General features: G+C 37.6%; 1 protein-coding gene and 1 long non-coding RNA gene across 2 annotated transcripts; one reads left to right on the plus strand and one right to left on the minus strand.

Moving 5' to 3' along the window:
• The first annotated feature begins 12,207 nt into the window (after window positions 1–12,207).
• On the plus strand, window positions 12,208–43,500 carry LOC121969928 (glyoxylate/succinic semialdehyde reductase 1-like). Its single transcript, XM_042520250.1, has 8 exons — window positions 12,208–12,440; window positions 14,421–14,531; window positions 14,608–14,709; window positions 31,231–31,332; window positions 32,590–32,705; window positions 42,820–42,898; window positions 43,005–43,175; window positions 43,260–43,500. Exons 1-8 carry the CDS (start codon window positions 12,336–12,338, stop codon window positions 43,353–43,355), a joined length of 882 nt encoding a protein of 293 aa, XP_042376184.1. The 5' UTR covers window positions 12,208–12,335; the 3' UTR covers window positions 43,356–43,500.
• Window positions 37,531–38,157, minus strand: LOC121969929. Its single transcript, XR_006108737.1, has 3 exons — window positions 38,094–38,157; window positions 37,908–38,009; window positions 37,531–37,566 (listed from the first exon to the last, which is right to left on the minus strand). It is a non-coding gene; the product is annotated as an uncharacterized LOC121969929 (long non-coding RNA).
• Window positions 43,501–64,812: the final 21,312 nt, after the last annotated feature.

Raw genomic sequence — 64,812 nt, forward strand, 5'->3', positions numbered from 1 at the left:
AAGAATGTTATGACAGTCTCTGGACTATCCGGGTCTGACTTCAGATTTCCAACCGGAAACCCTAGGTCGACCCGACGCCTACTGTTCCCTCTACGGGGAACGCGTCCTCACCTACTCCACTCAGGAGATTTACCTGATGCCAATCTGATCCTCCAGACCGACTGGACTTTCCGCCTAGGGTTACCACCCCCTAGGACCTAGGGTTACCGCCCCTAGGGTTTTTCTCCACCTAGGGTTACCACCCCCTAGGACCTAAGGTTGCCGCCCCTTAGAGTTTTCCTCCACCTAGGGTTACCGCCCCCTGGGACCTAAGGTTGCCGCCCCTTAGGGTTTTCCTCCACCTAGGGTTATCGCCCCTGGGACCTAAGGTTGCCGCCCCTTAGGGTTTTGCTCCACCTAGGGTTACCGCCCCCTAGGACCTAAGGTTGCCGCCCCTTAGGGTTTTCCTTCACCTAGGGTTACCGCCCCCTAGGACCTAAGGTTGCCGCCCCTTAGGGTTTTCCTCCACCTAGGGTTACCGCCCCCTAGGACCTAAGGTTGCCCCCCCTTAGGATATTCCTTCACCTAGGGTTACCACCCCCTAGGACCTAAGGTTACCCCCCCCCCCCTTAGGATTTTCCCCTGCCTAACCGCAGTTAGGACTTTCCTGAAACCTTATTTAACCACGTTAGATAACAAGGAATCTTAACTTTGAATCCCTTTGCCATTATCAAAACTGAGGTTCAATCGTCGGATGCTTAGTGCACCAACAATCTCCCCCTTTTTTATTATGGCAACCGAAATTCAAAGTTAAGTAAAAATGCAATAACGATACGCATAAATAAGCACATGCATAAATAAAGCATAGGCACATTCACAACAAAATTTTCGTTTTAATTTTCTTTGAATTTTAATTTATAATTTTCTTTGAATTTCTTCCTACTCTCCCCCTTTGCCATATATCAAAATACCCAAGAGAGTGAAGAAAATCTAGGCCTTAGCTTAACATTCAAAGATAATTTTCAATCTTATCTTTCAAAGAGAAAAATAGAGGGTTAAACATACTTTTGATAAACACTAAGTTTTTCTTGTAAGACTTTTAGCTAGGTGAAATCATAATTTTGAAAGTAAAATTCTTCCTTTAGTTTGAGAGATACTTTTAGCTGAGATAAAGTTATTTTGTCTTTAAACTTAGCAAATTTTTGTGATTTCAAAAAGATTTAGTTTTTCAAAAAAAAACTGTTTTGATGAGATTTTGAGAATGCTTTGGAAAATACTTAGCATTTTCAGCAGAACTTAGCATTTGAAAACAATTGCTTTGAGAGACACTTAGCTAAATTTCTTCTTCTTTTTTTTTTTAAACACTTTAAAAAGTACTTAGCTAAATGTTTTTTGAAAAAAAATATTTAGCTAAATTTGAAAATACTTAGCTATGTTTTCAGCTTAAAAATGATTGTGTTGAGAAAAATATCTTGCCAAGTAGCTAAGTTTAGAAAATAATTTAACTAAGTTAGAGAAAACTTAATTAAGTACTTAGCTTTGAAAACATTTAGCTTATAGAGGAGTTATAATTTAAAAGTCAGGTCATAAATAATTTTGATTTTAAAGCTAAGTTAAAAATAGCTTGAATTTTCGAAGATATGCCAAAAATAGTTTTTAATTTTGAGGTTAAGTCAAAATTTTTAAAGAAAAACTAATTTTAAAATCTACTCAAAATCACTCCCCCTTAATTAATGTTTTAATAAATTTTTGAGTTCAGGAGTTCAAGCATGAGAGGTTAAAAAATTATTTTCCTAATTTTCCATCTCACTCATTCTAGATTAACAAACATGTTTAACATATGAGTGAGTGTGAGATGGAGTTTACTTTAATTTACAACATTGAAAATATCAGTTAGAATTCCAAATAAGTGCCCTTATTTTGAAGATTTAAAAATTAATTGAGTTTAGAATTTCAAAGAATTTAATAACTTCTGAAAAAGGGTTTTGAAATTAATTTTTCAGAGGATATTTCCAATGATTTTTCAAATAATTTTTTAAGTAATTTTGAAATTAATTTTTCAAGGGATTTTTCAAATGATTTTTCAAAAGATTTTGAAATGATCATTTTTCAAATGATTTTGAAAAGATTTTTCAAATAAATTTTAAAAGAATTTTGAAATTAAGTTTTAAAGATTTTGAAATGATTTTGAAAAGATTTTTCAAATAAATTTTAAAAGAATTTTGAAATTAAGTTTTAAAGATTTTTAAATGATTTTTCAAATAAATTTGAAAGAATTTTGAAATTAAGTTTTAAAGATTTTAAAGTAATTTTGAAATATCATTTTGAGTTAATTTCATTTGAAAAATAATATTAATTATAGAATTTGAATTAATTATAGTTATGAGTTTAATTTTGATTTTTTTTTTTTTAAATTCCTTAGTCATCTCACCCGATCTAATTTTCAATCAGGTACTCCTATAATTTTTGTGAGATGAATTGAGGTTCAATTTAAGGGTTTAGTTTAACTTTGTGTTAGATTCAGGTTTGGCTTTGGGTTCAACAAGTAAGCATTCTTTGGATAAACTTCTGGGCTATGGTGAGTCACAAGGAACTCATTAAAGTAACCATGCCTTCGAGGTTTTCCAAATAGTCCTACCCATTGAACTTAATACTAAACTTTGGTCTAACTAGTTAGGATCCATTTAAGGGTAGCTTCGGTCAGTTCCACTTGGCCAAATGCACCAGGTAGAAGCCATATCTTCCTAGACATGCGATGCCCAAGCTTCCCTAACGTACTATCATCCAAAAGATTCACCAGTACCGTTGGTTAAGTTAAACTTAACCCATTTTAATCTAACCTTAATTACCCTACCGGGTAATCTACTCTTATTTACCCTTATCGGGTGGATTAATTTCGGAGGTGCCAGCTATTCTGGAGCCTCCTCCTATGTTATTGATTTACGTTTTATTAAGTTAAATAAATAAAAGGTACTTGATTATAACTTGGTTTGTACTGTTTAAGTTTTACTTTAGACTTATAACCCAAGTCTAGATTTCGTGATTTGACTAAATTATTAACAATCTTCTCTAATTTATCAATTTTATCTTTTAAAATATTATTTTGTATTTCTACTTTTCTAAGAGTTAATTTCTTATTTTTATTTGAATTAATTTTATTCATTACATTATTAGCATGCATATCTAATTTTGAAGAGAAATCTATACTAGAGCAAGCAGGATTAGTTAAGCTAGTGCGATTATGTGTTGCAAAAACTGGATTTTCATATAATGTAAATGTACTAACCTTGATTTCTCCCTCTGGATTCTTGGGTCTTCTTTTTGGGCATTATCTTTTGCAGTGACCCATTAGTTTGCATTTGGAGCATTTGATGTATTTCTTCCCTCTCCTGATCATTTTCTCCTTCTCCTCCGATTGTGTCGGTCAAGTCTTACGAGTGGGGCATTCGTTTCTATAGTGCCCTCTCTCCCTACACTTAAAACAGATTATGAGAGATTTACAATTTGAATTTACAATTTTACCTTTTAGATCCGTGATAGGATCCTCCCCCTTGACTGTTGCCATTTCAAATTCTGACTCAGATTCAGATATCTCGTCTTTGGCCATCAGTGCTATGATATCGGTTTGCTCTGATTCTTCTGAGTCTGGTTCGAAGGTTGACTCTGAGGATTCAATTTCAAATTCGGACTCAGGTTCTATTCGATCTTCTAACTCTGAAGGGATCTCATAAAGCTTGAGCACTTTCTCCCAAAGCTCCTTAGCATTGTTGAACTTTCCAACTCGATCAAGATCTGAATTTGTTAGTCCGCATAAGAGAATGTAAGTTGCTTTTGCATTTACCTCGAATGTCCTTATTGTTTGTGCATCCCACTTGTCACAGGTGATGAGTACACCTTCTTTGGTGGGGAGAGTGAATCCAATATGGACTATGGTCCATATTTCTGCTTCGGTCTTTAATTGATGCTCCACCTGGTCTTTCCAGTATCTGAAGTTCTCGTCAGACAGCAGTGGTAGGCATGTGGAGTTGTACCCATCTTCGTAGGCCATTAGAAGGAATCTCGTAAAATAAACACAATAAAACTTGTTCCAAGACTTAGTCTTGGATTAGTAGTGCGGGAGAGAAATAAAGATAGTAATTCAGGAATTTCGAAAAAAAATAATAAAATATTATTAAAATAATATTAAAAAAATATTACCACAAATGTTTGAAAATGCAATATTTCGCTAATTCCAACCAATGGTGAAAAGATGAAAATTAATTTTTCAAAAGCAGTTTTGGAGGGAAAAAAAACGAAAGCCACAAAAAAAATGCTTGAATGGTGGTTGCACCAGTTCAAAGCGACCCCGCTCTGATACCAATTATTGGATCGAGACCGCGCTAGAGGGGGGGTGAATAGCGCTCGCGGCTAAATTGTACGTTTATCGGAATCGTAAAACTATCGGAGTAATTAAAACCTCGTTCAGAAATTAATGCAGCGGAAATGAAATAGAGAAACACACACAGAAGAACACGGAGGATTTACTTCGTTCGGAGCCTAAGGCGACTCCTACTCGAAGGCCCGCGATCTTTGATCGCTTCCGGTGGGCAACAACTATAAGCTCGATAAGAATTACAAATTACAACGAAAGTATTAAAATAACTTTGTACCGACAACTTAAGAAAGAAGAAAATGGAGCTCCGGGTCGTCGGAATGTTGCAGCAGCACTTCGGAATGACTTTGTTAGCAGCACGTTGAAGACAGAAAGCCTGGAACTTGATGATTTGAAGTGCTGGTCGAAACCCCCTTATAAAGGGTGTTTAAGGCGCCTTGAAGGCTGTTCAAGGCGCCTCCATGCTGCCGAGTCTTCCGCGTGGATCAAACTTGATCTGGTCGAACTTCATCCCTTTAAGGCGCCTTATCCCCTACTCAAGGCGCCTTATACCCCCATGAAGGTGCCTCCATTGAAGCTTCACAGCCAGGTCAGCTTTTGCACCCGAGGCGCCTCCAAGCTCCATGGAGGCGCCTCAGACACTGTTCATCCGAGAAAAAACTTCGTTATTTTGTACCTGCAAGACATGTTAGTCCCAAACAATATCCTGCAACACAAAGTTAGCACAAAATAACAGTATGAATAATAAAGAATGTTATGACAGTCTCCGGACTGTCCGAGTCTGACTTCGGATTTCCAACCGGAAACCCTAGGTCGACCCGACGCCTACTGTTCCCTCTACGGGGAACACGTCCTCACCTACTCCACTCAGGAGATTTACCTAATGCTAGTCCGATCCTCCAAACCGACTGGACTTTCCGCCTAGGGTTACCACCCCCTAGGACCTAGGGTTACCGCCCCCTAGGGTTTTTCTCCACCTAGGGTTACCACCCCCTAGGACCTAAGGTTGCCGCCCCTTAGGGTTTTCCTCCACCTAGGGTTACCGCCCCCTGGGACCTAAGGTTGCCGCCCCTTAGGGTTTTCCTCTACCTAGGGTTACCGCCCCCTAGGACCTAAGGTTGCCGCCCCTTAGGGTTTTCCTCCACCTAGGGTTATCGCCCCCTAGGACCTAAGGTTGCCCCCCCTTAGGATTTTCCTTCACCTAGGGTTACCACCCCCTAGGACCTAAGGTTACCCCCCTTAGGATTTTCCCCTGCCTAACCGCAGTTAGGGCTTTCCTGAAACCTTATTTAACCACGTTAGATAACAAGGAATATTAACTTTGAATCCCTTTGCCATTATCAAAACTGAGGTTCGATCGTCGGATACTTACTGCACCAACACCATTGTCAGGACAAAATAATTCCTCCTTCCTTTTTGTTGATTATTTTTTAAAAAAAAATTAGGGGTTCCTCCGGTTGGATATTTAAGATGTGAATTTGAATAGGTTATTTCATTGAACTTTCATTAAAGTTCTTCCAATGATTCACCGGATTATTTATCCTTAAACAAGATGCAATGGAATGACCTGTTACTTTACAAGTCTCACATTAACCTTACTCCGACCACTGATTATAGTTGGGGAGGGAACCCCACAAGGAACAGTCAAATAGTGATGGACAAGTATTTTCCACATGACCTGTTGTAAAATAAAAATCATAAAAAATAATATAAGAATTCATGTTAGCATTTTAGTTGAACCTACGAATTAAAGCAATCAGCTTTACCTTCAAGGAGTCCATATTTATCTGAAAGGGAATGTGTTAGAAATAGATAGACATGATGTAACAAAAAGTAAAGAAAATAACAAGAAAGAAAATACATGAAAGAAAATAAAATGCAAAGATAAGAAATAAGGCATAAAGAATAATGAATAAAGAATGAAAGTGCAGAATAAAGTGTAATGAATAAAGAATAAAGAATGAAGGAATTAAAGAATTGTCTAGACAAACTCTAATGTAAACTAACTAGATTTAAAACACTCAGTCCCTTACAACGACGTCAAAAACTTGATGTGAACCCACAAGTGCACAAATGTCGTCAAATAATACAATTTATATAATTCAATCCCACAAGGACTGAGGATTAAATGCCAATTGGTTTTATACTTTGAATTCAACTAGACAAAATTTGTAATCATTTGTTTCGAGGTTTAACTAAGATGTGAAAATAAAAAAAAATAAAAAAAAGATAACTGAGGAAGTCCTGAATTCAGAGGATGTTCTAGGTCGTTGGTTTCATGGCAATGGTGAATGCTGTGTTATGATTTGTCCATTCCTAGTTCTCCACTTCTATATTTATAGGATGGTCTAAATTACTACCGAATACCACCCTACGACGGTGTATCAGAGTACTTCCCCTGCCAGTAACCAAGTATGCCATCAAGTGAAGAAGTAACTTAGAGAGTCCAGATTTTCAGTAGAGTACCTCATGTCACAAAGCCTCCCCGGGTTTACGTCTTTAGATTATATAGGTCATTTGCGTAGCATATAATTAGGAAAAGCCCATTAGGTCAAGTGGTAAACTAGTCCATATATAGAATTGTTTCCCCTTAGGAGGTTATATTCCATATAGAATGATAGTTACCTTAGATACTCAATGTTAAACAAGCATCCTAAAGCCATGTCGAGCTTTATTGGAATATACACTCAAAAGATGCAACGATTTATGCATCTATTCAATGAAAGTTCAGGTTCATGCTTAGATATAGACACACAACAATATATTTAGTTTAGAAATTAGATCTATGCGTACAAAAATACAATCTAGATAGATAAATTTATGTTCATAGAGAAAACCTACTTGTAAGCATTTCATCAAATAGAACAAGTATCATACAAGCTTCATTAAATAAGGAAATTGACAATTCAATAGAGTTTACAATATCCACACATTACAATTCCTAGAATAATATAAATCTACTTTATAATTGGAAGAAATACAATCCAAGAACTCAAAACTATAGAAACTTCAAGAATCCTAAGAAAGGGGAGAATAAACTTATTCTTTGGGGTGCGTTTGGTTCAAGTTATCATGTATAACCTTTGTTATGTGATTACCAAGTAATCACATAACCAAGGTTATGGGGAATAAAACATAACTAAATGTTGTTTGGTTCAACCTAAATAATGCAACAAAAACTTATTTGTTTGAAGGTTTTAATAAATAACCTACTTTAATATTTTACTATATTATCCTTAGTTACAAAACTATATATATATATATATATATATATATAATTTAAATTCTATGTTTTTTTATTTTTTATTTTTCACGTTTTTATTTATTTTTATGTGTTTTTTTATTTCTTTTCATTTTTTATTTTTTTTTTGTTTTTTCACTTTTTTTATTTTTTTATTTTTTTATTTTTATTTTTTATGTTTTTTATATTTCCTATTTTTATATATTTTTTTAAATTTTTTTAGTATTTTTTACATTTTTTAAAAAAAATTTATGTTTTTCTATTTTTCTATTTTTTCCCTTTTTTATTTTTTAATGTTTTTTTACATTTTTTATTTTTTAAAAGTTTTTTATTTTATTTTATTTTTTAAAAAGTTTTTTATTTTATTTTATTTTATTTTTATTTTTTATTTTTTTCTTTACATTTTTCGTTTTTATCACATTTTTCTCTTATTCGAGGGTATTTTGAGTAAATATATTCATTAACCCTGGAATATAGAAAAACCTCAGTTTCCCGAGGTTTTCCGATTCCGGGTTGCATGCCTCTTTTGCTGACGTGTCGGGTATGAAATATTACTCGGGAATCATCGATTACCTAAATCAAACAAGATTTTCGTTAATAACCTTGAATGGATAACTAAAGTTATCAAGGATAACCCTGAACCAAACACACCCTTGATGTTAAGTGAAACCCTTGGATGCAGATCTTAGAGTGCCGATGATGATGGAGTAGTAACAACCTCAGATCATCCAAATAACATCTTCAGATGCAAGGATTTGACCTAGAAGATCTCCTCCAGTCTTAAAACTTCCTCCCATCAAAGGGGATAAAGTACCCCTTATATAGAGGTGATGGCACAGGATGACCGTGCCTCTTGGTAATGCCCAAACCTATCTTTGGCGTCTGGCTGTGGCATTTGGCATGGCCATAAACAAATTGGCTCTGTCCAGATAGCTTGGCCGTGCCATCAGGCATGGTCAAAGCTATCTCTGGCTTCTTTGTTGTGCCTATTGGAACTGCTGGAGCAATCCCAATGGTCTGTGAGACCATGTGTTTTGGTGTTTGGGCAAAGAGTTTAAGTTGTTGGATCGAAAGCGGTAGAGGGGGGGGGGGAATAACGCTTGTGGCTTTCACTATTCGTTTTCGGAAATCGTTCGAGTAAATGCAGCGAAAAAGAAAATAAATAACACAAACACAGAAAACACAGTCGTTTACTTAGTTCGGAGCCTGTGGCGACTCCTACTCCAAGGCCCACGCTCGTTAAGCGTTTACGTTGGGCAACAACTATAATATCGAAAAAGATGATTACAATAAGAATTACAATTAAGTGCAATAAAAGAAACTATACCAACGAAATGGAAAACAAGGAACTTTTGGAGCTTTGATTCGTTGGAGCAGCAGGGCGTTGTTGAAGAGTATAGGGCAGCACACAGGAGCACAGGTTCTTCTGTTCGAGTTCTGTTTTAAGCTGCACCTCGAGACCTCCTTTTATAGCTCTGCAAAGTCTGATCCAGATCCCTAAGCTTCAGGATCAAGTTTGACCAGAGGCAGATCGGTTGACCGATCCCAAGGTTCGGTCGACCGATCAGGCGATCTCTCCTATCTGATCTGCCCGATCTTCTCATTCCGCTTCGATCCGATCAAACTCTATCCGAGGTTCGGTCGACCGATAAAAAGGTTCTGTCAACTGATAAGCTGTTCTGACTCAGCCCAGTCAGCCTGATCCAGTCGACACCCAGCCCAGGTTCGGTCGACTGATCCCCTGGTCGAGCCCGGTCCAACCTCTGGAGATCTGATCTGCTGGCTTGTGGGTTCGATCGACTGATCCCAAGGTTCGGTCGACCAATCCCGGTCACTTCTAACTCTGCACAAAAATGTTAGTCTCCTGCAAAACAGAGTTAGAACACAATAGAATATATAAACAAATAAACTGACAGCCTTCGGACTGTCCGGGTCTGACTTCGGGTTTCCGACCGAAAACCCTAGGTCGACCCGACGCCTACTGTTCCCTCTACGGGTAACGCGTCCTCACCTACTCCACTCAAGAGATTTACCTGTTGCCAGTGTGATCCTCCAGATCGACTGGACTTTTGCTCAGCATTCGAAGCTTCTGGACTTTCTGCTGGACTTCTGCTTCCCGGTTCGTCCAGTCTTTCACCTGGTTTGCGAGACTAGGACTTTCCACCTAGGGTTACCCCCCTAGGACTTTTGTCTGAATCTCTCGACCTGCCAAGACTTTCCCCATAGGGTTACCACCCTATGACCTAGGGTTACCACCCCCTAGGGTTTTCTACCTGCCTAACCGTAGCTAGGACTTTTGCCTAAGAAACCTTAGGACTTTCCTGCAAACTTGTTCAACATATTAGAAACCAAAACACCTTAACTTTGAACTCTTTGACATAATCAAAACATAGGTTCGATCGTCGGATGCTTCCCGCACCAACATAAGTTAGGTTCACCCTTGTATTTGATATGTGTATGTGAGTGTGCAGGTATGCAGGATACACATGTGACTCAGGTTGATGGCTTCGGGTCCGGTGAAGGATGGAGCATCCGAGGAACCGTGGACAAGGCAGCGAGGACAAGGGCCGAGGGAAGCGACTTCGAGGCATACGCGAAGGATGGAATTGGGGACGAGCCGTGGGGAGAATGCATCCGAGGGACGAGAGCCAAAGGAAGTAGGCTTGAAGGCAAGAGGTAAAGACTGCAAAGAAGCGTCAAGTGAGTCATAAGGGTGAGGGTACGAGTGCACGAGAGATTGTACTCGGAGTAAAAGGGTTTTACTGTAGCGTTACTGTAGCAGTCGACTACATGTTTTAGCAGTTGACTGGTGCAGTCGACCAGGGCAGTCGATTGGGAGTGAACAGAATGCTTCTATTCGTTCGGTCAATGTGGAGCAGTCGACTGCTAGTTTTAGCAGTCGATTAGTATCCAGCCGTTGGGATGTAACGGTCGAATTTCCACAGAGGGCAGTCGACTGCATGTTTTGGCAGTCGACTGGTAGGCGGGGTTTTTAATCCACGACCTATATAACCAAGGCTTGGAAACTTGGTTATCTCTTACGAAATTAGTGGTGGTAAACCCTAATTAGTAGTCTACTTGTTCTCAAGTGTTTGTGAGTGTTGTGGTGAGGTTTCTCCACCCACGAGGAGCTACTTGGGATAGCTGGAGTTTGCCGGGGGCTAATCTACCGACGGATCGGGATCGTCCACCTCAAGGACACGCCGTGGAGTAGGAGTCCTAATCTCCGAACCACGTTAAATGAACGTGTTAGCGGTTTGCATTTCCTTTCATAGTTTTATCCTTTAGCTTGTTTGTTTTGTTTGTATTCCGCTGCGCAAGCTAACATCGTAGGAGAAGCGATCGATTTGGGAGCGCCGTCTATCCAACCCCCCTTCAAGCCAGGCACCGATCCCCTACAGGAACAACCAGAGCAGAGGCTACTCTGTTTTCTTTCCTGGGTCGTGCTATTTAGTATGGCTAGTTCTTCAAATCTGCATTATTTGGTTTTGTGGAGACATGGTCGTGCCCCAGGACACGACCTAGTGTATTTCTGCTCTAGAAATCTACACAAGTTAGCTCTTGGTCGTGCTTTAAGACACAGCTGTGCCTTGTCTGGTGCTGATTTTTCTTCCTGGCCGTGTCATTTGACACGACCAGTGACTTTTTTGGTTCCTTGGCAGTGTTATTTGGCATGACCTCTTTCTAGGGCTCCTCCTGGCCATGCCTCAGGGCTTGACCAAGTACAATTTAACTCTGAAAGTCTTCTTTTGTATCTTTTGAATTTTTTATCGCTCCAAACTGTTCCTGAAAATGAAAATAAAAATCGAGTAGATCTTTGGACGTAAAATAACAATTATGTTGAAATTAACATAATTAAGGGTGTGAACGTATAGATCATAGACAATGAATACAGTAAAATGTGTGTTATACAATATAAAATAATATATATAATATACCTACATAAGTGGGATAAAATTTAGCTATTATTATTCATGTGATTGTAGATGCTCTTGTGGCTTAGTTATTTTTGGTTATTTTGATTTATAAAAATTTTGATATTATTTTTTTAGAAAATAAAATTTTAATTTATTCATATTATTCTGCCTATTTTATAAAGAGAAATGATATTCATCTAGAATTTTCATCTAGAAAATTCATCTAGATAGACACATAAATGATGGGCTCACAAAAAGTGAAATGGTGGATCCCATCATTTATGTGTCTATCTAGATGAATTTTCTAGATGAAAATTCTAGATGAGTATCACAGCTCTTTTATAAAAGATGAAATCTGTTAGCGATTCCTATGACTATTCTATACAATTAAAAAAAAAAAAAGAGTAAATCAATAAATCAAAGTTTACATTTTGGGTGTCATGTTACAGCCATAAAATGTTAAGATCGTGTAAATTGCTTGTATGGGTGTCATGTTTCAAGATGATTTGGCAGTTTGTTCCTTCGCTGATTGATTGAGGAGGAGATCCAGATCCCTTATTCGGCCGGCCTCCATTTTTATTTCCAAGTGTAGCCATGCAGCGGGCCCACGCCTTGTCCGCTTCGCCGGTGGCTTTGGCCAACTGTCAATCATCCAGTGGCTGCTATCGCAATGACGAATCGATTCCATAAATATGGCTTTTATCACATCTTACTGCTATCCGCTAACCACGAAGAAACAAAGCGGCCTGCGTGAGTTTCAGTGGATCCGGTTGATTGGGTGAAGTCGAGATTCGAGGCAGAGCAGGGAGGAAGACGATAGTCAAGAATGGAGGTGGGATTCCTGGGTCTAGGAATCATGGGCAAAGCCATGGCTGTCAACCTCCTCCGTCACGGATACAGTGTCACCGTCTGGAATCGGACACTCTCCAAGGTCGATCTCTCTCTCTCTCTCTCTCCTTCTTCTTCTTCTTCATCCTACCTTCCCTTTCTAGTTCCTCGATCATCCTTCTATCTGTAGAAATTTGCTTTTTTTTTTTTGGATTTACGAATAGCAGTTAGGGTTGTTAATTATTGTCTGTCCTTGAAGAGGGACTTTATATGAGATGGAGATTATGTGGGGTTTTGAAAGGCGAGCGCTTTGGAGTCCAATGGACGGCGCACCCTTCCAAGGGTGCAGGAGCAAGGCCTTCAGAGGCTGTCCTGACTTGCTGACTCAACTAGTTTCAATCAAATTTGTGCTCGACTGATCCGACCTTAATGACCAGGTGCTCGTCAGAGACCTTTCTGACTATTCCCATCCCTGAACTTCTAGATGATGCCAATGAATCTTATTGCAACTCAACATATTCGATATTATTTTAAAAATGTCTACTTTAAATTCTGGTGTTGAGCCCCAGTAGCTAGTTGAGACAAAATCATTATGGCTTTGGCCTTCGATTGACATCATTTAGGAAGAGGGGGAGAAAGATGGATAGGATAAAGAAGAGACAACAACAACCACGTGATACAAACAGGTGATAACGATCACCCAAGGCGTCCATCCACTACCTGTCCCAAGGCTTTATGGAAGGGAGGTAAATCACCTCACTGAGCGGCCTCCTAGATAGGAGGAACTTATTCCCTGAGGGAATGATGTGATACAAATCTACTACTTGAGTACCAACTCAGCTATGCCGATGTGGGCAGAGACAACAACAACCACGAGAGAGAAAGAGAGAAGGGAAGGATTAAGAAGAAGGAGAGCGTCTTGAAATAAAGCATTGGAAAAGATAATATGGTCAACGTTATGAACCCCCATGTTAAATAAGGCTGTTGATGTTGACATATGGGCAGAAAGGCTGCAAATTATATTTTAAAGCATATCAATATCAATAACTGTTCTTCGTGTGACAATCAACATCTACAAGCTTGATAATCCTTTCAATCTTTGATATAGTTTATTTTTGATCTTACACCTTCATCTTCCACTAGTTCTTGTTTCTTTCTTTTACTATGTGTGGGTGATTGTTAATCAGTGCTAACAATTGGCAGCAACAAGAATTGCATCTTGATAATATTTATTATTGTTTTAAAATGCAGCCTATGCCACTGCTTTATGAAAGCAATGCGGGCTAGGTGGTTTGTTTAAGTGGTTTAGCAGCCTACGCATTTTAGACAACTGACAAGATCACATGTAAGTTATGTTGTCTCTTTTTGTGGTTGAAGTGCTGAAATGAGCCAAGCAAGAGCCTATATGGGTTAAGCGGGCTGTCTATGCGTGAAAAAGGAAAACTATTTTGGTTAATTTTATAATGAAGAATTTAATGACAATAAAGAAGATTTATGTGATTCTGGTGACATACTAAGTTGTAAGTATTATATGAAATATTTATTTTGCAAGTGATAAATAATATGAATTATAAGCATATGACTACTAGATATGACCTATTCTTCATAGTTATATATATGTTTACATTGTATGAGTTATATATATTTTAATTGACCACCTATTATCTCATATGCACTATGCAGGGCTGATTGACATACACTTGAAACCACTTTCTAATACCTTTGTCTGTATTGGTAAATTTGAGTTTGTAGTTTAGTGTATCGTTTCATCAATCTAGGACATTTATATGAGAAAATATAAGTTAGAAATCACATTGATTTGTGAAACCCCTCATAAAACCATTCTAATTTAGCTTTTGATTTGAGGATGTGACAATTGCACTTCTTTTTAGTTCAATCCTTTCGAATTAACTATTTCATAATTTTAAAAATAAAAATTGCCTATAGTTGATTTTTTGTATTAGCTTCTTTCTCCTTTTTATATTACCAACAAGATTAATTCATCTTTTAGTTGGCTTGACTATGTGAACCTATAATACCTCCTTGAGATTTGTCTAACTTTTCACTTTGCTAACAACTTCAGTGTGAGGAGCTAGTGGCGAAAGGTGCTTCTATTGGGAAGACTCCTGCACTTGTTGTTAACAAGTGCAAGTACACATTTGCCATGCTATCTGATCCTATTGCAGCTCTCTCGGTTAGTGAGTAACTAAATTAACTTTGTGTACCATCTCTAAGTTTTGTTATTACCAATTTCTTTATATTATTTTCAGGTTGTCTTTGACAAAGATGGGGTGCTTGAGCAAATCTCCACAGGAAAAGGATACATAGATATGTCTACAGTTGACGCAGATACTTCATCAAAAATCAGTGAGGTTTATTCTGTTAACTTTCTTGTTTTAGTTATTTGTAGTTTCCTCTTTCTTTGCTCTTGATTGTGCGCTGTGGATTAGTGTGCTTTGTTAACTTATAGTAGTTATTTTAGTTCCTTTTTAACAGGCAATTGGTGACCTTGTGATGCAACACCATAATTGAACTCCAAACTCACAAGTGATTAGGATGAAATTGATGAAGTACAAGGATAACTATCACACACAAATGAAAAATCTCATGAAAAGATTATAAGAAGAACTTTTATATTAATGGTAACCAGAACAGTGAGACAATACCACTTTTATAAACTGAACCTAGCTAAGAATGAAGTAAAAGAAGGTGTTGATGCTCCCTTATAGACCACTATTAGGGAATAAAGACCTATTATGTTTTCTAATTAACATGATTCATGCTAAAGAGCCTTGAGATTAGCCTAACTACATAATCATATATTTTAAATTGTAAAGATTAGGATGACTAAGATGAGTGTGAATTTAAAGTAGTGATAAGGCCATCAAAGAGAAAAAGACGATAAAAAGCGCTTTCAAGTAGTGTAAATTATGAGACTCATGTGTCATGCCAATCGCATTTGTCCTTGAATTTTGTATGACAATAGAATTGATATTGAACATTACAATACAATTCAATGATTTTAGGAGTTTACTATGAGCAATAAATCCAATGGAAATTCAAGTGTATAAAATACAGAGGATAGAGCAATATGAAAACAAAATATTTCCAATGCTGTTAATTTCGAGTGAGATGCATGTTGAATCATCGTTGAGGCTAGAGGGAATAGTCAATCGCTTCTGATTGCTTTCTCAAGCCTACAATTCTAATTCGTACGCAACAAAAAACAAAATACAAATGAAAGACATAAGTAAGCATTGCTAAGACTAAGATTTTACGTGGTTTGGAATTCCAATTCCTATTCCATAACCTATGATTCGTTAATGAGTCATTCCTTGAATACTACAATTCAATTCAAGGATTTTGGATGTTTACTATGAGCAATAAACTCAATGGAAATTCAAGTCTATTAAACATTGAGGATAGAGCAATATGAAAGCGAAATATTCTCAATGTTGTAAACTGTGAGTGAGATGCATGTTGGATCGTTAGTGAGGTTGGGGGCTGGGGTTGAATAAGTGATTGCTTTTGGTTGCTGGCTTAGGTTTATAATTTAAATTTGTACGCAACAAAAAACAAAATACAAATGAAGGACATAAGTAAGCCACGTTAAGACTAGGGTTTTATGTGGTTCAGACCCCTAATTCCTACTCCATGGCTTATGACTAGTCGATGAGTCACTCCTCGCAAAAAACTAAATTTCTCCTTATTGGAAAATTTTTAGAGGTAGAGAAACCTCTTACACTTCTCTTATACAAAGGAAATGCAGTATGATAAGAGTTACTAGAATGAAAACAATTAGAGCATAACAATACTAAAGAAAGAGTGAGAGAGAGAATAAGCACTTTCAGTAGTTTTCCCAATGCTCCTTTTCCCATATTTATATACAATCAATTCACCCTTTCTTCAACCTACATTTTGCTTTCTAGCAAGTGATTAGTCAACTATATCATACCCCTAGTCAACTGTCACTTGATTACATTTATGTGCAAGAAAGTGCACTTGCAAAAAGGCTGCGCATGAGGAATTTTATGTGCAAGAAAGCTTATTTTTGAGACTTTCTTATCTGCTAAGCATTTGGTTAACTTACTTTGATTTACCAAGCATCTGATTACCTCAATCTGCTAGGACTTCCACTTGCTATGCATCGAATCAATTACGACTTGTCGGGCCTTTCACTTTCCAAGCATTCGGTTTTGTGACTTTCACTTGTAAGTATCTGATTTTCAATCTATTTGGACTTTTCGGATCGCCAAATATCCGATCGATCATGACCCAATTATATTTTATCCATTACGCTTGCAATCTCAACCTCAAGTAACATGCACCTATACAATTGATAGACCACATCAATGAACACAATATAGTCCTTAAACTTTTGCTTAATACATCAAAACCTCATGTTTAAGAGCATGATTGCACCAATAGTCTCTCTTTTAGATGTTTGACCACCATTTAAGTTGGGTCACGTTCAAATAACTTTTATACTTGGCTACACATTTCAACACTTGTCAGATAAGAAGTTACTAATTTTCAATTTTCTATCCCTTCTTGAATTAATTTTGACTTTCCTCTTAATTTGAATAAATTGACCTTAAACCTCCATCTTCTCCCCCTCTTGAAATTTCTCACTTCTTTCCCTTTGCAACTGAGTGAAGATTCTTGTTCCCTTTTTGAAATTCATTTCTTCCCCTTTTCAATTGAGTGAAGATTCCAAACTTATTGATCATAGCTTAAAGAGTCCCAACTTCTTACTTCTTACTTCTCCCCTTAAATTAATGTCGAACTTAAGTGAAGGGGCTTAAACCTCTCACTTCTCCCGGTATCTCTCCCCCTATGATACATCAAAAACACATCATCATTGAACATAATTCCATTTTTTCCTTTTCACTAAAGAAAGATTAAACTCCCCCTTTGAAAGTTGATTCCCATGCTCAAATCACATGATACTAGTTATATTTGATCATTGTACTACTAACAACAACATGATACTAGTTGTATTTGATCAAAACACCACTAATAAGATGATGTAATTGTAAAAACACCTATAAAATCACAAAGTATCAAAATTCAGCCGTGAATTCTTCATGATACTAACTATATGTTAACAAGATTGGGTACTGGGAACATACAAGTATACAACTTGTTGTGATTACTTGATACTAGATCAAAATATAAAAGAACACATGCAATCAAGTCCTTCTTGATAAGCAAAAATTCAACCTTAAATTTTCTGTCCCCCTTACTCTTCGAACAAGTTTCAACCTTTAAACTATATATCAAATATTGATAATATCCTCAAATGAAAAAACCCACATGTAAATTATATACCAATTTTATGCATCAACCTTTACACTCTAGTTCACAAGGTAGTTTCTCCCTTTTGTTTCAATATTCACCTTAATAGAAGTGCCTCTCCCCTTTAAGAAATCAGTTGCCTTAAGCCTAGGTGAATTTTTTTCGTCAAGGTAATTCTTCTTAATGGACCTATTTATTAAATATTTGTCATAGTTTAACGCTGACTGACAACCTAATACAACCCTCCTTTATTCGGACTTGAGGGTCGACCCTATCTAGTGGGATAAGATTTGATTGTTGTTGTAAGGTAGTTCTTAAAAATTAAGACTCCCCTTATCCCAACATTATCCTCCTTAAAATATGATTTTGCACCAGTAATGCCTCCTAAAATTTATGAACCATGAATTCTTATACTTAGTGTTAAAAATCACGGTAAGTGGTGGCGAGGCGGTTAGTGATTGCCTTGGCTGCAATTACTATTTTTTATACATAATATTATAAATAGTCATTATTCTTTATGATGTTTATGAATAAATCTGCTTCATACAATACAATATAATTTATTTAAAGTATAAATAACTATATAAATACAACTAACAAGATAATTAATAAAAATTTATTACCATATTAATACTAAAAAAGTAATATCATTACTTTTATCAAAAGCCTAAGTTTAAAATTCAAAGTTTTAATCCAATATGGCAACCAGCCAACAAGGACTAGACTAAACATAACTAACCTTTTAAATCATCTACACATGCACCATCAACTACATCCATAATCCTCTCATCATCGGACTCAAAATCAACATCTTCTTCATTCTCCTCCCCTGATATATCTAAATCCTCATCAAGTTCTCTAATGGGGATGTTCCTTGTGCTTCTCTTTGGTTGTAGCACTTCATCCGCCCCGAGGCCTTCACCACCATTCTTAAGTCCTGAATCCGTCTCGACCTCATCTTCATCCATCATCACCATCAATAAGCCAAACTTGAGCTTCACTAGTTTGAGAGGATAGAACCCAATCTCCTCCCATTTCTCTTTTACTCTTCTTCATAAGATTGATGTTGAATTTGACATATACAAGATCATTCAATCTTGATGTCTCGAACCTATTTGTCTTCTTAGTATATATCTAAATAATTAGAAAATTATTAAAAACTAATAAAAATAAATGATAGATAACATAATTTATGAATTACTACTTATAAATTCATAAGTAAATGGAATTCCCGCCTTATAAATTCATTTTGCAAGGTACTCATGCACATCATTTGTAAATTTTAACTTCAATGCATTATTTATGTTTTGCTGTCTTGCCTTTGTTGGATTGATTGCGGATGTCCATTTATCAATAGTCCCGAGGTGCTTTGACTTCTTTTTAGAATAATCTCCCTCGACTTGACAATCATCATCCTCTACATCAAACACCTATATTTACTTCTACCCTCTCTTCTTTTAGTTCTTCCACCCCCTTCTTGCTTTTATTTTTGCTATTTTCAAGATAAGCTCTTACCCTTTTTTTTTTGTCTTGATAAGCTCTCGCCTTAATAAAACTGGATTAGTAAACTTCTGGGTTTGACTTTCTCATCAAATATCGAGCAAGCCGAAACAATATGGCAGTAGATGCACTTTCACGTCATGATGATAATAATGGATAGTCGACCGCCATTTCCATGCCCTAATTGATCTTAACAGAGGACATCCAAACTGAATACTCCACTTTCCTAGAAACTCAACACCTTATTCATATGTCACAACAAGGCGAGGGTTGCATAGAATACAAGGATGGGCTTCTATTCTTCAAGGGTAGAATTTATTTCCCTGCTACATCTTTTATCACTTCTAGAATACTAGTCATGATACATAATGAGTTTCACGAAGGATATCAGAAGACGTTATACTTAATTACACGAGATCTACTAGCCTACAATGGAATGACATGTTCACACATTTGTGCGGGAATGTCTATTTTGCCAATGAAATAAAGTGGAGCATTTGAAACCTGTAAGTTTATTACAATCCTTGCCCGTTCCTCACCAAGTGTGATCTGACATCTCCATGAATTTTATTGATGGGCTGTCGCTATCTCAAGGCAAACTTATATTGTTTGTGGTTGTAGATCGCTTCTCTAAGTATGCTCATTTCATACCATTATCACACCCTTACATGAAGGTGACTCGAGTTTTCTTTGATAATATTTTAAGCTTCACGGTCTCCGAGAAACAATTGTCAGCGACCTTGATGCAACCTTCACTAGTTCTTTCTAGCAAGAGCTATTTCACCTCAGTGCAACACAACTTTCTTTATCGTCCGCTTACCATCCGTAATGGGATGGCCAAACCGAAGCCATAATTTGCGTATATTGGCTCTCTTGTGTAGAATTTTGTTACAATACTAGCTATTACACGTCCCTCAAAGCCACCCCCCTTCGAGGTCGTGTACGGCCGATCACCTCCCTGCCTGTTATCATATTTGGCTGGCACTGCTCGTATTGAATTAGTGGATCAGGAGCTCTAGACTTGAGAATAACTTCTGAAGAATCTACATGAACACCTTCTTGTTGCCCAAAATCGCATGAAGCTTCAATATGATTCATCCCATCGGGACATACAATTTGAGATGGAAGATATGGTATTGTTAAAGCTTTAGCCTTATCGTCAATGTAGTTTGACATCTAAGAACCATTTATGGACCTTTTAAAATCATTGGCGGCGTGGGCGACGTTGCTTACAAGCTCCAATTTCTAGATCGCACAAAGCTTCACCTAGTTTTTCTTATGTCAGCTTTGAAGAAATCATGGCAACATCCCTAGCTTCCCCACTCTTCCATCCATACATCAGGAAGATTACATTCTCTCTCCTTAGGTTGTTCTTGACTATTTCTCACACCATGGACGCTCCTAAATTCTGGTTCATTGGGAGGACTTATCCCTTGTCGAGGCTTCATAGGAAGATGCGGTAGCTATCATGGAACAATGACCCATCATTAGTGTTTGCGGACAAACTTGTTTTTTTAGGGAGTGATGTTATGGATTTGTGAGCAAGCACATGCAACAAACAAGAATCTGGAGCAAATAGAAAGAATGATACATATCAAGATAATTGATTCTAGTTAATTGATTTTATTTGAATAGAGTATCTTTTTATTTTAAGTAGAATTGAGTCTAGTATTTTTTATTTAGTAAGAATAATTTTTTCTTATTCAGTATTAGTTTTCTTCCTTCTTGAAGGAATGCCAATAGTTGTATTTAAATTGCTAACATGATGCAATAAAGATTATGATTGAGTTAAAAAAAAAAAATCAAACCTCTAGATCGAGAGGTTTTCTAATTCCAATGAACCTCAAATTATCCTTACAACCATAGGTCATGAAGGTTGTAAAATCAAGAAAACAAAGATTGATTCTGTCGATCAGCAAGTAAATCATTCCATTATGCGATCCATATCCAAGGGTCATAATAGTGGACTCATCGAAAACACAATGGACTCATAAAGACACATAGGAAACATAAATATTAGTAGATGGACTCATTAAAAACATAAAAGGACTCATAAAGACATATATGAAACGTAAAAGACTTATAAAGATGCTATAATTTTTCAAACATGAGAAGTTAAAGCATATTAGAATTGTTGGACATTTAATGCCGGACTTTTAAAATTGGTTTTTGACTTTTGACTTAACCCTCTAAAATTAATGAACCTTAAATCATTTCCTAAGTTCACAAGTAGGTTTATCATCTTCCAAGATATGCCAAATTAATAGTCGAGTTTTAAAATCTTTATTTATGTGTTTATAGACTTTTAATGGAGATTACCACTTGTCTCCATCGACCCTCCCTAGGTGAGAACAATTCGTCCTTGGCGAGTTAAAAGTGTGAAATCTTTCATAAAGATGTTGATTCAGCTCTTGAAATTCATCGTCAGTGATCTATATGCATTTAGAAAGGGGTCGTACATTCTATTTGATAAGATACTTTTGATAGTCCTCCTTTTTGACACAATTTGATCGTTCTTTCAATGTTTGAATCAATGGCAAACGAGCATTATGTTCATTACTTGTCATGACATCTTCATGTCTAGAATATAAAGTGAGATCCTCAATGTTGAAGATCTTGCTAATACCCATATCCGTTGGTAGATCAAGGACAAGCATTAGAGCTTATTTTCTTTAAAACTTTATATCCAACATTCCTTGAATGAAGTTTCTTATAAACTCCTCTTCGATATTATTATGGCCTTATCCGAACCATAACCATATCACTTTTCTTAAATTCAACAATCTTTCTTTTCAAATTAGTGTGTTTTATATCTTTCATTGCTTAGAGCAATTTTCTTCATGTATATCTTGTATGTGTTTTGCTCAAAATGTCAACTTCAACATTTGGTCTTGCCTCCAATGGTAAAGGAACCAAATCAGTTGGGTTTTATAGGAATCATACCTGTAACAATTTCAAATGGGCTACGCTAGATCTATTTGCCAAACTATTATATGTGAATTTAGCCATTGGAAGAATTTGATCCCCATGTTGTAACATGATCCCCAACCAGGCAGCGAAGACTAATGCTCAGTTTACTTGAAGGAGTGGATGAGTAAGGGAAAAGATTTCATCGTGGAAAAATATCCCTATGGAGAGGGAAGGGAAAAGAAAAAGACAGAAAGGGGCGAGAAAAGAATTCCCAAGGAAAGGAAAGAAAAGAACGCAAAGGGGAGAAGGCAAAGGATTTGATGATCTCATTCTTCATCTCCAACTCTTCTCCCTCTTCGACCCCTCTCCCTTCTCCATTGCCTCTCCGCATTCCTCTCCACTTCCCATGATTATGGTAAGAACTGCCTTGCTTCCTCCCCTTTTTTGCCCCTGCCCTCGTTTCCTTCCGGTACCACCAGATCCGAAATGCCACCGAGATTCTCGCCTTGGTCCTGAGAATGGAATACCTCGATGATCACAGCAAGGAGCTCATTGTCGAGGCAATTCTCGCTAACCTCGACAGCGTCATAGCCGTAATCAAAATCCTTCAAGGCGACAAGTCGCAACTTATCTTGAATCGATGCAGCCAAGGTTCTTGAGTCAATTCTCTCATCCTCTTCCTGCAACAGGGATAAAGCAATCTCGATTGTTGAGCAATGGAGGTATTGGCCAAGGCAACGAAGCTAGCGCTGTGGGCAATAGATGAAGGTCAGGAAGGCGTGCATGCGAGCGGTGATGGGGGCGTGCGTGCAAGCGGTGATAGAACTTACCAAAAGAGGGACGAGTAGTGATCTGCAAATAGGAGGAGGCGTGCGTGCAAGTGATGGGGTGATTGATGAAGGTGAGGCTGGAGGTGCCAACCCTCGCGAGGCGCGGCCGCCTCGCGTGATGCCAACCTGCGCACGCAAGGCACGACCTCCTCATCCAGTGTGCCTACGTTGCCGCCTCGTGCAGTGCCACCTTCGCGACTCGCAGTCGTCTCGTGCGGTGCTGTGAGCTTATGTAGTTGAGACAAAGATGCGATAGAGGACGGATGTGGGCTTTCCGCCCGGTTTTGGGAGGATGAAAAAAAGCTAAAAATTGATCCACTGACGGATTCACGAATTCATCCGTCCATTATTTAACAAGAAGTAAACAATGGAAAGGATGACTAATCTATCTTTCCTCATAAAGTAAACAACATAAAATTTGCTCTGCGGAAAACTTTCCCCAGTTTTTAAATCCGCTCTCCCAAGTAAACAAAGCATAAGTAACTCACCCAAACTTTAGTTAACAACCTCTATCTATCCATCTGTTTGAGAGTGGAAAGAAGAAAAAACTTTAGCTTTGTATTCATCAATTTCCTTAAAGTTCGCCGGAAGTAGCTTGGGAACTTTACATTTTGGTTAGAAACAATTGTTAATGGCAACCCATGAACACGAACAACTTCCTTGAAGAAAAGTTTAGCAATTTGAACAACATCCGAAGTTTTTGAGTTTGGAATGAAGTGAGCAATTTTTTAAAACGATCCACCACCACAAATATAAAGTCATGCCCTCTGATGGTTTTAGGCAAACCAAACACAAAATACATGCTAAGATGTTGCCATGACTTGTGTGGCAAAGGTTGAGGCATATATAAACCAATATTTTTCTTCCTCCCTTTAAATAATTGGTATGTGTGACACTGAAAGACAATCTTGGTCACATCCTTCTTAAGGCTAGGCCAATAGAAACAACCTTCAACCTTTGCAATAATTTTATCACTTCCAAAATGATCTGCTGCTTCTCCAGCAAGTAACTCCCATATCACTTGTTCATGAAGAGAAGTATTCGATTAATAAAATCGAGTTCCTTTAAAGAGATAAGCATTATGCAGCGAAAATCTAGGAAGTCTCTGTGCTGCCCAGCAATCAAAGCAGCAAATATATTGTTGAAATCTTTGTACAAAGGGTAGTCTTTCTTGAGTAGTTCAAATCCCGCCACTTGTACAACCATATAGAAGAAAGAGACTCATTTCCCATGCTGATTACTTAGTTTTTGCTGAGAGTTGATATAGTAAAGAGCTTGGTGATCAGAATATAAAACAAACTCTTGTGGAAGGAGGTAGTGTCGCCAATAATACAAATCTTAAACTGCCGCATAAAATTCTTTGTCATAAAGTGGAATAGCATTGTTTTACCTCATTGAACTTGTCACTAAAATATGTAATAGTATGCCGTTCTTGACTTAATATGCTTCCAATTCCAGTAGTCGAAGAATTGGTGCTTTGACCAATCTTTTTCTTACTTCTTATAAAGCTTGTGAAGCTGTGTTGGTCCAAGCAAACTGTCCTTTCTTCATACAATCAGTTATAGGGCCATAATAGTGTTTAATTTTTTAATGGATTGTCTATAAGATGTTGCTATGACATGAAAACTTCTAACTTCTTGTAGTGTTCTGGGCAGCAACCATTCTTGGATGGTTTTTATCTTGTCCGGATCCGCCTCTGACCCACTCGACGATACCACAAAGCCCAAGAATACCACATATGAAGTCTTAAAGGAGCATTTCTTTAAATTTATATAGAGCTTATCTTTGTAAAAAATTCTCATTAGCTTGTTGCAAATAAGTAAGATGATCTTCTTTACTTTTGTTGTAAATTAAGATACCATCAAAGTAAACAACAAGAAATTTTCAATAAATTGTTGTAGTATCTGATTCATAAAGGGCATAAATGTACTAGGAGCATTGGAAAAACCAAAAGGCATGACAAGCCATTCATAGGGGCCATCTTTAGTCTTAAAGCTTTCTTCCATCACTTCTGTGCCTTATGCATATTTGATGATACACACTTTTCAAATCAATTTTTGAAAAATGCAAGAACTAGCCAACGTACCCAACATATCATCAAGGTGAGATTGATCGAATGATTGTCGATGCACATGCGCCAACTACCATCTTTTTTTATCATCAACAATGCAAGGACAACACATGGGCTTAGATTTTCTTGGATGAAAACCTTGGACAATAGTTCATTCACTGCCTTTTCGATTTTTGTGACCACTTGGATTCATTTGATAGACTAGTAGATTGGGTAGTTGTGAACCTGACACAAAATCAATAGCATGCTAAATTTTACGCATTGGTGGAAGCTCACAAGGTAATTTTTCTAGAGCCACATCAGAAAAGTTGATTTATGGATGAACCGGGGAAGCCTTGGTAGCAAATACTTTTTTGACTTCTTTGATTAAGGGCACATATATTAGAACTTTCTTTGCTTTCTTAATGAAAATTTTTCTTGGTCAGAATATAAAGAGAATTTTCACTATTAGCATAACTCTTTGCCTTTTCTTGTTCGTATCTCTTTATTTCAGTAGTCTGCATTAGTTTCAATAATACCTTCTTGTTGTTGAACATGAAAGTGTATGTGTTTTCCTTGCCACATTGATTCACATCTCGATCATACATCCAAACTATTTATATATCCTTGTGGGACCTCCATATAAATTTCTTCCTCTAGTATTTTGTGCAAAAATGCATTTTTTATATCAAACTATTGTATCTCCCAACTATAGTTAGCTGATAATGATATTAAAATTCTAACTACATTTATTTTTACAACTGGAGCAAAATGCTCCACACAATCAATCCCATAGTATTGCCCTTGGCTCCCAACTTTGCCTTATATCTCTTTGTTGATCCACTTGCTTTATATTTCACTATATTGACCCATATACCCTTCAATTTTTTTTTTCCTTCTAGCAACTTCATCAATTCCCACGTTTTGTTCTTCTCAAGTGCCTCCATTTCTCATCGGATAATACCTCAGATAAGGTGGTAGATGTCAATGGTCTTCAGGTTAACTAAGAAGATTTGTTTTTTACGATAAAAAAGTGAATTATAGGAAGTTTGCAAGAGGATATAAAGGTTGTTTGTGCATTCTCTAGTTCCTTTCCTAATATAAATGGTTTCCTAACAACAATGGCAATATTTAAGTGCTCATCACCTACATGAGATTCAATTTTAACTTCTAATGAAGAATTAGAAATTGTTATTTCATTCTCAAGTCTGGTCTGGGTTGGATTCTTAGACTTGCATTGCTTCAGGGATAATCATCTTCTTCCTTAGTATGCCTGTCAAGTCTCATATTTCCATTACAAAGTTGGGATTTTCATGCACAAATTCAAACACAAGCTCAAGTTTAGAGGTAGGATTTGATATGAACTCAGATAATCATTGGGGGTAATGATAGGTCGAACAAGAAATCCTTGTCCTTATCTTTGACTATGGAATTCTTCTCTTAAAGATAAGGTATGATGAAGTAAGACTTTTCTTCATTGTAAGTAATATCTACTAATATATAAACTTTTTTTTATGAAGGATGATAACACTTGTGCCCTTTCCAAGTTGAGGAATAACCCAAGGAAAAGAATGTCATTGACGATTTTTGTCGTTCCCTGGCCAAACCGGCAGCAGACGAGCTATACGTGACAGCATGCGCGATCGATTAATCGAGCGATAGAAGGAATCAAATTGATTCCTTCTGTCGCAATTAATCGATCATTGTAAAAAAAAAATATCTATAAAAAGGCATCAGAGAGTGATCGATCAGTGAGGTGGTAGCAAGGGCGGCGCCCACTCCGAAGGTATGATTTCCCTTATTCGCCAGCATCCCCATTGCGGATATGTCACAAGCAGCGCCAGAGGAATTGCTAGACGCCTCTGGCGGCGTCGAAGGCGTCTCATGATGCCTTTGAAGCCACCGGACCCTGCGATCCGACGCTGTGTGCGTGCCCTAGTTTTTAAAAAATAAATTAAATTTTAGATTTAATTAATTTAAATAATTCCCAAGGAGGTGTGATATTCCAAATAGACTTTTATAAACCCTAATTAAATTATCCTAATAAATATATAATTAAAATTAAAATTAAAATTTTAATTAATATTTTGAAAATTTATTTTTTAATGTTTTAAATTGTATATAAAACTTTTTAAAAAATTATAATAAATTTGATTGATATTTTAATAATTTTTTTATTATTTTAAATTTCTTTTACAAATTCAAAAAATAATATAAATTCAGATAAAAAATTATAAAAATTCAGATATATATTCTAATATTTTTTATTATTTTAAATTTCATTTAAAAATAAAAAAATTATAAAAATTCAGATATATATTCTAATGTTTTTTTTTATTTTAATTTTCATTTAAAATATTCTTAAAAAATTTTAAAAATTCTGAAAAATCTAATAAATTAAATTTATATTATGATATTTTTACTATTTTATATTTTTTACAAATAATAATTAAATAAATAATTAATTAATTAATTTGTATAATTTTTATATATAAAATAACATTTTTATGTTAATTTATATATTTATTTTAGATAATAATTTTTATCTTTGAATTAATTTGAAGTTTGAATCCATGAATATTAACATATTTAATTTTTATACTTTTATGATTCTTGCTTCCTAAACATATAAATATATATTTTTGTTCAAGAATGTTTCGTCATATATATTTTTGTCTTAGAATGTCTTTACTTTATATGTTTAGGAAATATTACATGTCCTTTATTTTAGAAGTTTTTTATACTATTAAGTTTGTGATTTCTAATAAAACACTTATAATCTTGTGCAATTCTGATCATTCTAAATTGAGAAAGATGAATTAATATTTTTAGGAGATTATTTCAAATTTCAGGAAGTTGCTCTTTATAGTTTATATACTTAATTTGTAAATTTACAATGATAAATACATTCTTGACATTATAAAATGATGACCATTACTTGAAAATATGTATTATTCTTAATTTTTGTATAATGCATAGGTAATCATAGCAAAACAACAATCTTATGATCCAGCTTGGAGACACGCACATCGATTAGAAAATCGATTCAATTGACAATATTGCATTACGATATGATTAGACGTGGTAGTGGGGTCACACATCTAAAACATCTTGCTTGTGAATATCCGGATGTTTCTAATTGTCCAAAAGTTTCTCAAGAAGTTGGTCATGCAATAAAAGAGGAACTTGATGGCAAAAAAGCATTCAAATATAAACAACAACGACAACGTGAACTTGTTGATAGCCGAAGCTCTAAAGAACTAATCTATGATGAAATGGAAGGTCGTGGTGAAGTTCTAAATGACGAAGACTTTTTAACAGCTCTCAGTGTGTCTCGAACTCAATATAACTATTGAGTAAAATATACGATATAGATGTGGCCCTGGTGCAAGTGTAAGTGGCTCAACTACTATAATTACATTAGGAAGGAGTGCAAGTGTTCGTATTACTTCAACACAAGATGGTATTGGTCATTTTTTTCCTTCTATGGGACGAAGACATGTAGTTGATATTGCTGATATTAATCCACTAGCATTTCTAGACCAAGCTAGTAAACCGACTAGGATTGATGAAGCATAATCAAAGGAGAAGAAGATATCAATTGGTAAAATTATTGCTAATTTTATTTCCATTTTAATCATATTCCCCCTAATGAAGTAAACAACACATAATGAAAGTCGATTATTTTGAGAGACATGGTTCTTTTAGCGATTCTATTGCAGTGTCATGCAGATATAAAATGGATGCAGGTAAATATAGTAAAAATTATTACTAATTATTGTCAGCAAATATAAATAGTATTTTAATTTTGTTCTTATTTATCTTACAGAATGGTGGTTATAATATAGAGGATCAACTCCAAATTTAAAAAAGATTGCAGTACCTCTCATAGACGTCTTCAAGTAGTTGTGAAAGAAATTAGTCAACTTTCTTCCTCATTCATACAAAAGTACGAAATCACCTTTTTTATCGTCGCTTGGAGAAGATGGTCTACGCTCATTATAATATGCGTCTTCAACTCAGAGCAATAACAGAAGAGAATGAAGAACAATAGTCTGGTGGTGATGTAGACCTATTTAATATTGGATTTGTCTAAACTGAGAATGATCCAATGATGGATTGGTTGAGCGTTGTTGGGGCTGAGAATCCATTACTTGATGAAGCAGGAGACCCACCACGACTATCTCAATTTCTTACTCAAACGGATTGAAAAAATATAAGCTAGAGGAGATATCTGTGAGGAAGAAGATGATGAAACTTTGATCAAGAATTTTGATTTTCTGGATCTCAGTCTAGACGTTCTCAAACATCCCAACCCCAAACCTAACCAAAGTCCATAGATAAAGGCAAAGGCAAAGCTCTTGCAATTTTTACTAAAAAGAAAGAAAAAGGTAAACCTCCTGTTTTTACGGGAATGGGTCAATTGAGAATTAGAGAAAATTCACTCGATGCAATTGATGAGCAAGAGCATGATGACAGTGATGAAATATCATCACCTTCTGACACTGTAGTCTGACGAGAAGTTCGAAATGAGGATAGTAATGTTGATAACAGTGCAAGTACTCATGAAAGGGTTGACAGTGGTGATGCATCTAGTGGTAAAAATTATATCTCCCCTACTCTAGCACCGGAGCCATGGACATGTGAGATAGATTACACACATGCAACTCAAGATTATGATCATGGAGCTAGAAGTAGTGTTATTCAATATCAATGTCGATATAAGGGTGACAAACAAAAGAAAGCTCATAATTATCAAGATATGTGGGAGAGTTTAGTTGAGATTGATTCGGGTCGAAGTTCATCATACTCGCAACCTTCTTATTATAACTCTGATGCATCATATGGTGATCTATCATACCAGAGCTTGGGGACGTATGCTTATCCTTATCTCTATGTACCCGTTCCGATTTCAGGGTTCTAGTTTAAATCCAACATCCCGAGTCATACAAATCGACACGTGGAGAAATCAATATCAATATTGTATGTCATGGGATGATTATTTAATCTTAGTGTTGAGAACTATGGAGTTGACCTAAGCATAATATTGCAAAAACCAATGCTTCCATATGATTCATGTCACTTCTTTTAGTATTAGTAAGGTAACATATTATGATGTATCAATTTTAATTCAAGTTATTGATAGATCAATTTTTTTTAAAAGAAAATTATATTTAATTATTTTTTCTAACAATATTAAGTTGTTCAATAATTGAGAATTTATATAAAATTAATATATAACTTATTTTTAAATTATACATAATAAACATATTTATCTAATTAGTTACTATATATAAATAAAAAAAATATCATATCGGCATGATACAATACGATACCGAAACCGTATCGTTCCCGTCTCGGACCGAAACCTCGGCATGGGTCGAGATTTTAAACCTTAGATAACCTACAAATAGACATTTTAACACCCTTGGATCTAGCTTCTCTCAATTTTGATTATACACAAACAAATGACACACCTAAATATCACAATATTATTTGTAGTGTATTTGTTTGGATTAATATTGAGAGTGTTTCCATTGGACTCTCGAACTCCAAGATTTTGGAAGACAAATGATTCATCAGATGAAAAACTGTAAGAATTCAAAAAGATTTAAGCATATTTTTCTGAAGGGCTCAGTCTTGAGTAAACATGACACTCAGAGATCTAGAGGAACATGTAGTAAAAGGTACCTCGGTTGTGTTCTTGTCCTCCATCAAGGAGATCAATCAAGACATTGGATCAATGTGATCAACATCAAAAACTTCCAGCAAAGCTTGTAATGCTTTAGTTTGTCACTGAGGTTGAGGAAGCTGAGGAATGATCTCTGAATAGAACAGATCAGGAAGAATGAATGCCTTCTTGAAACTTCAACCGAAAGGAACCCACAATGGTGGAGAAAACCCTGTCCAGTAATTGAAAACCTAGATGATACTGCCAGCCAAACTTGGGGAGTTCATACCTAAGTGTTCCCAGATTTGGAATATGCTTGTAGCTAATTTCTCCTTTTAAAATTTGTATGTAAGTGGTGTCCCTGCTGTTTCTTTTAACTAGCTAGCTAAATCCTTGAGAGCTAACATACTATCAATAACTTCAATCCTATTGTTTCATTTGCAACCTGTTTTCCATCAGATTAATCATTTGATGTTACACTAAACTCAATGAATAACCACTAAGATGTAATTGGTCATTACATTTAATTTTAAATTCTTTGTTCTTCATGATTTTGTTTATTACTGAACTGAGTAGATTTTTGCATCTGAAATGCTACTCTATCAATTTGAAATTTGCTTGTTTTCTTTCTCAGGCAATTACAGAGAAGGGTGGCTGTTTTCTTGAAGCTCCAGTGTCGGGCAGCAAAAAGCCTGCTGAAGATGGTCAGCTAATAATTCTAGCAGCCGGTGAGAAGGTAATATAGCGACTACCAAATCCCAATAGTTTAGTTGCTTATAGATATTTGTCTGTTGCTGTTAAAATAACAGGCTATTGAACAGGCCCTATGTTGATTTGATTAGGTAAGGTAAGCAACGTTTAACTACTTCCACATTTCAAGTTTTCATGCTAGAACATGTAGACTGAGAAGAAAAAACTAATATTCTGAAATATATGATGATTTTCTTACCTTCAATATCCTATATCTTTTAATGATCTAGATTCTCTTCCATTTATCTGATGTTGTCACTTTAAGAAAATTGCTCTGTGAATCAAGGTTCAATGTTTAAAGTATCCTTTCAGCAAAATGGTTTTAGTTTTTTGTTGTGCTGAAACTCAATGCTGTAGCATGCTTTGAAGCATGCCAACAAATGAATTTTAATCCTATAACAGTCTTCCACTTAGAACCATCAAATATAAACTTGCAGTAATTAGGAAATCAATTTAATCAAAATTTTAGAGCAATAAGTTGTAAAATATAATAAAATCTTGTCTAATGATTGTATTTTACTAATACCAAAATTTTTGTTGTGCATTAGATAAGTGCATTGATTCTTGTATCTGCTTAGTGAAATCTACAGATTAAATAACTTTCTAAGGGCATTTGCTACTGAAATTGACTTCTTCATGTGTACATAGATATATCTTCAACCATTGGGGGTTGGACTTGGATTCTCATTGGATCTAGAACTAGAACAAACACAATTATAGGATATGGATGCATCTTGGTTTCTTTGACTCTAATATCACTCTTGTTTGTTGCTACTGGTACTCCTATTGATGCTTCCCCTTTTCGTCTCTCCAATTTTTGTAGTGGTTCATATTTTCCCCATGATTGATGAATGGAATTAAAAACTGTGTTAGAAGAGGTGAATCTTCTTGTCTCATTTGATTCAGTATGATACTGGCCAAATACAGTCCCTATTCTGATCGAAATCACCAAAACTGTGTCAGCACAGGAAACATAATGACATTTAGCTGTGATGGCAATATTGATCGGTATGATATGTTTTGGACGGGCCAATCAAATACCAATTGACACTTGAATCATGCATTTAATCAATAAATTCTCTCTTAATTTGTGTAGATTTAGTAATTGTTCTCCTGTATATACTAGGATGAGTTACTTATTTTCACACTTGTGAATACGCCAGAAAATTTCTCTGGTCAATTATCATATGGGTTTAGAAAGTAGATCTTAATCATGTCTTTGTTGTATTGGATCTCAATACAGGCATTGTATGATGAAGTTGTACCTGCCTTTGATGTACTAGGAAAAAGATCGTTCTTCCTAGGGGATGTAGGAAATGGAGCAAAAATGAAACTTGTTGTGAATATGATTATGGGCAGGTACTTTCTTTTACTATTTATAGTCATACATCCTTTAAAAGATGCCTCGTTAAAGTTTTAGAATGACTGCCCAAGATTGTTCCTGATTTGTTTCAAGTATTATTTACAACTTAGGCAAAAAAAAATTAATAAAATTTTTTTCAACTTCATTACTTGATATGTAGAAGCCTATGTGGAAGGTTTTCTGTTTCAGCGATTTATAGTTTTAAATCTTGTACCCCTTTTTTGTTTGCTGTGACTTTCTAGTTCAACAAGGAACCTAAAAAACAGAGCACCCAACTCCCAATGAGGAGTCGCAACTCTTTCAGGTAGTTATTTTCTGAATTCTCTAAATTCTCATTGGTAAATTTCTTCCATGGCACTGGTGAAACATGCTCCGCAAGCATTAAAGTAGGAGTTGCTGCATAATAACATGCTGAGGCATTATTGATGCTATATCAACTTCACTGAATGCATGAAATGCCTACAAAGAATACTTTGTCATCTTTTTTAAGGATTTACTTGACAACCTTTTGGAACTCGGGAAATGAGAGAAGTTCATTATTCAAATGTAGAAAATTATTAGGGATTTCTTCCTCAAGTAGTCACCTCTACCTTCACATTCATCACCATGTTTTGATTTTACATTTACACCCCTGTGACTTGTATATATACAAATACATCTTTGTCTATCTACAATTTTGTTCCTAACTATCTTCAAGTATATTGAGAAATCTCAGTTTGTTACAAATGCAATTAAGTTAAGCGTCTCAAAGACAAAGAACAACAAAGTCTACTAATCAATAAAAGAGCATATAAATGAAGTAATGATTTCTTAGATTACATCATTTCCTGATAAAATGGTAATCAATCTTAATATATTTTGATCCCACAAGAGTACAAGATAGAATGTAATATACATGTCATTTTACTTTTCCGAATATAGCTTTATAGGTCCGATGAGAATATTCTTGACTCAGACATCAACTCTTTGAGCTATTACATAAGCTTCTGGATGGCAAGAGGCATAACCTCATACTTTTGTCTATATGCTTCAACTAGCTACCATTAGTTTTCATTTTTTTTTTGAAGAAATTAAATTGTCACTCTAAAGAACATGATAATCCACTGTGGATCATTTATCTATAGGAGAATCTTCCTAATCTGCATCTATAATTTTTAAGTTTTTTTACCATGGGAAATGGTCATGTTCGCAATCCATAAGACCTTTTCTAGTGTAGATAGAGAAAGATTAGGCTTAATTACCTTGACAATCTCTTCTACCCGTATATATATATTATTTATCATTGTATGTTACATTTTATTGAATATATGTTATTCACAATTATGTCCCTATAATTACATTAAGGCCCTTCACCCTCCATCTTAAATTAACTTTGATTTTCTAGATCTTAGAACCTCTTATGTCCATGGTTATTCACAAATAGTGAATTGATAATTAGAATGACATCATTCATTGTTCGTTTGTGGAATATATATTAGAAGTTATTTGCATGAGAGCTTAATAATCAGAGTATTGACTTTATGATCATATCCCAACTCTAATGTAGTTAGGGCGATTTCACCTTTGTGTAAGATTGAATATGACACTATACACGTCACGCCCCGGGGGAATAATGCTCATCCAATGATGGAGAAATTACCTCTTAGTGACAAATCTGATACATGATACAAAGGCAACATTGCAACAATAACCCAATCATCATAGCTAGCGGGACAAAGAAAAGAAATTGAGTATATATTTATATAAGTAAAAGTAAAGGTTTTGCATGCATGCACAATTTTAAAATTTCCTTTAAAAACAAATATCAAGAGATAAGTACTAAAGAAAACCAACTGAAAATGAGCCTATAAAGATGAACAAAATGAACCATCTCAAAGTAACATGGACCGACAGTTAGGACCTTTAAGTGACACGACACATCCTTTACCTGCTAACTTGTAAATAAAGGAAAATTAAAGAGTAGTGAGTACAACGATTAGCGGGTATAAGAAAGATAGTGCATGAAAAGAGATAATGTATGGTTTCAAAGGAAACCGTCTTAGGAATAATACTTATTACAAAAGTAAGTGTACTAATATAATCATATGCTAACAACAGGCGTAAACAACTACCTTACCATATACTAATCTGATTAATCAAGCATGACTCAACATGAAACCATCATCAACATGAAACCATCAAAGTGTTAATGGGTCAAACCAAACCATGTATGCTGACGCTATCCACAGGCGAACAATGCCATCACTATCTGTCTCATTACAACTCAAGATATATAGCAAAACTATTGACTGCGGGCGAACCATGCTACCACGATTTGTCTCATGGGCAGTCAACTACTAACGGGTGAACCACGCTACCACGACCTGTCTCATGGGCAGTCCGGGTATGTAAGTAGCTATCTAGCTACTGACTGTAGGCAAACCATGCTATCACGACCTGTCTCATGGGCAGTTAAGGTACACAAATAATGTAACGAGCACCAAGTAAAGCAACACACAATCACACCTAAAGGTATAAACCAAGGTTTAAAATTTCGACCTGTGCTGAGGTTTCGGTCCTAGACCGGAACGATGCAGTTTCGGTATCGTGTTGTGCCGTGCCATACAGTTTTGGTATTTTTTTTATTTACATATAGTAATTATTAGATAAATATATTTGTGTATAATTTAAAAATAAGTTATATATTGATTTTATATAAGTTCTCCATTATTAAACAACTTATTATTGTTAAAAAAAATAATTAAATATAGTTTTCTTTAAAAAAATAATTGATCTAAAAATAACTCGAATTAAAATTGATACATCGTAATATTATAATATGTTACCTTACTAAAAGAAGTGACGTGAATCAAAATGGAAGCAATGGTTCTTGTAATATTTTACTTAGATAATTTTTATAGTTCTCCAATGTCCAGATTAAATAATCATAATTATATGAATTAATACAAAATACTATTTTATATATAAATTAACTATTTATTTATTTAATTAATTAATAATTTAAATAATATATATTTAAAATATTAAAAAATTAGAATATCAATTAAATATTAAAACAGTAAAAAAAATATAAAATAATTAAAAATATATATAAGAATATAAATTTGATTTATTAGAATTTATGTAAAATTTTTTATTTTTTTTAGATTTTTTTTTGAATTTTTGAAATAGTAAAAACTGTCACGCCCCCAGAGGAGTCCTTACCGAAAAAATTTCGGCAGTATCTCCCCTGTACCGGTGACAATCTGAGACATACATACATACAAAATACATCAGCCACATACGGCTGGAATATATATACACAACCACGCAGTTATATAATCAGCACACTCGGCTGAAACAGAAATAATCACAACCACGCAGTTATATAATATATATTAATCAGCCCACATGGCTGAACTAAAATAAATACAGCGGAAATCACAAACAACGATCACAAAACACAAATCAACTGACTGCGAGCCGGCTTGGCTTGACACAATAATATCAATCCAAATATAAGAGAATACAAATACATAAACAAGTACAAAACCCAAACTACAAATAACGTAAGAAATACCGAAATCGTAAGGTCATCCTCGAATGTGACGTGGAACTGGCAGACAGGATCTCCAGGCGACTCCATAAATCCTTTACCTGCTACCTGGTGAAATTACCAATATACGGGGTGGTGAGTATAAAGACTCAGCGGGTAATAGACAGATAGTGCATGAGTAAAGTAAAGAACTAAAGATGCAAAGGTATACAGTCTCGTATAGAAACAGCAGATACTACAGTGATATCATAGTAAGTGTCCATACCTGAAACCATATCCTAGGCTAGTAAGGGAAGGTAGATATAGCAAAGTTCTGCTACAGTACTGCTCATAACTACATGGTATCATGTGAGGTATATACAGGTCAACAGTAAGTAAGCCAGTGTCTAAACAAATATCACAGGTATACATCTCAACCTATGTAAGCATAACAGCATAAATAAACAACAGCAGCATAATCTAGCAACAGTAGCATAGATAAGCAACAACAGCATAAGTAAACAACAGTATCAGCAGGTATAATAATAACAGCGTATGCACGGATGGTCACTCCCGCCCACCCCTCAAGTCCATGACCCCAGTATGGACGAGAGGCCGGGACAATGACAAACTGTACACCACTCCAGCTACCACTACTCTCGAGTGGCCGAGGGGACAGTTGCATAGTAACTGAATAGCTACGTCTGCGACGGGGGTCCCTGCTGCCCGCGACTCCAGCAGACACTACCCATGAGTGAGCGAGTGGGGGGCATGACAGGACTAGCGGCACGCTCCAAGCTACCACTACCCATGAGTGGCCGAGCGTGCGGCTCAGGCCAACGACCGTCTCAACCACAAGGGAGCCAAAGTCGTCGGCTATGCATGCAATGACATGATGCGAATAATGCAACAGTCATCATATATATATATAAACTGAAAACAGGTATGCTACATGAAGCCAGCATGCTCAGCAAGGTGTGTAAATAAACAGCAATCAAAGCAGGTAAACATGGTATCAAGTGTCTATATATCCAATACCTAATATCTAATGTCTAGTATCTGGTATTAGGTATCTGATACCTAGTGATATAGTATCTGCTAAACATCATAGATAGCAAAGGGAGACTGTATAGATACACGAATGAGTAGCTCGAAGATTGAGTGGAAGTATCAAGCGCAGGAAAAATACGAGTGGAGTCAAGATAAACATAATGGCTATCAAACATATAGCTCATGCACTAAGAACAATGTGCTAAAGAGATAAAGCAAGAAGTACCCGCCTTTAATTATCGATCGTGCTAACCATCTTCAACAAATCTAGACGATCACATCCACCTCGAATCCTACAAATACAGAATACGAGATAAAACCAAAGATCTACAATCAATGTGTCAACTATCAACCAACCTAAACCGATTCAAACTCTTTCTTCACATACTTCAATTTAATCCAAGAAAGGCATGAATAAACAATCCAACTTATCCAGTCCAATTTAATTGCATCAACAACTAAGCATCATGAATCGAACATGCATAATTCTTCCACATAATCAATTTTTAACTACCACATCTGATAATCCAACCAACACAACTAGTTATTCATCCATAACCAATCTCCACTACCTTAGATTAAACATGCTATAATCACATTTGATTAAAACATAATTTAGTTTTCATCAACTCACCTGAATCGGAAACCTCTATGTTAATTCACAACCGGAGAAGTGCTCGCTACCAAGGATCATGGCCGGAGAAAGATAGAGTTGTTGATTTCCAAATCCAACACCCTACATAACAATCATAACAGTCATCTAAGCATCAAACTCAATCCCATGTTAACAACCCCTTCTCCAATTCTATAAACATCTTACCTTCATATGGCTGCTGCCCTATTATCTCACAGCCGAAGACCTAGCTATCGGAACCATTTGGTCACTTCCATCCAAACAATCACCCCGAATCAACACTAAATCTATAACAAACATTCAAATCATATGATAGGCAATGGATTACCTCAAATCTGTGCCAACAGAACTAACTCCTGTGGAAAACCAATCTTTGGCAGCTAGACGGCAGGCTGCGCCACTGAGGCTAAGGGTAGCATCGGTGAGCAGAAGAATCAATGATCTGCCCGGAACGAAATGGAGGATGTAGAAGGTGCTCTGATGGTGGTATACATCGGGCTAGGGTTGACAATAGCTGCTGTGGTGCAGAGTCGAGGTAGAGCAGAGCTGTGACAACTTTAAGGTACTTCTTGATGAGATCGCTGTTGCTCCGCTCATGTCCGACGGTCGGCGATGGATTCAACCGTGAAAGAGGGGAAAGATTCCACGCCTCATGAGGAAAAGGAAGATGGAGAAACGGATCATGGGTGGCACTCGGGTGGAGCACGAGTGGCTCTCGGCACACACAGGGACAGCAGCGGCGATTAACGACGGCGCTGCTCTGAGAGGCGACACTCAAGAATCGGCATCAAGGTGAGGCGATCGTTCTTCAGGCGATGGTCGATGATGAGCTCGCGACATCGGCTGAGAGGGAGGGAGACGGCTAGGGCCTCCCTGGGCCGACGGCTTACACTCGGGGAAGGAGAGGAGTCGCGTCGGCACCGTCGGTTTGGGAAGGTAGCGGCGGCGCGAGAGGGTGAGGGAGAGGCGGCGGGGAAGTGGAGAGCTTGAGAGGAGGGCTCGGGTGTGCGGCGGATGAAAAGGGGAAGGAGGTGTCGGCGTGAGAGGGAGGGGAAGAAGATTAGGTTTAATATAAACATATATAACTTAGGTTTAGTTAATCAAGATCTAAGTCCATTCCTCAATCAACTCCCATATTTAGGCATTCCAAAGAGGCTTTCTCGCTGCCCAATAATTGATCCCCTTAAAGTACGCCGAACGGGCTCCGAAAAATTCCCAGAAAATTTCTAAAAATTCTTGAAAAATCCAAAATGATTATTAGTTCAATAACCTTATTATTTAATTATTATTTGGACACCGTATTTACAAAAACAATTTCAGAATATTATTTAATAAAATTTATTATATTTTTAAAATTTTAAATATATTTTTTATATTTTATTGGGATAATTAAATTAGGGTTTATGAATGTCTCTTTTAAATATCACAATTAAGTGGGAATTGGAATTGTTGGATTTATTTAAATTGGAAATTAATTTTGCATAGTAACTCACACCCGCTACCCTTGTGTGGCCGTGACTCGCCCGCGATGCCTCTGACACCCCGCGGATGCCCCGGAGGCATCCGACGACACCTCTAGCGGCACTGGAGGCGTCCGGCGAGGCTTCCGGCAGCGCTGGAAGCGTCCCGTGACGATTTCGGCGTTGCCAGAAACATCTCACGCAACACCTCCGGCGCCCGTGATGCTTCCGACGGCATCAGAAGCGTCTGGCGACGCTTCCCATGCTGTTTTACGACGACGAGCGCGCGATCGTGCGACTCCTCCTAGCGCATGATGCGATGAAATCATCGCTCGTCCAATGTCGGTTTCGATGCGCGGGAGGAACGGTAGTTTTGCCCGTTCCACCCAGCACAGAACGAAATTTTGAACACTGTGCATATAAACTACCAACTAGACAACGATATACTATTACTAACATAATAACACAAGTATAAATGACTATTAGTAGCATGGATCAATGTGACTCCATGGATATTAAGTAGAGTAAAATAAGAGCAAGTAAGTTAGTATCAAACTTAAGAAGCAAGAGGTAAACAAGTAAATGCTACCTAATTAACATAAATTAAAGAAAAATCATGCACTAGATGAAAGATCTAAAGAAGTCAAAGAAGGAATTACCCATTTGTTATTGTAGAAAATTCTAACCGTCTTCAAGTTAGGGGGCCTATCACGAACTCAAATCCCTAACTAGCAACGTCTTCTCTGGTTGTTTCTCACCGTGGCAGGCGGCTGACCATGGCATGGGGTCGGTGATGGGAGGTGAGGGTTGCAAGCTTGTGTGGCATGCGGTCGGTGACTCATGGTAATAATTATTCATTTCTCTAGGCAATATCCTGTTTAAAAATTATAATAATTTAAATTTAAAATTATCGAAGTTCAATTCAATTAACTCAAGCTTATTGAATTTAAAATTATTAGCTCAGTTTGTTGCAAGTTTTTTTCAATCGACTTTATGGTTGATTTGACATATTAATCGACTGAATGTGACCTTGGTCGACTAGACATATCAATCGATTGATGTGACCATTAGTCAATTGGCTTATTAACTTTGATCCTGAAACACTCATTTCTTGGTCAAGTCCTTGTCAATGAAAGAGAATTATCCTAGACTTCGTCTTCCTACCCCTGTTGGACTTTCTTTATTTGCCCGCACTTGCATGACTTATTTGGCAAATGTCATGGTTCTCATCAAGCCATGGTTTAAAATTTCATTTCATGTCCGGTGAAACGAACAAAATTTATTGTTTTGTCGGCTGCTTGGCATTGGCACCATTGACACCGCAGAGGGGACCTCCGCAAGTCGCGACTCCTTGGATTGTAGTGGGGGTGTGCGTGAGACACGAGGTCTTGTCTAGCAATGATGGAGAAAGGCCAGGCGGTTTCATGGCCTCTCCTTCAGCCAACCATGCAAAGAGGGAGGGATGACACCGAAATTAAACTTAGGAAGTTTAATTGGAACTTAGGTTAATTGATCTTATCAGCTCTTAACTTAAATAGGAAAAATACCTCCTAAAATCCTATTCCATTTATCACATTAAAATGTCCATAAATTCATTAAAAAATATGGAAACATTTTAATAAATTCTGTAAATTTGTGTAACTTTATTTCTTTACTAAATAGTAGTTATATTATTATTATTTTCTTAAATAATTTAATTTGATTGAATTTTAATAGTTTTAATCCATCATCGATCCTAGATATGATATATATTTAATTATATATATCTATTTATGTTGTATATGACAATACATGTTATGAAACAAATCTATTGGTGATGGAACATTTGGATGATTGTTTCATTAGTTGATTTTTTTGAACATCATCAGTGGACTCATGGTAATAATTATTCATTTCTCTAGGCAGTATCCTATTTAAAAATTATAATAATTTAAATTTAAAATTATCGAAGTTCAATTCAATTAACTCAAGCTTATTGAATTTAAAATTATTAGCTCAGTTTGTTGCAAGTTTTTTTCAATCGACTTTATGGTTGATTTGACATATTAATCGACTGAATGTGACCTTGGTCGACTAGACATATCAATTGATTGATGTGACCATTAGTCAATTGGCTTATTAACTTTGATCCTGAAACACTCATTTCTTGGTCAAGTCCTTGTCTATGAAAGAGAATTATCCTAGACTTCGTCTTCCTACCCCTGTTGGACTTTCTTTATTTGCCCGCACTTGCATGACTTATTTGGCAAATGTCATGGTTCTCATCAAGCCATGGTTTAAAATTTCATTTCATGTCCGGTGAAACGAACAAAATTTATTGTTTTGTCGGCTGCTTGGCATTGGCACCATTGACACCGCAGAGGGGACCTCCGCAAGTCGTGACTCCTTGGATTGTAGTGGGGGTGTGCGTGAGCAGGGGTACAAAAACTTAAGAAAAAAAAATTAAAACATAGGTTAATAATTTCAATCAACTCTTAGCTATAATAGGATAATTAAATATGCATAATCAAAATCTAATAAAATTATCCTATTAATTTAATACATATATTGTCTTTATTTTAATTTTAAAAATATAATCAAATATTTATTTATTTACCATAGGTAGGCGCTGGATCCTATATTTTTTTCTTAAAAATGATTTTATCTTTTATTTTTTCATCTTTGATTTTTTAATATTTAGATTAAATTTTTGATTTTTTACTAATATATTTTATAACTAAAATCATATCGGCACGATACAGTACCAAAACCGCATCATTTTGGTCATAAACTAGAACTCCAATACGATTTGAGATTTTAAATCATGCATCAAGTTACTTGGTCTTCCACTTGCCATGTATCTTGTCCTCATCGACTTGCTTGGATTTTCATCATTGCACCTATACATGTCAACTTCCCTGCATTTGTACACTACATATGAGATTATTAAAGTTTGCTCAAAACATATGCAAGCTATACATGCTTGCACTAACAATCTTTCCTTTTATAATGTTTGGCAACTGATTTAAATTAGGTCTCATAAAATAAATACAATAATCATAAATGCAAACAATACATCTAATCACTTTAAATGGAAGCGTTAAGTGAAAAGCATGTTAAGTGAAAAGCATCTAATCACTTTAAATGGAAGCGTTAAGTGAAAAGCATGTCAAGTGAAAAGCATTGAATGTTCGGCCACTCACCTCCTTTTTTATACAATGATCATAATAAAGGTATCTGTTTCTAACTTAAACCCATCACCTTTTCCCCTTTGATATACATAAAAAAATTAACTATCTAGGTGTCATAGGCATAATGATTTAATGAGATTCTAAGCTTCTTTTAGACTTATTAGGACTAGTGATATACTACATTGGATAATATGCCCCCTTTTTTAAATTAACAGGAGAAATTTGTTGTAGTTGGTTTTTGTATCCCAGTGTTTGATTGACTCATTCATTTTTTCTCTACAGCATGATGAATGCATTGTCTGAGGGACTGAGTTTAGCTAATAGTAGTGGATTGAGCCAGCAAACGCTCCTGGACGTATTGGTACTTCATTTTACAACTTGTGGAAGGCTTAGCTTAGTAGTTCCACAAAATAGAATTTATCGTATGTTAAATGAATGTTTTGGTATTTGCTCAATTTTGGTAATAGGAACTGGGGGCAATTGCGAATCCCATGTTCAAGCTTAAGGGCCCTGCAATGATCCAAAGCAGCTACCCACCTGCATTTCCCCTGAAGCATCAGCAGAAAGACATGAGGCTGGCACTTGCTCTTGGCGATGAAAATGCTGTCTCAATGCCTGTTGCTGCCGCAGCTAATGAGGTACTATCACTGCTGTAAACTAAACATCAATCATCTATCTCTTACGCACAATCACAACTTATTGTGACATTTTTAAATCTACAGGTTTTTAAGAAGGCCATAAGTATGGGACTAGGAGACCAGGATTTCTCAGCTGTGCATGAAGCAGTGAAGACTGCCCAAGATCCAGACAATGCATGAAAACAGGTCCCAGAACTATCAAATTGCACCTGCATTATGTCAAGTGACTGATAAAACAAACATTTCATCATTGTATAACCACATATTTCTTTAGATTCATTCGGTGTTTTGATTCTGATATTATAATCCAAGATTGTTTTACTAATATTTGGTTCCTCGATGATGCAAAATATTTTGAGTGCCATGTTTTTTTTGTAAGTGGCCATACCCCATCGAATGAAGATTAAGTTTTCATTTTTTATATAACGAGCCTATAGATTTTCACATGTCCATGCTTAACCAGTCAAGATGTGACCCTTCAATTCTCTGTAAACAACTCTCTTCAATTAAATGATGGAATACACCTGCCAGCAAGTACCATTAATTTCCATTATTTGATGAAATCCTACAGTGCATGCTAGCCATCCTACAATTAAATGATCTCTTATTATGTCTTGGATTAATGTTTATGCCTTGAGTTTTGGCCAAACTCATCCTTTAACCCCTAGCTTGGCAGGTGAGGTCCCTCGTGCATGATCATAGTGGGTAAGTCGCCATTTTAAGAATTTTGACATTTGATAAGTCTTCTCTTCTACTGTCCTCGATGAGTTACAAGACATGAATTGTCAAGAGGGCAAGCTAATCCAAGGAGTGCTTGTCACAAACTTGATAATGAAATAGAACGATGATTTTTTTGACTCAGTGATTGATGATCTTGAATCACGTAGTGGCTTTTGCAAAGAGTTAAACTTGCCTTCTTCCATAGTGTGCAATCAGGGTGGTTAGTTACGATATGATACTATCCATTCGACTGTAACTTGCATGATTGAGGAAGAGCTCATGGTGCATCAACTCGAAGACAGGGTCCTTGAATATTGATGATGACTTGGCATGACCATGGTTACACCAAATAATCTTCAAGATACAAGCACTAGGGTGGTGATGGAGTAGTTTTGGAGCATTATTTGGCACAACCAAATTGGTCGCTCGGTGGCTCGAGGTTTATAGAGCCTAGAGAAGGATGATAGGGGATGTCTGAGGGACTATAGGATGAGAAGTATCAAGGGTAACAATGACAGTCGTTGACGGAAGTACACTATATAGGTGAAGTGTGAGAGATGACACATAGAGGAGTCAGGTGCATCTAAGGGACGAGTAACTTCATAGGAGACAGAGTGAAGTAAAATCAAGATGTAATAATAAGATTTCAATAGTAAGCGGTAACAATTGAGTGATTTGTGCATGTGGGACAAACATGGAACTCAACATAGGCATGAGACTTGATTATTAGGATAATCAGAGTCAAGTTCTAGTCGACTGGAATTGAAAACTAAATCGATTAGATAGTCAACTCGAGCTGAGGAGCTTGCGGGTTCTAGTCGACTGGACAATTGAAATCTAAATCGATTAGATAGTCAACTCAAGCTGAGGAGCTTGCGAACATAATGTTTTTGTTTGTGGCTCACTTGATTAAGTAGTCAAGTGAACTAAGAGCAATCAACTGATGTTAGGATCTAGTCAACTAATGTTAGGATTGATAAGACATCAATTAAATCGAAAGTTCAGTTAATTCCAAATTTCAATTTTGTTTTAAATATTGGTTTAATCTATTTAGTTTTGATATTGAAATTCAAAATTTGATTAAATTGATCAAACCAAACTGAGGAAATCGGTCGACTGCTATATTTTGATCAATCAACCAATGCCCCTAAATCGATATTTGTATCCCTAAAAATGTAAAAGCACCACTATGGCCTATCTCCCAAGTTTTGACTCTCAACTTTCCCCACAACCTTAAGCACCTTAGCCCTATAGCCCCTCCTCATCGATGATCAGCCATCTCTCGTCATTCAAGCTTAACCCTCTCTACTCCCGTATCCCATCGTCTGTCACTAACATGAGCACTCAGCCCCATCTCAGACTCTCGTCATTGCTATCAGCCCCTCCAGCCCCCTACAATATTGTGATTCATGCACTTAGTTGGATCAAAGGTTCCCTAATTTACTCCCGAGCTCCCATCATCTCCCGTGACACCGACACACTCTCTCCTCACCACCGACAACAAAAAGATTAGGGTTTTAGGATTTACTAATGATTCATCATAAATGATAAATGAATGTTCAATATTTAGATTGCTTGTAGTTAATCATGATTCATGAATATTTAATCCAATTTTAAGTATATTTTGATGAAAATTATGTTTATATATGTAGATGCCAATGTAGACCCAGCCATGTGCCGAACTTGGCTTGGGCCCGTAACTAGGTCAATGGGTCGGTTACCCATTGACTCGAACTGAACCGTGGGGGCCAGGCCGGTTACGGCTCAATGGCCCAATGACCAAGCTAGTTATGATTAAATGACACAATGATCGAAATTATTGGTTCAATGATGGAGATAAAGGTGGGTCGTGGCTTGGGGAATATGCGATGCTACAGTAGCTCCCTCTCGAAACTCTCGAGTACCGAGGCTCACAACTGGGCGAGTAGCGCAATCGTACGAAACTCAGTCGGGAGCCCTAGAGTAGACTGGTCAGCCAAAGCAACTGACCGAGTCACCCAATCACCAAACCCGGTCAGGACATTAAACGGACCGATCGGGATAGATGCCTGATCGGGTAAAACCTGATTGGTCACGTGCCTTAACGCTTACAAGGAGGCTAAGTCAATGAAACCTCTGCAGGAGGGATGAGCAGTGAACAAATTACTTAAACGTAGCAAGCGGAGAGTAGCGTGGGATATATGTGAACGTACTCAGTGAACAATACATGACATTAGGATCATCCGCCCAAACATATGCTTGTAATAATTTTCAAAGTCTAAGTATACATTCATGAAAGAGAAGGATACAAGATAAGCGCAAGTTAATCATCAAAAGACGGGAAGGCGTCATCGGGGAGCTCTCGGAGAAGGCGACCCCTGTCCAGGAAATCCTCAGGAGGGGCTAACCGGGGGTAACCTTTCTCACAAAGCTACAGCAGGGCTCCTACGCCACCGTAGTAGACCATCCGGTCGATGAGACTGCCTATCTTTGTTGGTTGCTACTCGGAAAACCTAGAGGTTCCACTGTACAAAAATTTTGTACAAAGGTCTGAACCTTTTCCTAGTTACCATGTGTTCTTTTAAATTAAATTTTGGATCGCCTGCGGAACTTAACACGTTTGATCCAAAACTTAATCTATTCGTTCTTTTAGGTTTTGACTTGGGTCTCCTGCGGAACTTAACACGTTCGACCCAAATCGCCTTAAGTTATTAATTCCATTAAATATTAATTTCCATAATCGGTTCCCAGTACTGACGTGGCGAGGCACATGACCTTCTTGGATATGGGAGCAACCACCACCGACTAGACAAAACCTTTTATAGAAAGCTAATATTTAATTTCCTAAAATAACTTTAGGTTAACCGAAAAGAACAATCAAATCACAAGGAAAAGAAAAAAAATAAAAGAACACAACATCGAAAAACATATTCGAAATTCTAGAATCGTAAGCCTCTTGTATTTAGTATTATTTCCATAAATAACTAGTATGATGCGGAAAGAACAATTACTAGTTATACCTTGTAGAAAAACCTCTTGATCTTCTACCGTATTCCTCTTTTAACCTCGGACGTTGTGTGGGCAATGATCTTCCGAGATGAGAAACCACCAACCACCTTCTTCTCCTCCTAGCTAGGTTCGGCCACAAAGAAAAAGCTTCACCAAGGAAGAAAATCAAAACACTAACCAAGCTCCAAGAGATGCTAGCTCTCTCTCCTTCTTCTTCTTCTTCTCCGAGTAGTATCCGGCCACCACAAGAGCTCCAATGGAAGAGGGAGATTCGGCCACCACAAGAGGAAGAGAGGGAGAGGATGGTCGGCCACACCAAGGAGCAAAAGAGGGAGAGAAATAATAGATGTTGTACATCATGAAGGCACCCTCACCCCTTCTTTTATATTCCTTGGCCTAGGTAAATTAGGAAATTTAATTACAATAAAATTTCCTTAATTTTCTTGACATGATTTAATTGAGAAAAATAAAATAAAATTTCCCCAATTGAAATCAAGTGGCCGGCCATATCATGTAAACAAATTGGACAAGTTTCAATCAACAATTAAAACTTCCTAATTTGTTTCCGGAAATTTTAAAATTAAAATTTCTCTTTAAAAATCTCTTCATGGTTAATAAAAAGAAATTTCTATAATTTTAATTTTATCAATCATGTGGATAATTTTAAAGAGAAAATAAAACATCTCACCAATCTACAAATAAGGAAAGAGATCTAATCTCTTTCTTTAATCTTTTGTAGATCTTTTACAAGAGAGATATTTTAATTTTAATTCTCTTTAATAAATTATTTCTTCCACATAATAAAAATTAAAATTAAAATTCCTTTTAAATTTAATTTGGCCGACCCCCACTAGCTTGGGTTCAAGCTAGGGCCGGCCACCCAATTTTATACCTAGGCCGGCCCTAGCTTGGTTCCCAAGTTAGCTTGGCCGGCCCCTTATTGGTGGGTATAGAAGGTGGGTATAGGTGGGTATAGAACTCTATAAATAAGAGGTTACGATAGGGACCGAGAAGAGGAATTGGTTTTGGTCTCCCGATAAAATTAAGCATCCCGTGTTCGCCCCGAACACACAACTTAATTTTATCAATAATAATTCATTCCACTAGAGAACTATTATTGAACCACCGCACCAATCCCAAATTACATTTTTGGGCTCCTTCTTATTATGAGTGTGTTAGTCTCCTATACCACTCAACTTAATTGTGATGTCAACTCATTTAATTAATATCTTAGTCCAAGAGTAGTACCACTCAACCTTATCGTCATGTCGGACTAAGTCCACCTGCAGGGTTTAACATGACAATCCTTATGAGCTCCTCTTGGGGACATTATCAACCTAGTATCTCTAGGACACAGTTTCCTTCTATAATCAACAACACACACTATAAGTGATACCATTTCCCAACTTATCGGGCTTATTGATTCATCGAACTAAATCTCACCCATTGATAAATTAAAGAAATAAATATCAAATATATGTGCTTGTTATTATATTAGGATTAAGAGCACACACTTCCATAATAACCGAGGTGTAACGACCCAATTTTCCCTATTTCAAGTTCTAAAAGTCCATAAAAATATTTGGAAATACTTTTAAAATATTCTAGAGATTTTTAGAAATTTTTAGAGTATTTTTACGTAATTTTTGGAGGTCGTTTAGTATGTTTACAAAAAGAAAGAAGTTTTGACAAAAAAATCGTTGAAGGTGAGACTCGAACCCAAGACCTCCGATCGAACCTGACCCCAACCGGACATAGCCAACCAACTGGGCTACGTGTGGTTTGTTAATAAGTATGAAACGAAATATATTTAAGTTGTAATTAGAACATAATTAAACCGAGTTATAAAGGGATTAAGTTTTCCCTTTCTCGCCGAAAACCCTATCTGCCTTTTCTTTCCTCTCCCGACGGCGATTTCGCCTTCTCGTCTCGGTCGAAAAACGCAGCAGCAAGTGAAGGTCTCTCCGGCGCCGGCGAAAGCTTTTTCCGGCCGATCTTCACCTGCGATGGTGATTCCCTCGTCAAGGAAGGTCTGTGGGCGCAAGGGAGGTTGAAGATCCAAGCTAACCGAAACCCTAAAGCTTCCTCCTTCGGTTGTAAGTCCAAGAACGTTAGGTAAGTACTACTCACCTGTGGTAGGAGTAGCTCCGCGATTTTTGCTTCCTTCTTTTCCTTGCCGAGCGTGAACAGATTCCTTATTGATTCATTTAAGGATTTCGGTTGGATTTTGCTAAGCACAGCAGGTTTTAAGAAGCTTTTGTTTGTAGATTGTGACTTACAGTTTCGAAGTTTGCAGTTCCAAGTGGTACAGTTCATGTAGAGTTTCCAGTAGGGCTATGAGGATTGTTCTTCAGGCTTGAACTTAGTATTTTAGTTGGCATAATCGGGTTACATGGAAGCTAGCATTGGTTTTCTGTTGTTCTATGTTGCCGTGGCACACTGCGTGAAGAGTACTTGTGGTTTAGGGTTTGATATGTAGCTGTCTTGTGCTGTTAGTTCCCTTATACCGTGTAGCTTGTAGCACTTCTTGCTTATTCTGTTAATTTCTTAATGCAGTTAATTGATAGCCTGTTCTGCCTATGTTGTTAGTGTTGGGGTTGCAAGGTTGCAAACATAGTCCCATATTGAAAACACATGGAAAAGATCATGGGTTTATAAGAGAAAGATATCTCCATTGGCATGAGGCCTTTTGGGGAGAGCCCAAGAGCAAAACCATGAGGGCTTAGGCCCAAAGTGGACAATATCATGCTATTGTGGAGATATCTAAATTCTTTTCGATCCTACAATTGGTATCAGAGCCCGGACTGCCAGAAGGTTTCACCGCCGACTGTGCACAAGAGTTATGATCTGATTGAACCATGTGAGTACAATATTGACCTCGAACAAAGAAAGTGGGGGCTCCTATGTTCGGATCAAGAGGACCAGACACCAGGCAGGAAGTCCTAGTAGGTCGGGTGGACCGAGGGGCAGGAAGTCCTAGTTGCGGCTAGGCAAGGAAGTCCTAGTAGGTCGGGTGGACCGAGGGGCAGGAAGTCCTAATAGGTCGGGTAGACCGAGGGGCAGGAAGACCTGGTGGGTCAAGGATCGGGCGTGGGAAGCCCATGGTCCTTTGTTTGAGGGGGGGGATTGTTGGGGTTGCAAGGTTGCAAACATAGTCCCATATTGAAAACACATGGAAAAGATCATGGGTTTATAAGAGAAAGATATATTCATTGGCATGAGGCCTTTTGGGGAGAGCCCAAGAGCAAAACCATGAGGGCTTAGGCCCAAAGTGGACAATATCATGCTATTGTGGAGATATCTAAATTCTTTTCGATCCTACAGTTAGCTCTTTATGCCATGTAGATTAGAGCATTTCTTGCATAGAATTTCTGTTTCGAATTCATTGTTAAGCCGAACATCCCCTAATTCCAGCCTGTGGTTGTGTTTTAAGCATGCCTTTAGCTCTTAAATGTTGCATCCGGGTAGGTCTACCTGCTGCCATAAATTCCAGCAAGTTGTTTTCCTTTTTGGGCCACGCAGATGGGCATAAACAGCCCTTGATCTTTAGCATTTCAAGTTAGGTAATCTTGGTTAATTAGTAGGCATGATCAGCAGGTTATCTAAGTGACAATATTAGTTTTAGTGCTATTCTTGAATACGAACAGCCCTATTTCTTTCTGGCATTGCAATTTTGAAGTCTTTGCCATTAGATGAGCATGAACAGTTCCTTTGTTTTGCTGTCCACAAGCATGAGCAGTATTAGTTCTTAAATCTGTTTCACTTGCAGTATTAGAATAGCATAATTAGTAAGTTCAGAGTTGCTTTCTTTTGCTCTATTTTATAGCATGATTAGTAAGTTCAAAGTTGCTTTCTTTTGCTTTATTTTGTAGCATGATTAGTAAGTTCATATTTGCTTTCCTTTGCTTTGTTTTATAACATTCTTAGAGAGTTCAGATCTGCTTCCCTTATGTTATTTTTATATAGGATGCTTGGTTAGTTGTAATCCTATACTTGTTAGATATATCTATAGGATTCTAATAGGCTCCAATAAAGGATTATAAGAAGCATGAGTAAAGAAAAAGACTAAAGTTTAGTTAAAAAGAGATAACAAGTAAATTAAAGTAAGAGGCTAGTACCCGACTTCCGAGGTTGTCGTTAAACAAATCCAGGTGACCAATTCCGAGGTCTTGGCCCTGGTAAGACCGAGGTCTTTATCCTCATAGGGCTGGAGGCTCGCTACCCCAGTCACTATTAGAGAGCGCGCAAAAAAAAGATGGTACTAAGCCTGGGCCCAAAGAAGAAAAGAAAAGAAAAGAAAAGAAAAGAAGAACAAGAAGAAGAAAGTGAAAGAGAAATTAAAAGATTAATTTCTAATATAAGTAAAGCAAGAAGAAAAGAAGAAGAAGGTAAGAGAGAAATTAAAAGATTAATTTCTGGTATAAAGATATAAGAAAATGAAACAAGTTTTATGCTTAGAATCAATAAAAGTTTAGTTCTTTAATTCTAAGCTTACAGTAGTTGTTTCATTACTTTCCTGTCAGTTAGTGAGCATGTTTAGTATTCAGTTTTATTTCTGTATACCATGAGTACATGCAGCTTTGCTTTTAGCATTTCAGTTTTAGTATTGTTGCATTCCTGTTATGCACTTCGATGTTTTTGTGAGATAGATTAGTACTTACTAAGCGTTTTCGCTTATAGATCTTTTTTTTCTTTCCTCCTACTGCAGATAAAGGAAAAACTAAGATATGAAGGGAGGCGACAGGGTGGTGGTGATGATGAATGTGTGTGGTGATTGGACTATGGAGAGATCCAGAGAGTGCCAGCAAGCTTGCAGGACCTAATGATTAGAGTTTATGCTTTAGTTCTTTTCTTTAAATACTGTTATGAAGTTTATGTGATTGTGATTGAGTTTGATTCGTATTGTAGCTTATTTATGTCCTATTCTGGGAGTTGTGTTTAGTTCTTGTTGCTAGTCTAGTCTTTTGGTTATAGTATGAATTTATTACTGCGTGGTTGTGAATAAAATGTGTTCCAGCCGCATGTGGCTGCGTATATATCTTGTGTATTATAGATTTGGTCACCGGTACAGGGGAGACTCTGCCGAAATTTTTCGGTAGGGATTTCTCGTAGTTAACTAGCGTACCGGTTAAGTAGAGTTAGTAGTTAAGTAATGGTCACCCTTAGAGTGTAGTAGTAGTAGTAAGAAGGGTGGTTGTTACAGTTGGTATCAGAGCAGTGTTCCATTCTCCAGCATCACACACACATCAGCATCATCCTCGCCGTCTCCAAGTAAGAAAGTATTTAAATTCTTTCTTTATTTTGCTTTCCTTATTATTAACTGCAGTACAGAGTAATTTCTTATGAGTACTTAAGTAAGATAGAAGTTATTGTTTCTCCTTTCTTGATCCATATATATATGTATGTTTAGGAAGGATAGAGAAGATAGCAAGTCTTTTTATTTGCATAATTAGATGTTAAGAAAAAGGATGTCCCCGTACTGTTCGTACCGAGAACCAAGATCAGGAGAACGAAGAGCTTAGATTAACTGAGCACAATCTCTCTGAAGTTGTTGTCTAACTCCAGAGACAAGTAGCAGAACAGCAGCAAGTGATTGCCAATCTGATGGCAAACCAGCCAGCAGTTCCTCCCCCAACCATTAATGTGGAGACCCCAGTGGTGACTGAAGTCCTATCGGTTGCCCTAGAAGTCGCCACAACACCTAGAAGACAAGAAGTATACCTCATCCAGTGGCTGAAGTTGAAACCAGAGAGCTTCTCAGGCACGACTGAGCCCTGGGATGCCCAGGCTTGGTTTAAAACACTAGAGAGCACTATGGAGCTTCGTGACTGGCCAGAAGTCGAGAAGGTCAAGTGTGCCTCTTTCTGCCTGTCTGGAGATGCTCGTATGAGGTGGGAGAGGATAAAGATCAAAAGAGCAGCCGATCAGATGAGCTAGACAGATTTTCAGTTAGAGTTCTATGAAGAGTTCTATCACCAACAAGCACTATGAGGAGTTTATAGAGTTCAAGCCAGTCAAGATAGAAGACAAAATAGTAGGGAGTCCGGAGCCCCAGTCAAGTAAGTGCAGAAGAACAGAAAGAAGGTAAGAAAGAGGGGGTTCGGGTGGTCTGTGAATATCCCGAGGTATTCCCAGCAGATCTACCTGGACTACCTCCCAATAAATGAGAGGATTTGAGATTGAATTGGTTCTTAGAACCGGTCCAATTTCAAAAGCTCTGTATTGCATGTCTTCCGCAGAGCTGAAGGAGTTACAAGAACAACTACAGGAGTTACTTGACAAAAGCTTCATTCGCCCTAGTCATTCACCCCAGGAAGCTCCAGAGTTGTTCGTAAAGAAGAAAGACGGATCCGTGCTAATGTGCATAGATTTCAGAACGCTGAGCAAAGTAGCAGTTAAGGACAAGTACCCCCTTCCCAGGATCGACGACTTATTGGATCAGTTAAAAAGGGCAATAGTGTTCTCTAAAATAGACCTATGCTATGGGTATCATCAGTTGGAAGTGAAAGAAAGTGATACACCCAGAACAGTTTCCAGGACCAAATATGGACACTATAAATTTGTAGTCATGCCTTTTGGAGTGACTAATGCACCTGCGGTCTTCATGGACTTAATGAACAGAGTGTTCAGAGAATATCTTGACAAATTTGTCATCGTATTCATTGACGACATTCTGGTCTATTCAAGGACCCCAGAGGAGCATGACACGCACTTGAGGATGGTACTGCAGACTCTGCAGCAAAAGCAGCTTTATGCTAAATTCTCAAAGTGCGAGTTCTGGTTAAATCAGGTGGCATTTTTAGGTCACATTATTTCTAAAGAAGGTATTCGAGTGGATCCAGCCAAAGTAGAAGCGATCAACAACTGGAGTAGACTCAAGAACGTCAGAGAGATCAGAAGCTTCCTTGGTTTAGCTGGGTACTACAGGAAGTTCGTGGAGGACTTTTCCAGGATAGCCTCTCCACTAACAGCCCTCACCAGAAAGAACAAGAGATTCGAATGGTCAGATAAATGTGAGCAGAATTTCCAAGAGCTAAAGAAGAGATTGATCAGTGCTCCCATTTTGACTGTACCACAAAGCGACAAGAGTTTCGACATCTACGGTGATGCTTCCAAGATAGGCTTAGGAGCTGTACTCATGCAAGAAGGAAAAGTCATAGCTTATGCTTCTAGACAACTCAAAGATTATGAGAAGAACTACCCTACTCATGATCTTGAGCTGGCAGCTGTGGTTTTTGCACTGAAACTCTGGTGACATTATTTGTATGGAGTTCAGTGTAGAATCTTCACAGATCATCAGAGTCTTAAGTACTTCTTCACTCAGAAAGACTTAAACATGAGACAGCGCAGGTGGCTGGAGTTGGTCAGAGATTACGACTGTGAGAATCTCTACCACCCAGGCAAATCTAACAAAGTGGCAGATGCACTAAGCAGAAAGTCCAGTGCATCCCTGATATCTCTGTCATCATTAGCCCTGCCACTGCAAAAGGAGTTGTCAAATTTTAGACTTGAAATTATTGAAGGGCAACTCTCTGCATTGACCTTGGAGTCCACATTGCTTGAGGAGATACAGAGAAAGCAAAGTGAAGATCCAGACATCCAGAAAATCAAGCAAGGGTTACATAAAGAAGACAAATCAGAGTTTCGAGTAACAGACGGCGGGATTCTTTATCAAGGGAGTCGCATTCGCGTGCCCCATGATGAAGAACTGAGGAAGAAGATCTTAGAAGAAGCTCACAGCACACCATACTCCATGCATCTTGGTTCTTCCAAAATGTACCAAGATGTGAAACAAAGGTTCTGGTGGTCAGGACTCAAAAGAGACGTTGTTAAATATGTCAGTACCTGCTTGACATGCCAGAGGGTCAAAGCAGAACACCAGAGAGACCAGGAGGAGTTCTTCAGCCTCTCCCAATACCAGAATGGAAATGAGAAGATATATCCATGGACTTCATAACAGGTCTTCCAAGGAACTACCAATGGATATGATGCGATATGGATAATAGTAGACCGATTGACCAAGTCTGCTCACTTCCTAGCCATCAAGGTGTCCCACTCTATAGAGCAGTTGGCCCAGCTATATGTTAAAGAGGTAGTCAGACTTCATGGAGCTCCTAAATCTATTGTTTCTGATAGAGATGGGCGCTTCACCTCTCACTTTTGGGAGTGTGTTCAGACTGCACTAGGCACCAAACTCAAGTTCAGCACAGCTTTCCATCCACAGACTGATGGACAGACAGAGCGAGTGAATCAGATTTTAGAAGATATGCTCAAAGCTTGTGCGCTGGATTTCAAAGGAAGTTGGTGCAAGTATTTGTGCTTAGCTGAATTCCCCTACAACAATAGCTATCAGGCCATCATCAAGATGACACCTTATGAGGCACTATATGGCAGGAAATGCAGATCGCCCATATGCTGGCAAGAAGCAGGAGAGAGAAAAGAAATGGAAGCAGAGCTGGGTATTCAGACAGAGCTGATAGACGAGACCACTCAGGCGATCTGGAAGATCAAACAGAGAATTGAGACTGCCTAGAGCAGACAGAAGAGTTATGATGACACATGCCATAGGCCATTGGAATTCCAAGTAGGAGATTCAGTTTTCCTCAAGGTCGCTCCTATGAAGGGAGTGATGAGATTTGGCAAGAAGGGCAAATTAAGTCCTCGCTATGTAGGACCTTACCTGATCATAGAGAGGATTGGGAAAGTAGCTTACAGGCTGGACTTGCCACAAGACATGTCAGCAATACACAATGTATTTCATGTCTCCATGCTAAAGAAGTGTCTCCACGACCCGAGCCAAGTGATTCACCCTCAGTCAGTGCAGATCCAAGAGGATCTTAGTTATGAGAGCAGACCTACACAGATAGTGGACAGAGCAGTCAAGAGAATAAGAAATAAAGAAGTACCACTAGTGAAAGCCATCTGGTAGAACCAGAAGCACGAGGAAGTCACTTGGGAGCGTGAGGACAGTATGAGACAGAAGTATCCAGAATTATTCTAAGTTCAAGGACGAACTTTTTATAAGGTATGGGAGATTGTAACGACCCAATTTTCCCTATTTCAAGTTCTAAAAGTCCATAAAAATATTTGGAAATACTTTTATGGACTTTTAGAACTTGAAATAGGGAAAATTGGGTCGTTACACAAGGTTTTTGTTTCTTTATAAAATCAGTATAAAAGAAACGACCTCAAATGGTCCTACTCAATACACTCTAAGTGTACTAGTGTAATTATACAGTCAAAATAAATTGATACCTAATTACACTACGACCTTCTAATGGTTTGTTCCTTTCAATTTTGGTCGTGAGCTACTGTTTATAATTTATAAGGTACTGATAACATTATCTTCTGCATGTGACACCACATGCTATGTTATCTACAATATATAAATTAATTGAACAACTACAAACAAATGTAGATAATTTGACCAAATGTGATTCTTTATTCGAGACAAATGTTTACAAAAGCTTAGGCTTTCAGTATACACTCCAACAATCTCCCACTTATACTAATGACTAAGCTGCCATATCTTCTACCATACATCTGATTCTCATTCCCTCCACATGCCGATCGAAAGCTTTCGCCGGAAGGGCCTTAGTGAAAGGATCTGCCAGGTTATCTGCTGATGCAATCTTGGCGATGACAACTTCTCCTCGCTTCACGATATCTCGTATCAGGTGGTACTTGCGCTCTATATGTTTACTTGCCTTATGAGCTCGTGGTTCCTTCGAGTTTGCAACTGCACCGCTATTATCACAATAAATTGTGATGATTTTGGGCAAACCAGGAATCACATCTAAGTCCATTAGAAAGTTCCTGAGCCATACTGCTTCTTTAACTGCCTCAGAGGCTGCTACATACTCAGCTTCCATGGTTGAGTCCGAAACGCATTTCTGCTTAACACTCCTCCATGAAATGGCTCCACCTCCTAAAGTAAACACATAGCCTGATGTAGACTTACTGTTATCCCTATCTGATTGGAAATCTGAATCCGTGTAACCCACAGGGAACAGATCGTCTGCTTGGTAAACTAGCATATAATCTCTTAATCCATATGGGCAGCAATGGATAAGAGTATCCGGATAGACTTAAGCATGGCCACTGGTGAAAAGGTCTCCTCATAATCGATTCCCTCTTTCTGAGTGTACCCTTTCGCAACAAGCCTAGCTTTGAAGGTTTCTACCTTCCCGTCTGTCCCTCTTTTCCTTTTGTAGATCCACTTGCATCTAACGGCTTTTACACCATCAGGTGGTTTTACAAGCTCCCAGACCTTATTAGAGTACATAGACTCTATTTCAGAATTCATTGCCTTTTGCCAAGATGCTGCATCTATATCTTGGAGTGCTTCGTCATATGTTCGTGGATCAGGTTCATGTTTACCCGCGATCAAGTCCGAAGACTCTCCCAAAAACATGAATCTTTCAGTCTGCCTTACAACCTCCCACTACGACGAGGCATCCGTGGTTGTGTATCATGTGTGACACGTGTTGCGCTCTTGTGGTACTTCATCTTGTCCTGTTACTGAAGTAGACATGTCCTCTCTAAGTTCTTCTAAAACAACTTTGCTCGGGCTTGTGATCCATTATATAGTTTTCTTAAAAACGGGCATTGGTGCTAACAATGACCTTCGGTCTTTAAGACTATAAAATAAACCACCTTCGTTCCTTTGGGATATCCTACAAATACGCGAACTTCTGTACGAGATTCTAACTTATCAGCATCTGGTTTCAGACATGTGTCGGACTACCCCAAATCCGAATATGTCTTAGACTGGCTTTCGCACATTCCACAATTCTATGGGAGTAGAAGAAACTGATTTAGAAGGTACTAAGTTCAGAATCTTCTGTTTCCAGAGCATATCCCCAAAACGAATTTGGTAATTCGAATAACTCATCATTGATCTAACCATCTCCATAAGAGTCATATTCCTTCGCTCGCCACACCATTCTGTTGGGGTGTTCCAGGTGCAGACAATTGGGATTGAATCCCGGCCTCTGATAAGTAATTCCTAAACTCTCCTAAGAGGTATTCGCCACCACGATCTGACCGTAGTGTCTTGATACTTTTACCTAGTCGTTTCTCCACATCAGCCTTGTATTCTTTGAACTTATCAAAGCACTCGGACTTGCGGCGCATTAGGTAAATGTATCCATATCTTGAATAATCGTCTATGAAAGAGACAAAATATTCAAAACCTCCTCTTGCTTGGACAGACATAGGACCACACAAATCAGAGTGAACCAACTAACACTTCTTTGGCTCTATACCCCTTGGCCTTGAACGGCCTCTTGGTCATTTTACCTTCCAAGCAAGATTCACAAGTTGGAAAATTTTTCAACTCAAATGAACTCAAAAGTCCATTGGCTATAAGCCTCTGAATCCTACTTAAGTTAATATGACCAAGTCTTAGATGCCAAAGATATGCTTGGTTCATTTCCGAAGGTTCTTTTCTCTTATTAGAGTTAGAAGATGAGTTATAAATTTTCATGTTTTGCTTTGTGGAAGAAATTGGATTTAAAGTATACAAATTGCCAACTAATGCACCAGAACAGATAATCACTTTATTTCTTTTAATAACTACATCGTTACTGAAAGAAACTGAATATCCATATAAAAACTGAAATTAAATTCTTTCTAAAACTGGGTACATAAAGACAATTTCTTAAAATCAAATTTCTATTTCTACTAAAAGATAAGTAGACGTCTCCCACTGCAACAGCTGCCACCTTAGTAGCATTGCCCATGTAGATGGTAATCTCTCCTTCAGATAGTCGTCGGGTTTCCTGGAACCCCTCAAGGAATTGCAGACATGATCAGTGGCTCCCGTACTACACACCAGGTGCTGGTAGATAACACCGCTAAACATATTTCAACAACTGGAGTATGAGATATACCTTTGTTTTGGTTCCTACGAGGACAGTCCGTCTTCCAATATCCTGTCTGCTTACAGATGAAGCACTTGCCCTTCGGCTTCTTCATTCCAGCTTTAAATCCCGTACTCTGAGATTTATTCACTTTCTTTGCTGAACCAGCTTGTTTCTTCTTCTTCTTTCCTTTCGGTTTAGAAGTAGAACCATTTTCAGCATAGTGAATTTGAGCATTGTGACGAAATAATCCTTCTGCTGCTTGAAGTTCTGTCAGTAGTTCCGCTAATGAATAAACCCTCTTATTCATATTATAGTTCAGGCGAAACTGCTCAAAACTTCTAGGTAGCGTTTGGAGGATCATATCGATCTGGGTTTCTCCATCAATTTCTCCTCCAAGGATCTGTATCTCGTTTAGATAAGTCATCATCTTTAGGATATGATCTCTCACAGGAGTACCCTCTTGCATGGTGGCTGTCATTATCTTTCTCATGGCTTCTTGCCTAGAAGCCCTATCCTGATGACCAAAGAGTTCCTTGAGATTGTTCATAATATCATAGGCTGTTGGTAAATCTTGATGCTGATGTTGCAATACATTTGACATTGAAGTCAAAATGTAACACCGCGCCATCTCATCTGCTTTTACCCATTTCCTATGATATTCAATCTCCTCTTGGGTAGATTCACCAGTAGGTGCTTCAGGGCATTGCTCAGTCAGTACAAATTTATAGCTTTCAGCAGTAAGAACAATGTCTAGGTTTCTTTTCCAATCTATGTAGTTTGGTCCAATAAGTCTATTCTGTTGAAGTATAATGGACAGTGGGCTGAAAGTCATCCTAAGAATCACAAATAACTTTTGGTCAGAACTCTAAATTTAGAATAATATTGATTCCTCAAACAATACTATTTTAAATTAACCAACACCTCATAACACCGTGAATTTTGTATGCCACATTAGTGTGGACGTATACAAATTCAACATTTGTAAAAGAAGGGTTTTAACCCATTAATTTTATTATCTTGTCAACCTAACTTTTGACAAATAAAATTAATAGTTGGTATCATTTGGTCACACAAATAATAGCAGTGACTCCGATGGGGAGGATACTATTAGATGTGTCTAAGTGTATACCATTACTTGACACTAAGTCCATTAATAAGATTATGCCCCTTCCGTTGGGGAAGATCACACGCTCTTAATTAACTTCCTATAGTCATCCAAAAATGGAAGTCTGTTCTAGTGATCCGCAAACAAGCTCATCCGTTATGGAGGAAGGCACTCAGAGCCAACGCGCAAGCTTGTTTGCATCACTTACAAACCAGTAATGGAGACCATGGGATTTGTTTAAAAATCTCTCTCCCACTTAGTTATTTATAAATGAGGAATTTTAACTATACTAGCCTACTAAACTTGTAAACTAACATGCACACACAGCACAATATAAAAGCAATAAATAGAAAATCTAATTTTCAACTATTATGGCTTTTATATCTAGTTGTTCTCCGTGTGTTGTCATCCCAAGCTGCTGCCATATTTGGCCACCGCCACTGGATCTAGCTGTCGCATCCATCTTGCTCCTAGTTCCGCTGCGCCTCTGGTCCTTAGAAGGTTCCACGCTTTGCAAGATTCGATCCGCGACATAAATAGAATTTTACATTTTTGATCCTATATTCCATAAAAAGAATGTACATGTATCTAGATCAAAAATAAAATCCTAATAAAACTAAATACAGTTCCTGCTGTATTTTAATACAATTATGCACACACATATAAATGCCCTTGACATGTCCAAGGGTCCAATCACACACATAATAACTAAAAGCCATAATAGTTGGATCCTACATCCACAAAGTTAGCACATCCTACTATTAACCTGCCTAAATTATGTATGACATGTGCATAATTAACCTAATACCAAATACACAGAGGTAAAACCCTAGCTCTGATACCAATTGTTGGTTGCTACTCGGAAAACCTAGAGGTTTCACTGTACAAAAATTTTGTACAAAGGTCTGAACCTTTTCCTAGCTACCATGTGTTCTTTTAAATTAAATTTTGGATCGCCTGCGAAACTTAACACGTTTGATCCAAAACTTAATCTATTTGTTCTTTTAGGTTTTGACTTGGGTCTCCTGCGGAACTTAACACGTTCGACCCAAATCGCCTTAAGTTATTAATTCCATTAAATATTAATTTTCATAATTGGTTCCCAGTACTGACGTGGCGAGGCACATGACCTTCTTGGATATGGGAGCAACCACCACCGACTAGACAAAACCTTTTATAGAAAGCTAATATTTAATTTCCTAAAATAACTTTAAGTTAACCGAAAAGAACAATCAAATCACAAGGAAAAGAAAAAAAAACAAAAGAACACAACATCGAAAAACATATTCGAAATTCTAGAATCGAAGCCTCTTGTATTTGGTATTATTTCCATAAATAACTAGTATGATGCGGAAAGAAAAATTACTAGTTATACCTTGTAGAAAAACCTCTTGATCTTCTACCGTATTCCTCTTCTAACCTCGGACGTTGTGTGGGCAACGATCTTCCGAGATGAGAAACCACCAACCACCTTCTTCTCCTCCTAGCTAGGTTCGGCCACAAAGAAAAAGCTTCACCAAGGAAGAAAATCAAAACACTAACCAAGCTCCAAGAGATGCTAGCTCTCTCTCCTTCTTCTTCTTCTTCTCCGAGTAGTATCCGGCCACCACAAGAGCTCCAATGGAAGAGGGAGATTCGGCCACCACAAGAGGAAGAGAGGGAGAGGATGGCCGGCCACACCAAGGAACAAAAGAGGGAGAGAAATAATAGATGTTGTACATCATGAAGGCACCCTCACCCCTTCTTTTATATTCCTTGGCCTAGGTAAATTAGGAAATTTAATTACAATAAAATTTCCTTAATTTTCTTGACATGATTTAATTGAGAAAAATAAAATAAAATTTTCCCAATTGAAATCAAGTGGTCGGCCATATCATGTAAACAAATTGGACAAGTTTCAATCAACAATTAAAACTTCCTAATTTGTTTCTGGAAATTTTAAAATTAAAATTTCTCTTTAAAAATCTCTTCATGGTTAATAAAAAGAAATTTCTATAATTTTAATTTTATCAATCATGTGGATAATTTTAAAGAGAAAATAAAACATCTCACCAATCTACAAATAAGGAAAGAGATCTAATCTCTTTCTTTAATCTTTTGTAGATCTTTTACAAGAGAGATATTTTAATTTTAATTCTCTTTAATAAATTATTTCTTCCACATAATAAAAATTAAAATTAAAATTCCTTTTAAATTTAATTTGGCCGGCCCCCACTAGCTTGGGTTCAAGCTAGCGGCCACCCAATTTTATACCTAGGCCAGCCCTAGCTTGGTTCCCAAGCTAGCTTGGCCGGCCCCTTATTGGTGGGTATAGAAGGTGGGTATAAGTGGGTATAGAACTCTATAAATAAGAGGCTACGATAGGGACCGAGAGGAGGAATTGGTTTTGGTCTCCCGATAAAATTAAGCATCCCGTGTTCGCCCCGAACACACAACTTAATTTTATCAATAATAATTCATTCCACTAGAGAACTATTATTGAACTACCGCACCAACCCCAAATTACATTTTTGTGCTCCTTCTTATTATGAGTGTGTTAATCTCCCTATGTTTAAGATATCGAATGTCCACTAATTAAGTGAGTTACTGACAACTCATTTAATTAATATCTTAGTCCAAGAGTAGTACCACTCAACCTTATCGTCATGTCGGACTAAGTCCACCTGCAGGGTTTAACATGACAATCCTTATGAGCTCCTCTTGGGGACATTATCAACCTAGTATCTCTAGGACACAGTTTCCTTCTATAATCAACAACACACACTATAAGTGATACCATTTCCCAACTTATCGGGCTTATTGATTCATCGAACTAAATCTCACCCATTGATAAATTAAAGAAATAAATATCAAATATATGCGCTTGTTATTATATTAGGATTAAGAGCACACACTTCCATAATAACCGAGGTCTTTGTTTCTTTATAAAATCAGTATAAAAGAAACGACCTCAAATGGTCCTACTCAATACACTCTAAGTGTACTAGTGTAATTATACAGTCAAGATAAACTGATACCTAATTACACTACGACCTTCTAATGGTTTGTTCCTTTCCATTTTGGTCGTGAGCTACTGTTTATAATTTATAAGGTACTGATAACATTATCTTCTGCATGTGACACCACATGCTATGTTATCTACAATATATAAATTAATTGAACAACTACAAACAAATGTAGATAATTTGACCAAATGTGATTCTTTATTCGAGACAAATGTTTACAAAAGCTTAGACTTTCAGTATACACTCCAACAATCTTCGCTCCAAATACTTTGGAAGCAAGGTAGGTGGCCTTATAAGTTTCCAGATGAGCAGCCTCGCCGACCTGATAATCCTTCAGCTCGTCCTTGGCCTTGTCTGCATCAGCTTGGACTAGGACCAGCTCTTGATGTGTGGTGGCAGCTTCGTCCTTGGCCTTGGAAAGGTCTTCTTAAAGGGACTTCAGGGTAGCCATGCCTACCTTCCACTACTTCTGAAGGGCGGCTTCTTGATCGGCACTGACAGCCAGATCTGCCTTCTTGGTTGCCAACTCCTTCTCCAAAATGGTGTGGCCTCTTGCAACTCCCACAGTCGTAGAGAGACGGTAGTCAGCTCAGCTTCCTTCTCCTCCAGATCAGCCAAAATTTGAGTGTGCCTCAGCCCTTCAGACTTAAGCTTGGACTCGCTCATCTTCAGGGTTGTCTGCAAGGTCTGCACTTTCTCTAACTCTTCCTGAGCTAGGTCCTAGGCAGTTTGGGCTTTTTCCCTGACAGTTTGGAGATAGAATTGCATCGGGTTATTAGAGGTGGTCAAATCAAAAAAGTGGTCGGTGGTAGTAGGAGATTCCAACTCTTGAAGGCGAGTCCTCAGAGACTCGTTCTCTCGTTGTAAGCCGGCCACATACTGTGATATGCTCAAACCCATAGCGCAGGCCTGGCAAGAGCAGGGAAGATTAGCATTATCTCAAGGATCTAAAAAAGAGACAAAGAAAGCTCACCGATACTAGCCGATTGGAGAACAGGTCGGCTAACTCCAGTGGTGAGCCTTCCAAAATCTGGTCAGCGGCAGTTTTCCAAGACTCAGCCAGGGCCCCATGAAATTTCACCTGACCATAGAAGGGAGAGGCGTTGGCAGAAGGAATGGGGCCCTGCACCTACAGAGAGGGCAGCTGGAAGGAGGAGGTGAAGGCGTACTTCCTCTTGAGCCACTCCTTGGGGCGGGAAGAAGAGGCAGGTGCCGAGATGGGGGCAGAGTGTGGAAGAGAGGGGGTGGACGAGTCCCCGAGCTAGTCTCCTGCTCGAGGGCTGGTTTGCTTCGGGACGGAGACAACAACTGGAGAAGAGGTTGCAGCCTCTACTTCCGGAGAAGGGGCCACCCGGGCGGGGGTCATGGCCTTAGAGGAAGCTTGCGAAAGAGGAGGCCTAGACGGAGAAGCTTGGACCAAGGGGATGACTCACTTCCTTTTGCGCTTTTGGCGCAAGTGCTTCTCTAGAGGAGGAGAGGGGGTCCTCTCACCCATGGTTGCTTCAGCAGGGAGCAATTCTGTTCCAAGGATCTCGGGATCCCTGGACGATTGAGAGGAAGCCTCTGCTGAGGCGTTGGCCTATGGGACCTAAGGAACCTCATGACCCTCCAAAATCTCTTGACCCAGCTTCTTTAGAACATCGCTGGGCAATTTAGAAGAGTCGAGGGTGTAGGCGCAGAAAATGACGGCCTCTGTAAAACAGAAAGAAGATACCTCAGTTAGTGAAGACCGAGAAGCGGGAACATTGGATTGTACCAAAAGGAGCACCCAAAAGCGTCTGGATGGGGCTTAGCCCAATAGTATGTAGCATGCTCTCTCACAGCAGCAAGGAGAGCCAAAGCTGCATGCCCTCCAACTTTTCAGAAGCTGTGTAGAAGTGTTGTTGATGTTGGTGCTCATGTATCTCAAAGGGAGTTGGAAGAGCATAGCGCCACTCAACAGGCCAGGATGT

Source organism: Zingiber officinale, chromosome 4A (genome assembly GCF_018446385.1).
Source record: "Zingiber officinale cultivar Zhangliang chromosome 4A, Zo_v1.1, whole genome shotgun sequence".
NCBI lineage: Eukaryota > Viridiplantae > Streptophyta > Magnoliopsida > Zingiberales > Zingiberaceae > Zingiber > Zingiber officinale.

Bases quoted from the DNA above. Each gene is read 5' to 3' on its own strand.
- LOC121969928 (XM_042520250.1), top strand. From the start codon at position 12,336: ATGGAGGTGGGATTCCTGGGTCTAGGAATCATGGGCAAAGCCATGGCT. The intron at 14,710-31,230 runs GTTTATTCTGTT...TTTCTTTCTCAG, and splicing joins CTTCATCAAAAATCAGTGAG to GCAATTACAGAGAAGGGTGG. The intron at 43,176-43,259 runs GTACTATCACTG...TTAAATCTACAG, and splicing joins TTGCTGCCGCAGCTAATGAG to GTTTTTAAGAAGGCCATAAG.